Raw genomic sequence first — 72,089 nt, 5'->3', positions numbered from 1 at the left:
TAACCCCAAAGTTTTAGACAGCCCCCCACAAATAATAACGGTGAGTTAAGGGGAAAATACAAAAGTAGAAATGAAACAGGTTTAGCAAATGAGGCCCGCTAACACTAGATAGACAGAAAATAGATAGGAATCTGTGCGGTCAATACAAAAACTATCAAAAATAAACCACGCAGAGAATACAAGAACCCCCACACCGACTCACGATGTGAGGGGCGCACTCTGCGCCCCAGAACTAACCAGCAAGCGAGAAATCACATTAAAGCAAGCTGGACTGAACTCATCATATACAGAGAAACGTTTTCAAGGAAATAATGAGCAAAATGAACAAGCAAACTTAGCTTCTCCAGCAGGAGACTGGTCACAAGGAATATTCAGGAGAGCTCAGAATCAGGACTGAATACACCGACAGCAGGCAACAAGTGAAGGTCCAGCTGAATTAAATAGGCCCAGCATAGCAGGAAATGAAACAGCTGAACCCAGCCAAGACCAGCCATATCGCTAAAGGCCACCAGAGGGAGCCCAAGAACAAACTCACACAGTACCACTCATGACCACAGGAGGGAGCCCGAGAACGGAATTCACAACAGTACCCCCCCTTGAGGAGGGGTCACCGAACCCTCACCAGAGCTCCCAGGCCGATCAGGACGAGCCGAATGAAAGGCACGAACCATTGACATCGGAGGCGACAACCCAGGAATTATCCTCCTGACCATAGCCCTTCCATTTAACTAAGTACTGAAGCTTCCATCTCGAAATACGAGAATCCAAGATCTTCTCCACCACATACTCCAACTCCCCCTCGACCAAGACCGGAGCAGGAGGATCAACAGAAGGGACCACAGGCACCACATATCTCCGCAACAATGACCTATGGAACACATTATGAATGGCAAACGATGTTGGGAGGTCCAAACGAAATTACACAGGGTTGAGGATTTCCAAAATCTTATAAGGACCGATGAAACGAGGCTTGAACTTAGGAGAGGAAACCTACATCGGGACATAACGAGAAGACAACCATACCAAATCCCCCACACGAAGTCGGGGACCCACACAGCGACGGCGGTTAGCAAAGCGCTGAGCCTTCTTTTGGGACAACGTCAAATTGTCCACTACATGGTTCCAAATCTGCTGCAACCTATCCACCACAGAATCCACCCCAGGACAGTCAGAGGGCTCAACCTGACCCGAGGAAAAACGAGGATGAAAACCAGAATTGCAAAAGAAAGGTGAAACCAAAGTAGCAGAACTAGCCCGATTATTGAGGGCGAACTCAGCCAATGGTAAAAAAGTCACCCAATCATCCTGATCAGCAGAAACAAAACATCTCAAATAAAGTTTCCAAGGTCTGATTAGTTCGTTCGGTTTGACCATTCGTCTGAGGATGGAAGGCCGACAATTCAATGCCCATCTTAGCACAAAAGGACCGCCAAAATCTGGACACAAACTGGGATCCTCTGTCAGACACAGTGTTCTCCGGAATACCATGTAAACGAACCACATTCTGAAAAAACAGTGGCACCAAATCGGAGGAGGAAGGCAGCTTAGGCAAGGGTACCAAATGGACCATCTTAGAAAAACGATCACAAACCACCCAGATGACAGACATCCTCTGAGAGACAGGAAGGTCCGAAATAAAATCCATGGAAATATGCGTCCAAGGCCTCTTCGGGACAGGCAAAGGCAAAAGCAATCCACTGGCATGAGAACAGCAAGGCTTGGCCCGAGCACAAATCTCACAGGACTGCACAAAGGAACGCACATCCCGCGACAAGGAAGGCCACCAAAAGGACCTCGCCACCAAATCCCTGGTACCAAAAATCCCAGGATGACCCGCCAACACCGAAGAATGAACCTCGGAAATAACTCTACTGGTCCATCTGTCCGGGACAAACAGTCTCTCTGGTGGACAACGGTCAGGTCTATTGGCCTGAAACTCCTGCAACACCCGTCGCAGATCAGGAGAGATGGCAGACAAAATCACCCCCTCTTTGAGGACACCAGTCGGTTCAGAAACTTCCGGGGAGTCAGGTACAAAACTCCTAGAAAGGGCATCAGCCTTCACGTTTTTCGAACCCGGAAGATATGAAACCAAGAAATCGAAACGAGAGAAAAACAGCGACCATCGAGCCTGTCTCGGATTCAACCGTTTGGCAAACTCAAGATAAGTCAAATTCTTGTGATCCGTCAAGACCACCACACGATGCTTGGCTCCCTCAAGCCAATGTCGCCACTCCTCAAATGCCCACTTCATTGCCAACAACTCTCGATTACCAACATCATAATTCCGCTCGGCAGGCGAAAACTTTCTTGAAAAGAAAGCACATGGTCTCATCACAGAGCCATCAGAGCTTCTCTGCGACAAGACAGCCCCTGCTCCAATCTCAGAAGCATCAACCTCGACCTGAAAGGGAAGAGAGACATCGGGCTGGCGCAAGACAGGAGCCGAAGAAAACCGACGTTTCAGCTCCTGAAAGGCCTCCACGGCCGCAGGAGACCAATTTGTCACATCAGAACCCTTCTTGGTCAAATCCGTCAAAGGTTTAACCACACTAGAAAAACTAGTGATAAAGCGACGGTAAAAATGAGCAAAACCCAAGAACTTCTGAAGACTCTTTACAGATGTAGGTTGAGTCCAGTTATGAATAGCCTGGACCTTGACTGGATCCATCTCAATAGTAGAAGGAGAAAAAATAAAGCCCAAAAAGGAAACCTTCTGGACTCCGAAGAGACATTTAGAGCCCTTCACAAACAAGGCGTTGGCACGCAGGGCCTGAAATACCATCCTGACCTGCTTCACATGAGACTCCCAATCATCAGAAAAGACCAAAATATCATCCAGGTACACAATCATAAATCTATCCAGATACTCTCGGAAGATGTCGTGCATGAAGGACTGAAACACAGAGGGGGCATTAGAAAGCCCAAAAGGCATCACCAAGTACTCAAAATGGCCTTCGGGCGTATTAAACGCTGTTTTCCATTCATCACCCTGCTTTATGCGCACAAGATTATACGCTCCTCGAAGATCTATCTTGGTGAACCAACTGGCCCCCAACTTGACACAGACATTGCTTTCCAATCCAGGACTGGATTATGAGCCTGCAGCCATGGCAGACCCAACACGACAACATCATGCAAATTATGTAGCACAAGAAAGCGAATCAACTCCTGATGTGCAGGAGCCATGCACATGGTCACTTGAGTCCAGTACTGAGGTTTATTCTTGGCCAATGGCGTAGCATCAATTCCCTTTAGTGGGATAGGGAATTGTAAAGGCTCCAAGATAAAACCACAGCACCTGGCAAATGACAAATCCATCAAATTCAGGGCAGCACCTGAATCCACAAAAGCCATAACTGAGTAGGATGACAGAGAGCAAATCAAAGTAACAGACAAAATGAATTTAGGTTGTACAGTACCAATGGTGACAGACTTGGCGAACCTTTTTGTGCATTTAGAACACTCTGAGATAACATGAGCAGAATCCCCACAGTAAAAGCACAACCCATTCTGACTAGGGTTGAGCGACTTTCATTTTTTTAAGATCGAGTAGGGTTTTGGGAAACCCGATTTTGTCCAGAGTCGAGTCGAGTGCAGTCGGCCGATTATCGCTAAAAGTCGGGGATCGACCGAAACACGAAACCCAATGCAAGTCAATGGGGAAGCATAGTCGGCAGTGAGTGGAGGCCAGGAAAACACCTACAGTGCCCATTTTAATGCCAAAAACATCCATTCTTGTTTCTGAAGCTTGTCAATCTTAATTAACTTTATAATAATAGTTGGGCATAGGGAATTGGGGGTCATTTGGCAAAAGTTGTGGGGGGAGTAGGGCCGGCTCAAGTTTTTCGTGGGCCCAGGAAATGCGGACTACGTCACGGCGGTGTTGCAGGGAAAGGTAATTATTTAAAAGTTGCAAGTGCTGTGATCCTGAGCAAGCAGGGGGGGGGCCCACTCGTTCGCATTGCCACTGGCACAGGGCCCCTCAAAGTACGGCGGTGTGTTTGCATGGCGGGGGCGCCTCCCACCAGCAGCGACACTTTTGCGTACTCTGAGGGGCCCTGTGCCAGTGACGTCGCCAACGAGTATGCCCCCCCACCTGATGAAGGAACCTGCACTTTCATCTGCACCTTCCTCTTTGTCCCTGTGTAAGGTGGTATAACATGCGGGAAGGGGAACCTTACTTTCAGCAGGGACAGATTCTGGCTGTGTAGAGTACAAGGGGAATGTAGTGGTCTCGGTCAATGTACCAGCAGACTCATTTAGCAGTGGCTGGGCAATGGGCAGGATGAGGAGGAAACAGATATAGGGCCAAAGAATAAAGTAGGCTACATGCAGTTCAAAATTGGTAACAGGACTAAACAGGCGGCATTGCTTTGTTCAGTGGAGTAGCAAACCCAAGAGCAGCAGACACTGTTTCAAGGGCCTAACCACACTAGTAGGCCAAATGCAGTTTAATATCTGATAGTATAGGGCGAAAGCCAGAATGTGGAAGCTCAGCTTTGTTCAGTTGAGGACAACACCAGGGAGGGGCAGACACCTTTAGTAGGCCGGAAAAGCCTATTGCATTTTTTAAAATGGTAATTTGGAGCAGAAGGTTGAAGCTCAGCTTTATTTAGTTGAGGGCAACACCAGGGAGGGGCAGAAGCCGTTAGTAGGCCCTAACCACCATTTTTTTTTTAAAACCACTTAATGAGAGCCGGAAGGTTGAAGCTCAGCTTTATTTAGTTGAGGACAACACCAGGGAGGGGCAGAAGCCGTTAGTAGGCCCTAACCACCATTTTTTTTTTTTAAAACCACATAATGAGAGCCGGAAGGTTGAAGCTCAGCTTTATTTAGTTGAGGACAACACCAGGGAGGGGCAGAAGCCGTTAGTAGGCCCTAACCACCTTTTTTTTTTTAAAACCACATAATGAGAGCCGGAAGGTTGAAGCTCAGCTTTATTTAGTTGAGGACAACACCAGGGAGGGGCAGAAGCCGTTAGTAGGCCCTAACCACCATTTTTTTTTTTAAAACCACATAATGAGAGCCGGAAGGTTGAAGCTCAGCTTTATTTAGTTGAGGACAACACCAGGGAGGGGCAGAAGCCGTTAGTAGGCCCTAACCACCTTTTTTTTTTTTAAAACCACATAATGAGAGCCGGAAGGTTGAAGCTCAGCTTTATTTAGTTGAGGACAACACCAGGGAGGGGCAGAAGCCGTTAGTAGGCCCTAACCACCTTTTTTTTTTTTAAAACCACATAATGAGAGCCGGAAGGTTGAAGCTCAGCTTTATTTAGTTGAGGACAACACCAGGGAGGGGCAGAAGCCGTTAGTAGGCCCTAACCACCATTTTTTTTTTTAAAACCACATAATGAGAGCCGGAAGGTTGAAGCTCAGCTTTATTTAGTTGAGGACAACACCAGGGAGGGGCAGAAGCCGTTAGTAGGCCCTAACCACCATTTTTTTTTTTAAAACCACATAATGAGAGCCGGAAGGTTGAAGCTCAGCTTTATTTAGTTGAGGACAACACCAGGGAGGGGCAGAAGCCGTTAGTAGGCCCTAACCACCTTTTTTTTTTTTAAAACCACATAATGAGAGCCGGAAGGTTGAAGCTCAGCTTTATTTAGTTGAGGACAACACCAGGGAGGGGCAGAAGCCGTTAGTAGGCCCTAACCACCATTTTTTTTTTTAAAACCACATAATGAGAGCCGGAAGGTTGAAGCTCAGCTTTATTTAGTTGAGGACAACACCAGGGAGGGGCAGAAGCCGTTAGTAGGCCCTAACCACCTTTTTTTTTTTTAAAACCACATAATGAGAGCCGGAAGGTTGAAGCTCAGCTTTATTTAGTTGAGGACAACACCAGGGAGGGGCAGAAGCCGTTAGTAGGCCCTAACCACCTTTTTTTTTTTTAAAACCACATAATGAGAGCCGGAAGGTTGAAGCTCAGCTTTATTTAGTTGAGGACAACACCAGGGAGGGGCAGAAGCCGTTAGTAGGCCCTAACCACCTTTTTTTTTTTTAAAACCACATAATGAGAGCCGGAAGGTTGAAGCTCAGCTTTATTTAGTTGAGGACAACACCAGGGAGGGGCAGAAGCCGTTAGTAGGCCCTAACCACCTTTTTTTTTTTTAAAACCACATAATGAGAGCCGGAAGGTTGAAGCTCAGCTTTATTTAGTTGAGGACAACACCAGGGAGGGGCACACAGACAGACTCCTTTAGTAGGCCTGAAAAGCCTATTGCATTTTTCAAAATGGTAATTTGGAGCAGAAGGTTGAAGCTCAGCTTTATTTAGTTGAGGGCAACACCAGGGAGGGGCAGAAGCCGTTAGTAGGCCCTAACCAAAGTTGAAGGCCAAATGCAGTTTAATTTCTGATACTATAGGCCGAAAGCCAGAAGGTGGAAGTTCCGATTTAGACAGTGGAGCACAATTTGAATTAGGGACTGCAGACAGACTTAGTAGGCTGTCCCCTGTGGACCATGCATCCACCACATTAACCCATTGCGCCGTAATGGACACGTAATCTTCCGTGGCCATGCCTACAGGTCCATGCGTCTGTTGTCAGGTGCACCTTTGTACTCACAGATTGCCAGAGTGCATGGACAATGCGGTCTTCTACATGCTGGTGGAGGGTTGGGATGGCTTTTCTCGCAAAAGAAGTGTCGACTGGTTAGCTTGTAGCGTGGTACAGCGTAGTCCATCATGGCCTTATTAATAGTAAATAAAATATATAACTAGGCTCTATGAACTTTTAAATAGGTTCCAGGGGTACACGGGCAGCATTGGTGTGGTCAGTGGAGGAGTATTGCAAGTAGGGGCTGCAGACAGGCTATCAAAGGCCTAAAATAACAAACAGTAGGCAGTCATGGCAGTTTTACATCGGTTACATGGATACACAGGCAGGCACTCCAGGCAGCATTGTGGTCAGTGGAGGAGTATTGCAAGTAGGGGCCGCAGACAGGCTATCAAAGGCCTAAAATAACAAACAATAGGCTCATTGCAGTTTTACAGCGGTTACATGGATAGACGGGCAGGCAGCTTGGTGGTGGTGAGTGGAGGAGTATTTAAAGTAGGGACCGCAGACAGGCTTCAAAGGCCTAACATAAGAAAATGGGCTGGCTGTAGGCACTTTATAATTGGTTCCAGGGGTACACGGGCAGCAGTGGTCTGGTCAGTGGAGGAGTATTTAAAGTAGGGACCGCAGACAGGCTTCAAAGGCCTAACATAAGAAAATGGGCTGGCTGTAGGCACTTTATAATTGGTTCCAGGGGTACACGGGCAGCAGTGGTCTGGTCAGTGGAGGAGTATTTAAAGTAGGGACCGCAGACAGGCTATCAAAGGCCTAACATAACAAACAATAGGCTCATGGCAGTTTCACAGCGGTTACATGGATACACGGGCAGGCAGCTTGGTGGTGAGTGGAGGAGTATTTAAAGTAGGGACCGCACACAGGCTATCAAAGGCCTAAAATAACAAACAATAGGCTCATGGCAGTTTCACAGCGGTTACATGGATACACGGGCAGGCAGCTTGGTGGTGAGTGGAGGAGTATTTAAAGTAGGGACCGCACACAGGCTATCAAAGGCCTAAAATAACAAACAATAGGCTCATGGCAGTTTCACAGCGGTTACATGGATACACGGGCAGGCAGCTTGGTGGTGGTGAGTGGAGGAGTATTTAAAGTAGGGACCGCAGACAGGCTTCAAAGGCCTAACATAAGAAAATGGGCTGGCTGTAGGCACTTTATAATTGGTTCCAGGGGTACACGGGCAGCAGTGGTCTGGTCAGTGGAGGAGTATTTAAAGTAGGGACCGCAGACAGGCTATCAAAGGCCTAACATAACAAACAATAGGCTCATGATGGCAGTTTCACAGCGGTTACATGGATACACGGGCAGGCAGCTTGGTGGTGAGTGGAGGAGTATTTAAAGTAGGGACCGCAGACAGGCTATCAAAGGCCTAACATAAGAAAATGGGCTGGCTGTAGGCACTTTATAATTGGTTCCAGGGGTACACGGGCAGCAGTGGTCTGGTCAGTGGAGGAGTATTTAAAGTAGGGACCGCAGACAGGCTATCAAAGGCCTAACATAACAAACAATAGGCTCATGATGGCAGTTTCACAGCGGTTACATGGATACACGGGCAGGCAGCTTGGTGGTGAGTGGAGGAGTATTTAAAGTAGGGACCGCAGACAGGCTATCAAAGGCCTAACATAAGAAAATGGGCTGGCTGTAGGCACTTTATAATTGGTTCCAGGGGTACACGGGCAGCAGTGGTCTGGTCAGTGGAGGAGTATTTAAAGTAGGGACCGCAGACAGGCTATCAAAGGCCTAACATAACAAACAATAGGCTCATGATGGCAGTTTCACAGCGGTTACATGGATACACGGGCAGGCAGCTTGGTGGTGAGTGGAGGAGTATTTAAAGTAGGGACCGCAGACAGGCTATCAAAGGCCTAAAATAACAAACAATAGGCTCATGGCAGTTTCACAGCGGTTACATGGATACACGGGCAGGCAGCTTGGTGGTGGTGAGTGGAGGAGTATTTAAAGTAGGGACCGCAGACAGGCTTCAAAGGCCTAACATAAGAAAATGGGCTGGCTGTAGGCACTTTATAATTGGTTCCAGGGGTACACGGGCAGCAGTGGTCTGGTCAGTGGAGGAGTATTTAAAGTAGGGACCGCAGACAGGCTTCAAAGGCCTAACATAAGAAAATGGGCTGGCTGTAGGCACTTTATAATTGGTTCCAGGGGTACACGGGCAGCAGTGGTCTGGTCAGTGGAGGAGTATTTAAAGTAGGGACCGCAGACAGGCTATCAAAGGCCTAACATAACAAACAATAGGCTCATGGCAGTTTCACAGCGGTTACATGGATACACGGGCAGGCAGCTTGGTGGTCAGTGGAGGAGTATTTAAAGTAGGGACCGCAGACAGGCTATCAAAGGCCTAAAATAACAAACAATAGGCTCATGGCAGTTTTACAGCGGTTACATGGATACACAGGCAGCTTGGTGGTGAGTGGAGGAGTAGTGCAAGGAGTGTCTGTCCCAGTACTCCCAAAATATAAATAGATGTTAATGTCTCGCAAAACAACCAAAACAAAAAAAAAAGGTGGCATACTTAGGTACAGGGGTGGGCTCATCTACTGAGTTTCTGACATTGTAATTTGGCAGTAACTATTTAATGGTGCCAATATAGGACACAGACACAGACTACTTTAAGTTGCATCATAGATGTCTACAAATTTGTATTGTCAGTGCCAGACATTGAATGATGTCAGCGAATAGACTAAAGATTGGTGGAGCTGTGCGACATAATTTTGCACGTGGTAGAGCACATTTTGAGCTGGGGTAGGGGGGAACTCTCTTGAGGCCGGCGGGACCGCCCCAGGGCCCCTCATGTTACAACGGTGTGTCTGACGTTGGGTGCGCACCACCACCGCCAGAGACACTACATTGTACTATGAGGGACCCAGTAGCAATGCCGTCAACCAAAAGCGAGCACACCCACCTCTTCAGACAAACAGCAGTCTCACGGGTGCTTGCGCCAAGTCGCGATACCACGGCCCCGTGTGGGGAGTTTTGCCATTTAGGGAGGTGTAAACATGTCGTATGCTGTACAATCAGCTGCAGCAAATTAGACATTAGAAAAGTAATTCACAGGCAAGAGCTTTTCATAGGAAAGCTAGGTGTCGGCCGGGCAAGGTGGGGCAAAAGATTTCGAAATCCAGTTGTGGTTCATTTTAATGAATGTTAGATCGTCAACATTTTGGGTAGCCAGACGAGTCCTTTTTTCGGTTAATATTGAACCTGCAGCACTGAATACTCTTTCTGATAGGACACTTGCTGCCGGGCAAGCAAGCTCCTGCAATGCATATTCTGCCAATTCTGGCCAGGTGTCTAATTTGGAGGCCCAGTAATCAAATGGGAATGACGGTTGAGGGAGAACATCGATAAGGGATGAAAAATAGTTAGTAACCATACTGGACAAATGTTGTCTCCTGTCACTTTCAATTGATGCAGCAGTACCTGTCCTGTCTGCGGTCATAGCAAAATCACTCCACAACCTGGTCAGAAAACCCCTCTGTCCAACGCCACTTCTGATGTGTGCACCCCTAACACTCCTAGTCTGCTGCCCCCTGGAGCTTGTGTGAGAACGATCACGTGCGCTGTGTGCTGGGAATGCCTGAAGCAAACGGTCAACAAGAGTTGATTGTTTGGTTGCTAATATTAGTTCCAAGTTCTCATGTGGCATAATATTTTGCAATTTGCCTTTATAGCGTGGATCAAGGAGGCAGGCCAACCAGTAATCGTCATCGTTCATCATTTTCGTAATGCGTGTGTCCCTTTTTAGGATACGTAAGGCATAATCCGCCATGTGGGCCAAAGTTCCAGTTGTCAAATCTCCGGTTGTGATTGGTTGAGGGGCAGTTGCAGGCAAATCTACGTCACTTGTGTCCCTCAAAAAACCAGAACCCGGCCGTGACACGCAACCAATTTCCTGTGCCCCCGTGAAAGTTTCCGCATTAAAAATATACTCATCCCCATCATCCTCCTCGTCCTCCACCTCCTCTTCGCCCGCTACCTCGTCCTGTACACTGCCCTGACCAGACAATGGCTGACTGTCATCAAGGCTTCCCTCTTCCTCTGGTGCAGACGCCTGCTCCTTTATGTGCGTCAAACTTTGCATCAGCAGACGCATTAGGGGGATGCTCATGCTTATTACGGCGTTGTCTGCACTAACCAGCCGTGTGCATTCCTCAAAACACTGAAGGACTTGACACATGTCTTGTATCTTCGACCACTGCACACCTGACAACTCCATGTCTGCCATCCTACTGCCTGCCCGTGTATCCTCCCACAAATAAATAACAGCACGCCTCTGTTCGCACAGTCTCTGAAGCATGTGCAGTGTTGAGTTCCACCTTGTTGCAACGTCTATGATTAGGCGATGCTGGGGAAGGTTCAAAGACCGCTGATAGGTCTGCATACGGCTGGCGTGTACAGGCGAACGTCGGATATGTGAGCAAAGTGCACGCACTTTGAGGAGCAGGTCGGAGAACCCAGGATAAGTTTTCAATAAGCACTGCACCACCAGGTTTAAGGTGTGAGCCAGGCAAGGAATGTGTTTCAGTTGGGAAAGGGAGATGGCAGCCATGAAATTCCTTCCGTTATCACTCACTACCTTGCCTGCCTCAAGATCTACTGTGCCCAGCCACGACTGCGTTTCTTGTTGCAAGAACTCAGACAGAACTTCCGCGGTGTGTCTGTTGTCGCCCAAACACTTCATAGCCAATACAGCCTGCTGACGCTTGGCAGTAGCTGGCCCATAATGGGACAACTGGTGTGCAACAGTGTCATCTGCCGATGGAGTGGTTGGCCGACTGCGTTCTGTGGAAGAGCTGTAGCTTCTGCAGGAGGACGAGGAGGAGGAGGAGGGGGTGCGAACGCCTACAGCCAACTGTTTCCTAGACCGTGGGCTAGGCACAACTGTCCCTAAATTGATGTCGCCTGTGGACCCTGCATCCACCACATTCACCCAGTGTGCCGTGATGGACACATAACGTCCCTGGCCATGCCTACTGGTCCATGCATCTGTAGTCAGGTGCACCTTTGTACTCACAGATTGCCTAAGTGCATGGACGATGCGCTGTTTAACATGCTGGTGCAGGGCTGGGATGGCTTTTCTGGAAAAAAAGTGTCGACTAGGTAGCTCGTATCGTGGTTCAGCGTACTCCATCAGGGCTTTAAAAGCTTCGCTTTCAACTAAACGGTAGGGCATCATCTCTAACGAGATTAGTCTAGCTATGTGGGCGTTAAAACCCTGTGTACGCGGATGCGAGGATAAGTACTTCCTTTTTCTAACCAGAGTCTCATGTAGGGTGAGCTGGACTGGAGAGCAGGAGATCGTGGAACTTTCGGGTGTGCCGGTGTACATGGCAGACTGAGAGACGGTTGGAGACGGTATTGTTTCCGCCGGTGCCCTAGATGCAATATTTCCTCCTACTAAACTGGTGATTCCCTGACCCTGACTGCTTTTGGCTGGCAAAGAAACCTGCACAGATACTGCCGGTGGTGCGGAAAATGGTGGCCTTACAGTGACGGAAGGGATGTTGCGTTGCTGACTAGCTTCATTGGCCGAGGGTGCTACAACCTTAAGGGACGTTTGGTAGTTAGTCCAGGCTTGAAAATGCATGGTGGTTAAGTGTCTATGCATGCAACTAGTATTTAGACTTTTCAGATTCTGACCTCTGCTTAAGCTAGTTGAACATTTTTGACAGATGACTTTGCGCTGATCAGTTGGATGTTGTTTAAAAAAATGCCAGACTGCACTCTTCCTAGACTCGGATCCCTTTTCAGGGATTGCAGACTGAGCTTTAACCGGATGGCCACGCTGTCCTCCAACAGGTTTTGGCTTTGACACGCGTTTTGGGCCAGATACGGGCCCGGCAGATGGAACCTGTTGCGATGTTGATGCCTGCTGCGGCCCCTCCTCCACCTCCGCTTCTGAACTACTGCCGCCTGCACCCTGTTCCCCCAATGGCTGCCAATCGGGGTCAATAACTGGGTCATCTATTACCTCCTCTTCGAGCTCGTGTGCAACTTCGTCTGTGTCACTGTGTCGGTCGGTGGTATAGCGTTCGTGGCGGGGCAACATAGTCTCATCAGGGTCTGATTGTGGATCTGTACCCTGAGACGGCAATGTGGTGGTCTGAGTCAAAGGAGCAGCATAGTACTCTGGCTGTGGCTGTGCATCAGTGCACTCCATGTCAGAATCTACTTGTAATGGGCATGGCCTGTTAAATGTTTCACTTTCTAAGCCAGGGACGGTATGTGTAAAGAGCTCCATGGAGTGACCCGTTGTGTCGCCTGCTGCATCCTTCTCTCTTGTTGTAGTTTTTGCTGAGGAGGACAAGGAAGCGACTTGTCCCTGACCGTGAACATCCACAAGCGACGCGCTGCTTTTACATTTACCAGTTTCGGAAGAGGAGGCAAAAGAGCTAGAGGCTGAGTCTGCAATGTAAGCCAAAACTTGCTGTTGCTGCTCAGCCTTTAAAAGCGGTTTTCCTACTCCCAGAAAAGAGAGCGTTCGAGGCCTTGTGTAGCCTGACGACGAAACTGGCTCCACAGCTCCAGACTTAGGTGGAATATTTTTATCCCCACGACCACCTGATGCTCCACTACCACTACCATCATTACCAGCTGACAATGAACGCCCACGACGACCTCTTGCACCAGACTTCCTCATTGTTTAAAAATCGTAACCAAACTAACTTTATTTGTTGCTGTCAAACAACTTACACGGTGAGCTATAACTTCAGTATGATTTCAATATCCCTTAACAGGTTGGTGAGACCACAAGGAAAATCAGGCACAATGTTACACACTCTGTTTTCTGTGACACCAAATCACAGAGATGACACACACGCAGGACTGTCACTCAAGCACTAATGTCAATATTAATCTCCCACCTAATTTATTTTTTTTTTTTTCTCTGTGAGACTTTAGAAACCAAATAATATTTAAAAAAAAAACAAAAAAACAAGGCTTTCTATGGCCCACTGAATGAGAGATGGCACGCACAGGAGTGGCACACAAGCCCTGACTGAGGCCAATATTTTTCTCCCACTGATTGATGTAGTGTTTTTGTGTTGAGGTTGATTTTAAAACACAAATGAAGGAAAAAAATAAAAAGGCTTTCTATGGCCCACAATTAGAGAGAGAGGTGGCACACCCAGGAGTCAAGACTGGCACACAAGCTGAAATGGCAATATTACTCTCCCACTGTTTTTTTATGTATTTTTTTTTTATTTTCAGGGAGACTTTAGAAACCAAATAATATTTAAAAAAAAAAAAAAAAACAAGGCTTTCTATGGCCCACTGAATGAGAGGGACAGAGGTGGCACACCCAGGAGTCAAGACTGGCACACAAGCTGAAATGGCAATATTACTCTCCCACTGTTTTTTTATGTATTTTTTTTTTTTATTTTCAGGGAGACTTTAGAAACCAAATAATATTAAAAAAACCAAAAAATAAATAGGCTTTCTATGGCCCACTGAATGAAAGGGAGAGAGGTGGCACACCCAGGAGTCAAGACTGGCACACAAGCTGAAAGGGCAATATTACTCTCCCACTGTTTTTTTATGTATTTTTTTTTTTTATTTTCAGGGAGACTTTAGAAACCAAATAATATTAAAAAAACCAAAAAATAAATAGGCTTTCTATGGCCCACAATTAGAGAGAGAGGTGGCACACCCAGGAGTCAAGACTGGCACACAAGCTGAAATGGCAATATTACTCTCCCACTGTTTTTTTATGTTTTTTTTTTTTATTTTCAGGGAGACTTTAGAAACCAAATAATATTAAAAAAAAAACAAAAAAACAAGGCTTTCTATGGCCCACTGAATGAGAGGGAGAGAGGTGGCACACCCAGGAGTCAAGACTGGCACACAAGCTGAAATGGCAATATTACTCTCCCACTGTTTTTTTATGTATTTTTTTTTTTTATTTTCAGGGAGACTTTAGAAACCAAATAATATTAAAAAAACCAAAAAATAAATAGGCTTTCTATGGCCCACTGAATGAAAGGGAGAGAGGTGGCACACCCAGGAGTCAAGACTGGCACACAAGCTGAAAGGGCAATATTACTCTCCCACTGTTTTTTTATGTATTTTTTTTTTTTATTTTCAGGGAGACTTTAGAAACCAAATAATATTAAAAAAACCAAAAAATAAATAGGCTTTCTATGGCCCACAATTAGAGAGAGAGGTGGCACACCCAGGAGTCAAGACTGGCACACAAGCTGAAATGGCAATATTACTCTCCCACTGTTTTTTTATGTTTTTTTTTTTTATTTTCAGGGAGACTTTAGAAACCAAATAATATTAAAAAAAAAACAAAAAAACAAGGCTTTCTATGGCCCACTGAATGAGAGGGAGAGAGGTGGCACACCCAGGAGTCAAGACTGGCACACAAGCTGAAATGGCAATATTACTCTCCCACTGTTTTTTTATGTATTTTTTTTTTTTATTTTCAGGGAGACTTTAGAAACCAAATAATATTAAAAAAACCAAAAAATAAATAGGCTTTCTATGGCCCACTGAATGAAAGGGAGAGAGGTGGCACACCCAGGAGTCAAGACTGGCACACAAGCTGAAAGGGCAATATTACTCTCCCACTGTTTTTTTATGTATTTTTTTTTTTTATTTTCAGGGAGACTTTAGAAACCAAATAATATTAAAAAAACCAAAAAATAAATAGGCTTTCTATGGCCCACAATTAGAGAGAGAGGTGGCACACCCAGGAGTCAAGACTGGCACACAAGCTGAAATGGCAATATTACTCTCCCACTGTTTTTTTATGTTTTTTTTTTTTATTTTCAGGGAGACTTTAGAAACCAAATAATATTAAAAAAAAAACAAAAAAACAAGGCTTTCTATGGCCCACTGAATGAGAGGGAGAGAGGTGGCACACCCAGGAGTCAAGACTGGCACACAAGCTGAAATGGCAATATTACTCTCCCACTGTTTTTTTATGTATTTTTTTTTTTTATTTTCAGGGAGACTTTAGAAACCAAATAATATTAAAAAAACCAAAAAATAAATAGGCTTTCTATGGCCCACTGAATGAAAGGGAGAGAGGTGGCACACCCAGGAGTCAAGACTGGCACACAAGCTGAAAGGGCAATATTACTCTCCCACTGTTTTTTTATGTATTTTTTTTTTTTATTTTCAGGGAGACTTTAGAAACCAAATAATATTAAAAAAACCAAAAAATAAATAGGCTTTCTATGGCCCACAATTAGAGAGAGAGGTGGCACACCCAGGAGTCAAGACTGGCACACAAGCTGAAATGGCAATATTACTCTCCCACTGTTTTTTTATGTTTTTTTTTTTTATTTTCAGGGAGACTTTAGAAACCAAATAATATTAAAAAAAAAACAAAAAAACAAGGCTTTCTATGGCCCACTGAATGAGAGGGAGAGAGGTGGCACACCCAGGAGTCAAGACTGGCACACAAGCTGAAATGGCAATATTACTCTCCCACTGTTTTTTTATGTATTTTTTTTTTTTATTTTCAGGGAGACTTTAGAAACCAAATAATATTAAAAAAACCAAAAAATAAATAGGCTTTCTATGGCCCACTGAATGAAAGGGAGAGAGGTGGCACACCCAGGAGTCAAGACTGGCACACAAGCTGAAAGGGCAATATTACTCTCCCACTGTTTTTTTATGTTTTTTTTTTTTTTTCAGGGAGACTTTAGAAACCAAATAATATTAAAAAAAAAAAAAAAAAAAAAAAATAGGCTTGCTATAGCCCACTGAATGAGAGATAGCACACACAGCAGTGGCACACAAGCCCTGACTGAGGCCAATATTTTTCTCCCACTGATTGATGTAGTGTTTTTGTGTTGAGGTAGATTTTAGAACACAAATCACGGAAAAAATAAATAGGCTTTCTATGGCCCACTGAATGAAAGGGAGAGAGGTGGCACACCCAGGAGTCAAGACTGGCACACAAGCTGAAAGGGCAATATTACTCTCCCACTGTTTTTTTATGTATTTTTTGTTTTTTCAGGGAGACTTTAGAAACCCAATAATATTTAAAAAAAAAAATAAATAGGCTTTCTATGGCCCACTGAATGAGAGGGAGAGAGGTGGCACACCCAGGAGTCAAGACTGGCACACAAGCTGAAAGGGCAATATTATTCTCCCACTGTTTTTTTAGGTTTTTTTTTTTTTTTTCAGGGAGAATTAGAAACCAAATAATATTAAAAAAAAAAAAAAAAAATAGGCTTGCTATAGCCCACTGAATGAGAGATAGCACACACAGCAGTGGCACACAAGCCCTGACTGAGGCCAATATTTTTCTCCCACTGATTGATGTACTGTTTTTGTGTTGAGGTAGATTTTAGAACACAAATCACGGAAAAAATAAATAGGCTTTCTATGGCCCACTCAGTGAGAGATGGCACACACAGGGATGGCACTGTAGCAGAAATGCCAATCTTAATCTCCCACAAAAAAAAAAAAAAAAAAAAAAAAAAAAACTGTCCTACAATTACTATCTCCCTGCAGTAATGTAAGCCAGGTATGGCAGGCAGCAATAGGAGTGGACTGATGCACAAATTAAATAAAAAGTGTGGAAAAACAGAAAAGATAGCTGTGCAGAAAGGAAGGAACAAGAGGATATGTGCTTTGAAAAAAGCAGTTGGTTTCCACAGTGGCGTACACACAGCAATACAGCTATCACGGAGCCTTCTAGGGCAGCCCAATGAGCTACAGCGCTGAGGGGAAAAAAAAAAAAAAATAGCTTCCACAGTCCCTGCACACCGAAGGTGGTGTTGGACAGTGGAAATCGCTGCAGCACAAGCGGTTTGGTGGTTAGTGGACCCTGCCTAACGCTCTCCCTGCTTCTGATGAAGCGGCAGCAACCTGTCCCTAAGCTCAGATCAGCAGCAGTAAGATGGCGGTCGGCGGGAACGCCCCTTTATAGCCCCTGTGACGCCGCAGACAGCAAGCCAATCACTGCAATGCCCTTCTCTAAGATGGTGGGGACCAGGATCTATGTCATCACGCTGCCCACACTCTGCGTTCACCTTCATTGGCTGAGAAATGGCGCTTTTCGCGTCATTGAAACGCGACTTTGGCGCGAAAGTCGCGTACCGCATGGCCGACAAGCACAGGGGTCGGATCGGGTTTCATGAGACGCCGACTTAGCCAAAAGTCGGCGACTTTTGAAAATGATCGACCCGTTTCGCTCAACCCTAATTCTGACGTCTGTGGTTTTGCCGTTCAACTCTGGTCAGAATCCTGTCGCATTGCATAGGCTCAGGTTTCTGCTCAGAAAATACCGCCAGATGGTGCACAGGTTTGCGCTCCCGCAAACGCCGATCAATCTGAATGGCCAAAGACATTGACTCATTCAGACCCGCAGGCGTGGGAAACCCCACCACAACATCTTTAAGGGCTTCAGAAAGACCCATCTGAAAATTGCCACCAGGGCGCACTCATTCCACTGAGTGAGCACAGACCACTTCCTAAACTTCTGACAATAAACCTCTGCTTCATCCTGACCCTGAGAGAGAGCCAGCAAAACCTTCTCTGCTTGGTCTACCAGATTTGGTTCCTCATAAAGCAATCCAAGCGCCAGAAAAAACGCATCCACATTTAGCAGTGCAGGATCTCCTGGCGCCAGAGAGAATGCCCAATCTTGAGGGTCACCACGTAACAAAGAAATAACAATTTTAACTTGCTGAACAGAGTCACCAGATGAGCGAGGTCTCAGAGAAAGGAATAACTTACAATTATTCTTAAAGTTCAGAAACCTAGATCTATCTCCGGAGAACAGCTCAGGAATTGGTATTTTAGGCTCTGACATAGGACTGCGGACTGCATAATCCTGAATGCCCTGTACCCTTGCAGTGAGATGATCCACACTAGAAGACAGACTCTGAATGTCCATATCTGCAACTGCATTCAGAACCACCCAGAGATTAAGGGGAGGAGAGAGGCTAAACACAGTGCAGAGGAAAAAAAAAATGACCTTAGGATTTCTCTTCTCCCTCTTCTGCTGCATTAACACTTTTTGGCCTGCTGTACTGGTATGATCCGGTAGTAGGATCTCAAAACTGACCTGACACATATAACCAGAATATAGGACAAGTTCTGGGGATGTGGGAGCTATACTGACCGCAATCCTGATCCTATCCACACACACTAAAGGCAGCCGTGGAGCGTTACCTAAAAACCTAGACGCCTCTTCACAGCCTGAGAAACTGAATGCCCCTAGAGAGAAAGCAAAGACCTCACTTGCCTCAGAGAAATAACCCCAAAGTTTTAGACAGCCCCCCACAAATAATAACGGTGAGTTAAGGGGAAAATACAAACCTAGAAATGAAACAGGTTTAGCAAATGAGGCCCGCTAACACTAGATAGACAGAAAATAGATAGGAATCTGTGCGGTCAATACAAAAACTATCAAAAATAAACCACGCAGAGAATACAAGAACCCCCACACCGACTCACGATGTGAGGGGCGCACTCTGCACCCCAGAACTAACCAGCAAGCGAGAAATCACATTAAAGCAAGCTGGACTGAACTCATCATATACAGAGAAACGTTTTCAAGGAAATAATGAGCAAAATGAACAAGCAAACTTAGCTTCTCCAGCAGGAGACTGGTCACAAGGAATATTCAGGAGAGCTCAGAATCAGGACTGAATACACCGACAGCAGGCAACAAGTGAAGGTCCAGCTGAATTAAATAGGCCCAGCATAGCAGGAAATGAAACAGCTGAACCCAGCCAAGACCAGCCATATCGCTAAAGGCCACCAGAGGGAGCCCAAGAACAAACTCACACAGTACCACTCATGACCACAGGAGGGAGCCCGAGAACGGAATTCACAACAGATTCCATTCAGCAGGTTAAAATTGTCATCTCCCTGCTGCGTGGCGATCCTCAGGATTGGGCATTTTCCCTGGAATCTGGGAATCCGGCCTTGCTTAATGTAGACGCCTTTTTTCAGGCTTTAGGATTATTATATGATGAACCAAATTCTGTGGATCAAGCGGAGAAGACCTTGTTGGTCCTGTCTCAGGGTCAAGAAGTGGCAGAATTGTATTGTCAGAAATTTAGAAAATGGTCTGTGTTGACTAAATGGAATGATGATGCTTTGGCGGCAATTTTCAGAAAGGGTCTTTCTGAATCCGTTAAAGATGTTATGGTGGGGTTTCCCATGCCTTTCGGTCTGAGTGATTCTATGTCTCTGGCCATTCAGATTGATCGGCGTTTGCGAGAGCGCAGAACTGTGCGCGCTGTGGCGTTGCCCTCGGAGCGGATGCCTGAGCCAATGCAGTGTGATTGGATTCTGTCTAGAACGGAACAACAAGGATTCAGACGTCAGAATAGGTTGTGTTTTTATTGTGGCGGTGCTTCTCATGTCATTCCAGTCTGCCCTAAGCGTACAAAGAGAATCGCTAGTTCAGATACCATCAGTACTGTACAACCTAAATTTCTGTTATCTGTGTCCTTGATCTGTTCATTGTCATCATTTTCTGTCATGGCGTTTGTGGATTCAGGCGCCGCTTTGAACTTAATGGACTTTGAGTTTGCCAGGCGTTGTGGTTTTCCCTTGCAGTCTTTGCAGAGCCCTATTCCTTTAAGGGGCATTGATGCTACACCTTTGGCTAAAAATAAGCCCCAGTTTTGGACACAGGTGACCATGTGCATGGCGCCAGCCCATCAGGAAGATTGTCGATTTCTGGTGTTGCATAATTTGCATGATGCTATCGTGCTGGGTTTTCCGTGGTTGCAGGTACATAATCCTGTGTTGGATTGGAAGTCTATGTCTGTGACTAGTTGGGGTTGTCAGGGGGTTCACAATGATGTTCCTTTGATGGCAATCTCCTCTTCTCCCTCTTCTGAAGCTCCAGAGTTTTTGTCTGATTTTCAGGATGTATTCGATGAGCCCAAGTCCAGTGCCCTTCCACCGCATAGGGACTGTGATTGTGTGATTGACTTGATTCCAGGCTGTAAGTTTCCTAAGGGCCGACTTTTCAACCTGTCTGTGCCTGAACATACCGCCATGCGGAGTTATATTAAGGAGTCTTTGGAGAAAGGGCATATTCGGCCATCTTCTTCACCGTTGGGAGCGGGATCTTTTTTTGTTGCTAAGAAGGATGGCTCCTTGAGACCCTGTATTGATTATCGCCTTTTGAATAAGATCACGGTCAAGTTTCAATACCCTCTACCTCTGCTTTCCGATTTGTTTGCGAGGATTAAGGGGGCTAGTTGGTTTATGAAGATTGACCTTCGGGGGGCATATAATCTTGTTCAGATTAAGCAGGGTGATGAATGGAAAACTGAGTTTAATACGCCCGAAGGCCATTTTGAATACCTTGTGATGCCATTCGGGCTCTCCAATGCTCCATCTGTTTTCAGTCCTTCATGCATGATATCTTCCGGATGTATCTTGATAAATTCTTGATTGTATATTTGGATGACATTTTAATTTTTTCCGATGATTGGGAGTCTCATGTGGAACAGGTCAGAACAGTATTTCAGATCCTTCATGACAATGCCTTGTTTGTGAAAGGGTCTAAGTGTCTCTTTGGAGTGCAGAAGGTTTCTTTTTTGGGCTTCATTTTTTCTCCCTCATCTATAGAGATGGATCCGGCTAAGGTTCAGGCCATTCATGATTGGAGTCAACCCACATCCGTGAAGAGCCTTCAGAAATTTTTGGGCTTTGCTAATTTTTATCGCCGTTTCATTGGTAACATCTCCAGCGTGGTTAAACCCTTGACCGATTTGACGAAGAAAGGCGCTGATGTGGCTAATTGGTCCTCTGCGGCTCTCTCTGCCTTTCAGGAGCTTAAACGCCGATTTACTTCTGCCCCGGTGTTGCGTCAACTGGATGTTTCTCTTCCGTTTCAGGTTGAGGTTGACACTTCTGAGATTGGCGCAGGGGCCGTTTTGTCCCAGAGGGATCCTGTTAGTTCCTTGATGAAACCGTGTGCCTTCTTTTCCCGTAAGTTTTCGCCTGCTGAACGCAATTATGATGTCGGCAATTGGGAGTTGTTGGCTATGAAGTGGGCGTTTGAGGAGTGGCGACATTGGCTTGAGGGAGCTAAGCACCGTATTGTGGTCTTGACCGATCATAAGAATCTGATTTACCTCGAGTCTGCCAGACGGCTGAATTCTAGACAGGCTCGATGGTCTTTGTTTTTTTCCCGTTTTGATTTTGTGGTCTCGTATCTTCCGGGTTCTAAGAATATTAAGGCTGATGCCCTCTTTAGGAGTTTTTTGCCTGATTCCCCTGAGGTCCTTGAACCGGTCGGCATTCTGAAAGAAGGGGTGGTTCTTTCTGCCATTTCCCCTGATTTACGACGGGTTCTTCAGGAATTTCAGGCTGACAAACCTGACCGCTGTCCAGTGGGAAAACTGTTTGTTCCTGACAGATGGACTAGTAGAGTGATTTCTGAGGTTCATTGTTCTGTGTTGGCTGGTCATCCTGGTATTTTTGGTACCAGAGATTTGGGTGGTAGGTCCTTTTGGTGGCCTTCTTTGTCACGTGTTGTGCGTTCTTTTGTGCAGTCTTGTGGGGCTTGTGCGCGGGCCAAGCCTTGTTGTTCCCGTGCAAGTGGGTTGCTTTTGCCATTGCCGATTCCTGAGAGGCCCTGGACGCATATTTCTATGGATTTTATTTCTGATCTTCCGGTTTCCCAGAGGATGTCGGTTATCTGGGTTGTTTGTGACCGGTTCTCTAAGATGGTTCATTTGGTGCCTTTGCCTAAATTGCCTTCCTCTTCAGATTTGGTTCCGTTGTTTTTTCAGCATGTGGTTCGTTTGCATGGTATTCCGGAGAATATTGTGTCCGACAGAGGTTCCCAGTTTGTTTCTAGGTTTTGGCGGGCCTTTTGTGCTAGGTTGGGTATTGATTTGTCTTTTTCTTCCGCATTTCATCCTCAGACAAATGGCCAGACCGAGCGAACTAATCAGACTTTGGAAACTTACTTGAGATGCTTTGTGTCTGCTGATCAGGATGATTGGGTGGATTTCTTGCCATTGGCCGAGTTTGCCCTTAATAATCGGGCTAGTTCGGCTACTTTGATTTTGCCCTTCTTTTGTAATTTTGGTTTTCATCCTCGTTTTTCTTCGGGGCAGCTTGTGCCTTCTGACTGTCCTGGTGTGGATTCGGTGGTTGACAGGTTGCAGCGGATTTGGGCTCATGTGGTGGACAATTTGGTGTTGTCTCAGGAGGAGGCTCAGCGTTTTGCTAACCGTCGTCGGTGTGTTGGTTCCCGGCTTCGGGTTGGGGATCTGGTCTGGTTGTCTTCCCGTCATGTTCCTATGAAGGTTTCTTCTCCTAAGTTTAAGCCTCGGTTTATTGGTCCTTATAAGATTTCTGAGATTATCAATCCTGTGTCTTTTCGATTGGTGCTTCCGGCCTCTTTTACTATCCATAATGTCTTCCATAGATCTTTATTGCAGAAATATGTGGTACCCGTTGTTCCCTCTGTTGATCCTCCGGCTCCTGTGTTGATTGATGGGGAGTTGGAGTATGTGGTTGAGAAGATTTTGGATTATCGTTTTTCGAGGTGGAGGCTTCAGTATCTTGTCAAATGGAAGGGTTATGGCCAGGAGGATAATTCTTGGGTTTTTGCCTCTGATGTCCATGCTGCTGATTTGGTCCGTGCCTTTCATCTGGCTCGTCCTGATCGGCCTGGGGGCTCTGGTGAGGGTTCGGTGCCCCTCCTCAAGGGGGGGTACTGTTGTGAATTCTGCTCTTGGGTTCCCTCCGGTGGTTGGTGGTGGTATTGCAGTTGTCCCTGGCTTGCAATTCTGGTCAGGTGTCCCTGCTGATTGCAGGCCTGACTGGGGTATTTAGGGTTGCAGGATTCATTAGTCAGTGCCAGTTGTCCATTGTTCTTGGAGGTTTTGGATCTCTTTATGGTCTTCCTGCCCTGCTGCCAAATCTACAAAGATAAGTGTCTGGTTTTTGTTTCTACAGCACACATGCGGTGTGTTTACTATTTAGTGCTATTCATTTGTCTTTTCTTGTTCAGCTTGGACTGTGTCAGGATTTTTACAGTCAAGTTGGATTCTCAGGAGATGCAGATATACGCTCCATGTCTTTAGTTAGATGGTGGAATTTTTGTATTATTCTGCTGTGGATATTTTTAGGGTTTTATACTGACCGCTTAGTATTCTGTCCTATCCTTTCCTATTTAGCTAGAGTGGCCTCTTTTGCTAAATCCTGTTTTCTGCCTGCGTGTGTCTTTCCTCTAATACTCACAGTCAATATTCGTGGGGGGCTGCCTATCCTTTGGGGTTCTGCTCTGAGGCAAGATAGGATTCCCATTTCCATCTATAGGGGTATTTAGTCCTCCGGCTGTGTCGAGGTGTCTAGGATTGTTAGGTACACACCACGGCTACTTCTAGTTGCGGTGTCAGTTTAGGGATTGCGGTCAGTACAGGTTCCACCTACTCCTGAGAAAGTCTCATGCAGCTCCTAAGTTACCGGATCATAACACAGGGCACAGCATATCCACATCAGTGCAAGGCCTGCAGGCACTGTACGTGCGTACAGCTCCCACTACATCCCTCCCAAAGCTCCGTAACTGTCTGCTGCTGCTGCAGCTTCTTTACTATATACCTAGTTGCATTTTTTTCCCACAAATTCACCCTCAAAAAACAATATACAGTCTGTTCTGTCAGACTGAGGCCTGTTTAAAAATCATACTTTGTCAGGCTTACATAGCAAAGTTGTGTGCGCTAGCCTTATGCCTCTGTTTGTTTTTTTTGGGGGGTGGGGGTTAAATTCACCAAAAAAGGCACCAAAATCTGCTTTCTCCAAGTTTGGGCATTTTAGGCCGGTTTTCCACTGTTTTTGCTGTCTGTTACTCTACTATTTTGCATTAAAAAAAAAAGCCACATATTTGACAGTGTGGTAATTCCGTGAGAGGCCTCATATATCTGCGTGCTCCAAATTTGGGCATTTTAGGCTGTTTTTCCACTGTTTTTGCTGTCTGTTACTCTAATTATATACAGCACGATTTTGCATTTTAAACAAAACAGGGCACATATTTGGCAGTGTGGCATTTCCGTGACAGGCCTCATATATCTGCGCGCTCCAAGTTTGAGCATTTTAGGCTGTTTTGCGGCTGCTTTTGCTGTCTGTTACTTTACTTATATACAGCACTATTTTGCATAAATTAAATTCACAAAAAAGTCCCAAAAAATTGAATACAATCTGCTATGTCAGGCTGAGGCCTGGTGTTTGTGTTTAATAAATCGCAGATTTACAGGCATACTGATCACATATTATTTCGATCCAAATAAATACATGTGTTGAGCTTTTGAAATAGTGCAATAGTCCATTTAAAATGGGCAAGGCAAGGGACTGGGAAGTGGACGTGATGCTGATGGTGCATGCAGAGGACGAGGCCGTGACCAAGGCGAAAGTGGGCCACAACAGAGACCCACATCTTCTCGCACGACCTTCCTGTCCCAGTTTCGAGGGGACCGCAGCACACCACTATTGAAGCCAGAGCAGTATAAAATGGTTGTTGGTTGGATAGCGGATGAAGCTTCCAGTCACTTAGCCACCACCACCACATGTCTTCCACACGGTCAAGTCTGAGTAGCCGTGAATGTCGCCCGGATATTCCTCACCCTGATCCTCCTTCCTCCCACCATGCCGAGTGCGCTGAGACAATGTATCCCACACTTGGACACTCTGAAGAGCTGTTCAGTTTTCCATTTCAAGATTCCGGACTCTCAGCCAGTCATCTTGTAGTGGGGACAGATGAGATCGCATGTAGAGATTCCCAAAGCTTTGACCAGCCCTGGTCACACAAAGGTAATGGTGGGAAAGTGTCACAAGAGGTGGACGATGAGGAGACACAATAGCCAGAAAGTCAGGAGGAGCAGGGTGCGGATATGGAAGACGAGGTGGTGGATGACTATATGACTGACCCAACCTGGCAGGAGGACATGCAGAGCGAGGGCAGCAGCACACATGAGGAAGGAGGCATATCACCCCAACAGGCAGGAAGAAGCAGTGTGGTGGCCACAGATGGAAGGCGTGCATCTGTTCCCCATAACACCAACATGAGTGAAGTTGCCATTCCAACTGTTAGATATTCCCGAGTCTAGTTATTTTTTAAAGACTTTGCCGATAACCCCAAACAGGCCTTTTGCAGCACCTGCCATGCCCGCATCAGCAGGGGTAGCAAAACAACCAGCCTGACCACCACGAGCATTATCAGGCACAAAGCACCCAACTTTGTGGGACGAACCCCAGGCTCCAGGACCACTGTCTGCATGTGACACCACTGCTTCTTCCACTGTTTTGCATAGAAGCCAATCCCCAGTACAACGTGCATGTGAAGATGCCTCTAGCCCTGCACCTGTTGTTGCTCACAGTCAAGCAGCACCATCATCAAGCTCATCCATGTCCTTGTCCCAGCACAGCCTTCAGTTGTCTATACCACAGTCCTTGGAACGCAAGCGGAAATACCCAGCCAACACCCCTCAGGCCACAGTCCTAAATTCTAACATTTCTCTTCTGCTTGCGCTAGAAATGTTGCCTTTTAGGCTTGTTGAGACAGAAGCTTTCTGCAACCTGATGACTGCGGCCATCCCAAGGTGCTCGGTCTCCAGTCGCCACTATTTCTCCCCTTGTGCCGTACCGGCATTACACAAGCAAGTGTCCCACAACATTACCCATGCCCTCATCAATGCTGTTACAGGGAAAGTCCACCTAACCACGGACATGTGGACAAGTGCTTGTCGGCAGGACGGTACATCTCACTGACGGCACACTGTGTTAACATAGTGGAAGCCGGGACCCAGACGGACCTTGGGATGGAACACATCCTCCCCACGCTGAGGATTGCTGGCCCTATGTCAATCAGGCTTGCTCCCCACAGTCTACAACTCCTGCACCTCCTCCTCTTCATTCTCCATCTCTGAAATCAACACATCAGTCAGGAGCTGGCAGCACTGCAGCACTGCCTCAGTTCAGTTTAGTTGCAACAGGCTGTGCTGAAGCTAATCTGCATAGGTGACAAACCGCACAATGCAGAAGAGTTGTGGACAGCACTGAAAGAGCAGTCAGATATTTGTATGACACAGCTGAACCTATAGCCAGGCATGGTCGTGTGTGACAATGGCCGTAACCTGGTGGCGGCTCTGAGGCAAGGTGAACTCATACACGTACCTTGCTTGACCCATGTGCTTAACCTCGTGGTTCAACGTTTTCTGAAAAGCTACCTGGAGCTGCCGGATCTGCTAGTGAAAGTACGCCATCTGTCTGCCCATTTTAAAAAGTCAGCTACAGCTTGAGCCGCCCTTCCTGTGTTTCAGCAGTGTTTGTAGCTTCCAGCTCACCGGCTGGTCTGTGATGTCCCCACACGCTGGAACTCTACGCTGCATATGTTGGAAAGGATTTGTGAGCAGAAGAGGGCAGTTGTTGACTACCAACATAAACAAGGCAGTCGATATTCAGTTCAGACTCCACACATAAGACCTCAGGAGTGGACATGGATGTCCGACATATGTGCCATCCTCTAAAACTTTGAGGACTGCACCAAGATAGTGAGCGGCGATAATGCCATAATTAGCATCACCATCCTATTTCTCAGCATTCTGAAAACCTCACTGCTCACAATTAAAGAGAATGCATTGCAGGCAGAGCACGAGGACATGCAGCAAGGAACCATACAGGGGGATTACCCTCAGCCCATCCTCATGTCTTCTCAACGTGGATTGGTAGTCAATAAAGAGGAGGAGGAGGAGAACAGGAGCTACTTTCATGTGCTATAGACGGTACTACAAACACAGCTGTCATACCGTCTGTTCAGCGGGGATGGCCTGAGGACAGGGAGGAGGAGAATGAGGATGAGAAGGGGGAGGACAGCATGGTCAGTGGTCCTCTTGGTGAGGATACGGAAGTCTTGCCTGTTAGCAGTCTGGCACGCATGGCTGGCTTTATGTTGTCACTCACACGAAATATACTCTCACAAATAACAGAGGTATTCACCAGGGAGTGAAGGATAGGGGAAGAAAATAAGGCAGGTAAGAATGAGGAATTTCCAAGCGTACAAACCAAGCAACAGTCGCACAATAAAGTCCTCCAGCTCTCCTTATCCACACCAGCTCTTTTCTCTCCAGGTCTGTGCAGCAAGTGCTAACTCAGACAAGCACCTGGCCAGAAGGCCTAGTTTTTATAGGAGAATAAGAGTGGCTAACTGAGTACAGCTGAATGCAGGGATTTCCACATGGCTGATTAACCCCTGTCCTGCTGAAAGAAAACAAACACATTTATTACACCAGAGAAGTGCTTCTTCTCAGCGGCGCAGCAGGAGCCATCAGACGCTGAGGTCTTTTGACACTGCTCTGTCGCGGGAACTCCGTGACACTGGCTAAACAGTATGCCCGCTATTAAGTTAAATTAATATTCCTTGCTCCCCACGCCCGTAATACTGCTCACCTCTATGCACGGAAACGAGCGCTGAGAGGTGGGCGGCATTATGGAAGTGGGGATCAGGGAATATTCATCCTCTTTAATAGTGGGCACACATGTTAGCGGTAGTTGACGTCTTCCTGCAGTGGCTGGGGAATCAGCTTCATCTCCCTAGGGCACCAAAATATCTTGTCCTGGCTCTGGATCCAGTTCAACTAATCCCAGATTTCCAAAAGATACCTAACAATAGAGAAGGAGACATAACACCGAAGAGTCACAAGAAACTGTTTCCTATGTCAAATGCAAGTCAGTAGTGTAGCTTCCAGGACCAAGGAATGGCTCTAACTTCTTAAGATCTAGAACTTTTGGAAAGTTTTTATATTATAAAAAAAACAGATCTAAAGATTTTTTTATTGAAGTGAATAACTCCTATATGCACCAGAGATAATTCCTTCACCAGAACTGTACATTGGAGCGCCCCCAGATGCAGGGCCGCGGGGTACTCGGTACCGGGCCTCTCTATCTCAGTTCTGGGGTTGCCACGGTGGTTAGACCCGGTCCGTGACCCTGCTAAGGGGTGTCCAATGAAAGGTGTAGGTGGTGGTGCATGGTGCAGTTCGTGGTGAATAACGAGGACACAGGGTTGCAGTCTCTTTACCTTTTTACTGAAGGCATCAAGATCCTCAATCCAGAGTACGGTTAACAGGGCTGTCTGAGACCAGCCGGTCCGATGGCACCTCCAGAGTTCCCTTTGCAGGTGGAAATCTGTGCCTTCCTTCTAGTGCCTGTGTGTTGTAGTACTTCCCTGCTGAGCACCACGGGATAGTCCTCACAAGTGTTGTGTCTGTTTCTGATGTTCTTTCCCACAACTTATGACTGTTCTGATGTTCTTCTCCATCCCCCAAATGATATGGCTAGGACGCACCCGTATGACGGGTAGGCTCGGAGGTCTTCCGGGACCCTAGAGTCGCCCCTCTCCAGATGTTGCCCCCTGTGTCTGCTTAGGTGATTTAGGTGAGACAGCCAACCTATAATTAACTGTCCTGCCATTGGTTTGAAGTAATGCTTGGAGCCCAATACTTCCTCGGCGTTCCGGCCACCGGCTACGCGCCTCAGTAGGATGTTGCCTCGATCTTACAGCATGACTCCTACTGGTGTTATCTCCTTTTTGCTATGATCTCGTTTCTCACTCTTCACAATAAACCCCGCTTCTTGTCCTTTCTTGAGATACCGCCGCGATGTAGTGCAGGTGCGGTTCCTTAACATTCTGTCTTGTTCGCTAGGCCTCTGTCAGGATCCCACCCCTGACAGGGACCCCCCTGAATCTTCCCCTGCAACACCCTCTGCCACAGGATGTTGCCTGGTTCCAACCCAGTCAGCTTCTGTCTAACTTTCTATCCAACCCCCAGTTTTACCAGACTGTGAGGAGTGGCCTAATACATAGCGCCCTTAGCTCCCCCTGGAGGTCAGACTATGAAGGGTATTGGTGTCTGTGATACCTGGTCAGGTGAACTCCTTAAGTGCCATCAGACGTACCATAGCCCCCCTTAGCGGCGGAGCATCAGTACTGCAACGACCAGGACTCTGGGGCGCTGCATACATGATGTCATGGAAACTCTTAAAAGGAATCAGTCAGCTTAATTTCAACACTAAACTGTGACACTCCAGCTTTTTTTTATTGCATGACTGGAGTAGTACTGTAAATGTAATTCCATGTCCCCTGTCTCATACTTACCTGTCATTCCCTTCATCTTTTTCCAGCATCACTCCCATTGGTCTCCGGTGAAAAGTGACCTGCCGACACTCTTCAGTGTTTCATGGAGCGCACAGGAGGTCACTTTTCAATACAAGTCTATGAGAACTTCTTTCTGGTTATTATAGACTTGCATTGAGCTCTTGTGACGCAACTTCTGCCTTCCGACGCCTGTAACAGGTGAAGTCATGGAGCGGCGTCAGTAACAGGTGAAGCCGCTGGAGGTAAATATAAGAATAGGGTCTTTTAGACCATCAAAATTTTAAAAAATTAAAAATTCTTATACTCAACTCACTACTCACCTCTCTGGACCCTTCTTTACTCACCATCACCTGTCTGAGTGGCTGGTGACGGTGAGAATTGGAGAGGCCAGAGAGGTGAGCGCAGGGTGGGTATAAAAATGTTTACATTTTTTTTGCATATTATGTTCATTATGTTTTGGAGTTTTTCAAGACCAGGATTCCCAATTGTTTTCTTTTTCCCGGCATATTTGCGAGGTATTCATTCAGGTATTACTTACATCACCTGCCATCGCATACTAATGCACGCCGATTCGCCGGTATTTTACAGTTTGATTGGTGGACAGAGTGGCGTTCCCTGTAACTTAGCAGCGGCAACTTCCGGTGCTCACTGCGCATGACGGAAGTGCCTGCCTCCTCCATCCCCGCACGAGTATGGCTCTTCGGCGTGTGACATCAACGTAATTGTGAGTCCTTACCCGTTATCGGTGTTGTAGCATGCTTATAATGCAGTATTTGTCTGATACTATTGACTATACAGATTACCGATAACTCATAGTGGACGTTTCATCTCTGTTTGCCCACTGCTCATTGGCTTTTGGTTATGTACCCACAGTTGCCACACATTTATGCTGATTACCCCATTACCAGTGCTCTGATGCTTTTTTACCAGACCACTTGGTTTTTAAAGACTGGCCCTACGCCCCTTCATTCTCTGCAAGATAGCACAGAGGGTGGCAGGACTTTTTGTCCCCTAGTATAGCACATAGGCACTTTATCTCCTCATACAAGCAAGTCCCCTGATGATTTAGCTTGGAAGAAACGCGTTGGGACTATGATACAGGGAGAGTGCAGGGCATGTGTGTGCAGGGGTAGTTGTGGACTGCCCTTGTAAGGGCAGGAGCTTTGGGGATAGATTATCGGTAGCCCCCATAGGGATTGACAGGGTATTGTCATCTCCTTCTTTCAAATCTTGGATTTACTCCCGACTGGAGATTATCCAGCGCTCCTGTGCCTGCACCGTGGAATTGGTGAGATTGTTCTTTTTTCATTATCTTATAATTATAATTGGCACGGTTCATACCATGTGCCATAATTGTTGAAGATGATCATTTGTTCTTACATGCAACCAAGCGTATGGACATTCGTGCTGCTGATTATATGAAACTTTTTCCTGTAGCAGATTTGTATATCGTACCTTGGGCTATTTGTATTCTGCAGGTGCTGTTATATGCGGAATTTGGAATCCTATTGGGGCTCACTAAGTCTCTATGGCCATTATATTTGGATGAGACTGCACCCCAATTCTTAGTTACACTTCGGGTGACCTTGTTTACTTTTATCTTTATTAATCATTAAAAGTTAAGTTTTATATTCCCATTTGCGCTGTATTATAGAGTTTTTCAAGACCCCAGAGCATAATAAGGGACATTAAACTCATAGACAATAACATCTCCGAGGAAGGAACTTCTGGGGAAAATCTGGGCAAACAGGAGAAGTCGAAGTCGAAGTTGTGCCTGATCTGCTCATCTGTAGTAAGAATGGATTAATATTAATACAAATACTGGATTAAACTTGGCAGTAATCAAAATGACTAGCATAAAAACAGAACTTTAATTTACCAGAATGACATCTGGAATACAAAGAGCTCACCACAATGGTGTCAGTACCACCATCTCTGCCATCAATGGCTCTCACCGAATCAGATTAGTGACGTCTAACAGCAGAGTCCACCACTAACCTTAACAGGAAGCCTCATCCCAGTATTCACAGATGCAAAATACTGTTTTCTAGTTTGTAAAAAATGACTTCTGAAAAATGAAATTCAGTCATTTTCTGAAATATTGAAAGAGTTTATTTACATTGTTTACAGAAATGTGAATCAGTATAACACTATGTGTCCTGGTTATTATCCAACGAATAGACATAATACTAGTCAATGAAATCATAGAAGTATCCAGTAACCAATTCTGAGCCCATTGTTCCATCTTAATCTATTCTCTCTTTCTGCAGAGAGTGAAGTCAATATTTGTCCTAGACCATGTGTGTTTGCGGGGATTTAATATTTCAAAGAGCAAAAAGTCACGTGTGATAAAAAGGTTTTCTTGACCTCTTTGTTCTTCAGGCTGTAGATGAGCGGATTTAACATTGGAATGATAATAACATAAAATACGGAGACATATTTTTCCTGGTTCGTCGAGTAGTGAGAAGATGGCCCAAAGTACATAACCATGGCCGTCCAGTAGAACATGACCACCACTATGATGTGTGAGGAGCAAGTGGAAAATGCTTTGGATCTTTCCACCGATTGAATTTTTAGCACAGATGAGATGATGCAAATGTAGGTTATAGTGATGAACAAGAAAGGGAACAGAAGAGTAAAGAAACTGACAGAAAATATTACTAGTTGGTTCAGGTAAATATTGTCACATGAGAGTTTTATGACTGCTATGACTTCGCACATAAAATGGTTGAGCCGATTTGGATTACAAACCTTCATTGGCATAAGAAGCGAAGGGACCACAGAGATGAAAAAGCTTATTACCCATACAGTGATGGCCAACTGGCAACACACTTTCCGTCTCATCAAAATGGGGTAGTGAAGTGGGTGGCAGATGGCAATGTATCGATCATAAGCCATAATGGCAAGCAGTAAACACTCTGTATCACCAAGAAAAATACTGATGTAGAGTTGGATGCCACAACCAAAAACAGAAATGATCCTGTCTGTCGAGAAGAGGTCTACCAGAAGCTTTGGTGAAGCCGAGGAGGAATAGAAAAGGTCAATGAAGGACAAATTGCCAAGGAAAAAGTACATTGGGATGTGTAATTTTGGGCTGATCAGGATGAGCAAAATCATGAGAACATTTCCGATCACAGTCACCAAGTAGATGGAAAAAAAGATCAAGAACAGAACAATGTTTATCTGAAAGTCATCAGAAAATCCTAAAAGAATTATTTCAGTAGCAATTGTCCTGTTATCATCTTCCATCCCTTCATGTATGTAGACTATGGAGTTTACACTGGCAGCACATAGATATGGGAATTAGTCAATAACATCTCCAAATCACCAAAATAGGGTTGTATTTAACAGTTAAACTCTAATAAAATGTTTTGCTTATGATCACCCCGTAGATGACCAGATTAGATGGGTAAAAACCTGATCATATGTATTTATTTAGCGCCAACAAATTCAGCAAAGCTTTACATACATTGTACTCACTCGCTGTCCTCATTTGGATTCACAATTTAAGTTCATAATGACATAGAAGAATAGTTTTATATCAACACATTATTTAATTTTTTTCAAGACCAGAAACAAATTGTGAAAATCGTATAATGAAGCATATAAAGGCTTACTTAGTGATCCCAAAGACAAAATGGAAACCAGATAAACCAAAGATCCTACATTGACTCAAGCCAAATTTTCCAAATAAATCCTTACTTTATTTGAGGAATATCATAAGAAGACCAAGTTCGTTGGAGAAGACGATTAGGCTAGGAAGAACAGAAGAATGATGAATAAAAAGATGAATGGATTTGGAGACATTTTCAACATGATAAGTTTGATTTACGAACAATATAGTTGTGAACACAAGATAGAAAACTAGGTAGAAAGTCAAACACAGAGAACATCAAGACCTGAAATCAAGTGGAAAGTGCTGAGGCTAAGGTCACACGACTGTAGATTCTCTCATCAGAGAGAATCGGTTAGATTATGCAAATTACACTTTGATCACAATCTCATCAGAGTTTGGTTACAGTGTTAAGGTACCGTCACACTCAGCGACGCTGCAGCGATATAGACAACGAGCCGACCTAAACTAGATCACTGGAGCGTCGCTGTTTAGGTCGCTGAAGAGACGTCAAACACAGCAACTCCAGAACGATGCAGGAGCGATCTAGTGACGTAACGGCGACTCACTTCTCGTTCTCGCTGGTTGTTAGCTCCATGTCAAACAGCCGGAGTGTACCGATCCGACACACATCTAGGGGCATTGCAGCGTAGCCAGATAGGCATGTTTCTCCACAGGGAGACACCCAGGATGTGACGTCCCGGCGTCCCGGAATATAAACCGCGACTCTACAGCGATTCAGTCTTTCCATATTTTTTGAAAGGTGCGTCTTCACGTTCTGCCTTTCCAGCGTCCTGTCCGGAACGACCCTCCGCCAGCTACGATCCTCTTCTCCCGGGAGCGTTCTGTCCGGAACGCCATACTCAGTATACTGCAGGCGTCTTCATCGGTTCTTTTCTTGCTCATCAACGGTATGAAATATCTTTGAGTTGTTCTTTGTTTTTTCTGTGTATAGTTATGGCTATGCATCAATGCTTATCTATGTACTAGGTAAAATGATGTATAAAACATCTCTGGCAGCCATCTTGTGCATCTGGCAAGTGGACGCACAAGATGGAGGCATTTTAGGATGCGGTTAGCAAACTTTTTTGTGCTGGCTGCCATTTTGTGCGCACAATATATGGAAAGGTAAACCAACTCTTTTGTGTCTGCCTTGGCTGGCCCTGGCCTGCTCCGCTAGTTAATTAAATCAGCACACAACATAACAGTAATATAAAACATTTACTTTTTACAACTATAAAAAAAATTAACAAAAAATCAAAATCTCCCACGGTGGTGGGCCAAAAGATGACCCAGCGTGCGCCCCTGCTTCTTTACTTGCTGCGACAGGTCTGTTGCGGCCTCCAGCAGTTGCGCAGAAGTTTTCTCCAGCCGCTTCTGCCTGGACAGCAGCTCTTTCACGGTGGGCGTTTCTGTGGATATAAGAGGTCGGAGAACGGACAGTAATTACGCTGCAAATACAGCATGTGTAAACATACCCTGAGATTTACTACACACTCAATTTGGTCCTGTCACAGTGGGCAACGTTTTTTTTTCTCGCTGTCTAATGTGACATCCCACCGATAACCCCTCCCACTGTCTGTATACTTATGGAGAAGGGACGCCGGTTGCTCATCCCCGGAAGAGCTGCTGACCTCCCAACCCCTTGCTTGTGCCGCACCGACTAAGGAAGCAAATACATATCTGGTTAACAATTGAACACGCTGTGGGGAACCGCTCGCAGTTTTGGTCACTTACCAATTGATCCACTGCTCTCTGCCTCTGGGGAGAACACCGCCGACCCGGGGGAAGAAGGTGAGTGGCGGAAGGGAGGGGATGTGGATGCTGGAGGGGTGCTACTGCACCTGGTTCTAACTGCATCTGTAATGTATACAATATTTCAGCTCCTCTCTAATGTCCCATATGCAGTAATAAATTGCAATGAATGATGGTTAACATACGTGACGGCCCGGGCTGTGGGCTGCCGCTGGTGGCGGATGAAGGGCCAGTACTGGCAGGTGGCTACCCCTCTTGCCGGCGCCGTCTCTCTACACAAAAATTAAAGAACCGCAATGTTTAGACACCAAAAGTACAGGGCTCCAGACTAAAAAAAATACCTAGGCGCCATTGGCGGCAAAAGTTAGGAGCCAAATCAAATTTTGAGTCGGCAAATGTACGTACATATATAGAAAATAGAGATCACTCTTCCCAGTGATGCTATACTCTGCATTGTCTGGGGGCTCTGGTGTTCAATGCTCTGCGTGGCCTGGGACACGTATTATTGCATCACTAGGAAGCGCCTCCCGGCAGCGCACGTCTCCTGATTCCCCCCTCCAGGCAGCGCGCGCAGGGTTGCCAACCTCCTCCTAAATGATTTCTGGACAATCTGGCTAAAAATTGCAGACATCCCAAAATTTGATATGTTTGTGGAGATTCTGGAACCCCTGACCTGACCATTTTTCACGGACACCGCATTTTCCTCTCGGACAATACGGACATGAGGAAAAAGTGGCATGTTTACAAGGAATTCTAGGACAAGCTGGCAACCACGAGCGCGAGTCTCCCGATTCCCCCCTCCCGGCAGCGTGCGTCTCCCGATTCCCCCATACTGGTACTTGCCACGCCTTGTCTCCGCCCGCAACTCTGCCAGATGCTGTGGGTTCTTGTAACACAAGTCGGCCCACTTCTTGCGCAGCTGCAGCGCACTGCAGTGGATGCCGAATCGGCTCTCCATGAGGCGCCCAATGCGGCACAGCACCTCCTGCTTGTGCAGGTTCCTGTGGGCTGGTGCAGTCTCCAGGCCCTCGTAATCCCAGGCATACATCTTTGACACAAAAAACTTCAGCTCTGTGTGCCCCAGAGGAGCACATCGCTGTCTCGTCGCCATTTTACCAGGAAAAACGCTGCACGGCACCGCCCAACCACGCCCAGAGGAGGTCCTTGACTCAGGCGTGATGCCGCGCGATCCGAATCGCTATAGCGTCTCCGTTTATGCACAGCGTCGCGGTTGTGGCGCCGGCTCCTGAAATCACTCTTTGGCGTTCCCGGTTTCAATCCGCAGCGCTCAACAGGAAGTGGCTACTGCTATTATCTGGTGGATCAAACATGAAAAACGTGAATTATTATTATTGGAAACCGTGCAGTATCATAAACATACAAGACACAGGGACAGCATTTAAAGGTAGGGAAGGACTGTTTGGACTATACTTATCTGAACAGGAAGTGGCAACTGTTATTATCTGGTGGATTAAACATGAAAAATGGGAATTATTATTATTGGAAACCATGCAGTATCATAAACACACAAGACACAGGGCTTGCTACAAGCAGGAAAGCTAGGGGGTACTTACATGCTCGTCAGGAGACTCAGGCAGGATCTGTTCTGCTGATGGCGCACAAAGGCTTGTCACGGTCTTGGGCGGGCGAGGGATTTCCTGGTCCCGAGTGAACGCCAGCAGGTCATAGTACCACAACTTGGGCACATAAACGTCGTCGGTTCCGGCCCCAGACTTCACAGACTTTTCCACCTTGTTGAGTTTTTGTTTGTAGACTGTGCGGAGAGCCTGGATCTTCTTCCGCACAATGTTTTCATCCACCGTCTCAGTGGGATGATGCTGCTTGTAGAGGGCCACCAGTTTCTCGTACGCAGCTTTCTTCTTGTAGCGGTTGCTGTAATCCGCAGACTTGATCTTCCACAAGCAGGGCAGGGAGCGGTACATCTCGATGAGTTCCCGAACAAACTCCTGGTCATTGGCAGACATCTGAAAGAAAGAAATAGTAAAGTTACAGCAAGCAAGAAAGCGAACGCTCAAAATGGCTGCCAGCCAGCAGAAAAGCTTATTTGTTTACCTTTCCATAAAGCTAACGCTCAAAATGGCTGCCAGCCAGCACAAAAGCGTTTTTGTAAACCTTTCCATAAAGTGAACACTCAAAATGGCTGCCAGCCAGTGCAAAAACGTTTTTGTTTACCTTTCCATAAAGCGAACACTCAAAATGGCTGCCAGCCAGCACAAAAGCGTATTAGTTTACTAACTTTGCAAGCTCTAACAGATCTCTGCAGAGATGTAGTATACATCACTCTACAATACACATAAATTAGCATTGCTGCAAGGCAGATGAAACAAACAGCACAAAGATATTACTAACCATTGATAAGCTGAAATAGATAGAGGACGAATACGTCGGGAGTATGCAGAGTTCCGGACAGGACGCTCCCGTGAGGCTCGTAGGTGGCGGAGGGACGTTCCGGACAGGACGCACAACTGATCGCAAAGGAAAGACTGAGTAGAGTCGCGGTTTATATTCCGGAACGCAGCTACAGATGATCCCGCTGTGGTCTATCAGCTGGCAGAGGGTCGTTCCGGACAGGACGCTGGAAAGGCAGAACGTGAAGACACAGCTCGCAAAAAATATGGAAAGACTCAATCGCTGTAGAGTCGCGGTTTATATTCCGGGACTCCGGGACGTCACATCCTGGGTGTCTCCCTGTGGAGAAACACGCCTATCTGGACACTGTGACACCCCCTATGCTCGTTGCTGGCGTCGTTGCTTTTGATGTCAAACATGACGATACACGCCGACCTGACGACGAAATAAAGTTCTGGACTTCTAGCTCCGACCAGCGATGGCACAGCGGGATCCAGATCGCTGCTGCGTGTCAAACACAACGAGATCGCTATCCAGGACGCTGCAATGTCACGGATCGTTGTCGTTCTCTTTGCAAAGTTGCTGAGTGTGACAGTACCTTTACATCTGATTTTCTTAAATGTCTAGAAGATGGAGAACAAAACTTCTCCATCTTCTCCATTGTGTCAGTGCACGAAAATCGGACTGACTCATGTCAATCAAGTGCAGCCTGATGTTTCCTTAAATAAAGAAAAAAAGGTACTCCAGAGTAGAAAAATATAAAACTTTGTCTTTAATGGAAAAAAATCATAAAAACAGACACAATATGGACAATATGTAGATCCCAGAGAGCTACCAACCGGTTAAGACCAGAGTGTCGAAAAGCGTTGGTTGGTAGCTCACTGGGATCTATATATTGTCCACATTGTGCCTGTTTTTATGAATTGTTTTCATTAAAGACAAAGTTTTATACTTTGCTACACTGGAGTAGCTTTTTTTCTTCATTTTTCGGAACTTGCACGCCTAAGCTCAGGCGGCTCCGTGCGTGGAACTCATTCTTGGAAAGAGACTGCAAATGGTGAGCTGACTTCTCCCGTTCCTTTATTCCCTCTTTGTACACTTTGATGTTTCCTTGACTTGCATGGCCGAGTGCAATCCGAATATTGGATCTAACTCGGGCATGCAGTGATTTCCTCCTGTGACTAAGCCACACATGTGCCGGACAGCCCCATTTTATAACATTGGCTGAAGTGCGAACTGATGCTTTGTTTGATCACATTTGAAAGGAAAATATGGTGGAGCGAGCGAGCCCTTAATAATAGCAATAAACAAGTGACAAATTTGTCTATTAGATTTAGTTGATCCAGTTTTTATGATATGAAGTGTCAATGTAAAGAAGGAGGCAATGTCCTAACCTCCATTACGTACGTAGGTTAGGCTTTTACGTCTACTGAATAATGTGTCTTGATCGAGATGATCTTCAGGGTCTCGGTTTCCTCAACTGTTTGAAATAGCTACATGGTCGAGCAGCAACAATCCCTGACTATACACATGAATGAGTTGGGAACAAACCGAGAATTGTGAAACTGACATCTAAAGTTACCCGTGAGACATCAGGGCCGTAGTCAGCCAGTGTCTTCACATGCGGGATCCTTTATATAATGTTGAGCATTACCCACCCCGGAATTGTACATGTTTTCTGAAAAACACCAGAGCTTTAGTCATTTTTTTAACAAGCCCCTATGCAACCAAAATCACACAAGAGAGTTTCTGAGGAATATTTAAGAAAGAATTATCTAAAAGTCCAAAATAAAGATGAAAAGATGCAATTCAACCACTTTCTGACCATGCAATTTTCCTTTTTTGTGCTTTAGTTTTTGCTCCCATTTTTCTAAAAGCCATTACTTTTTTTTCCCATTGATATAACAATGTAAGGGCTCGGTTTTTGTGGGACAATCTATGGGTTTGAATGACATTATTTATTTTGCAATATGTGTTGAAAAACAAGAGAAATATTACAAATGAGGTAAAATTGTTAAAAAAAATAACAAGTCCTGTGTTTCTAATTTTTTTAATTGCATTCATTGTGCTGTAAAAATGGCCTGGCATCTTGATTCTCCTTAATGATTAGAGCCAAACTTAAAAGATTTAGTTATATTTAAATTTTCAGAAAAAAAATTGTAAAAAGAAAAAAAAAAATTTGATGCCATTTTCCGATTTTTGCATCTTTTTAATTTTTTTCAGAAGGTGATCCATCTTCTGATGGAATCTTCAATCCTCTTGCATTCTGCCATATTTCCAGGTGACATGTAATCTGGAAGTGTTCTGTGCAGGCATCATGGCATTTTGATGCTGTTGACCTCCTGCGTGCCTACGCAGAACCCTCCTGACAACCGGCACAATGCAAGAGGATCAAAGATGTGGTAGATCAGAAGATGTAGCGAGCACCGGACTGGTGGTGGTGAGTAGCAAAGGGACCAGTGAGGTGAGCAAAAAGTGAGTATAACAACTGCTTTTCATTTTTTTACATATTTTATTACGCTCTTGGGTCTGGAGAGGCCCCAGAGCATAAGGTACAATAAATTCATGGAAAATAACTTCTCCATCAATCAAATTTCCCTGGAAAAACAACATGGAGAGGCAAATTCGAAATTGAATGATCCACTCATATGTGGTTACAATACATGTCATGATTAGAGTTGAGCGAATATGTTCAGAATATTCGTGAGTATCAGCTAGAAGAGTATAACCCCTATATTAAAACATAACTTTTACTGTCATCATTAAAATTGAACAAACAAATCATAAACAAAGGTGCTCACGCCGATAACAGTGCAGATTAAAAAAACTGGTTGTATCTCACCAATTGCAGACTCGGGTACCCACATAGATAAATAAGGGTCCCAGGGAGGGTCCAGCAAAAAAAAAATGGAGCAATATGTAAGGGGATGGGGAACTATTGTCTACTCCCCTGTCGTGCCCCAGCATTGACTCCTGTCCTTACAAGGACAGGCCCAGATGAGCCCTACACTGGATGCCCACCATCAGATATGTTAATGTAAAACGCCTCCCAACGCGTTTCTTCTCCAATCACAGAGATTCATCAGGGGAGTTCCATAAGACCATGAGCTGGGTTTTGCTCAGATATATATACAGCATTGAAAATACCAGCAGTGGCTGTGTATCCTCTGGTAACAGAAAGATTTCTGTGTGGCCGTTTGCCACAACCGGTGAGTAAACCAGAATTGGCACCTGCTGCCTATTTATAAAGATAATGGGCGGTATCCCTCAGGAGATTAGAATAAACATAAATACCCCCCTATGTCTCATACCCCAATCGGTCACTGTGCCTCGCTGCGCTTCACGTTCTTGGAACGCACGCCGGCTCCTATAGATGACTGATATCCGGCCGCCGCTTGTACTGGGCGCGCCGGATAACAGGAAGTATCGGCGCCGTCTTGGACGACCGACTTCCGGTGCGCCGATAATGATATACGTTCCATAAAAAAGACGCACATACCCCAATCCATCCCTGCGCCTCGCTGCGCTCCACGTTCCTGGAACGCACGCCGGCACATATAAATGACTAATATCCGTCCGCCGCTTGTATTGGGCGCGCCGGATAACCGGAAGTGCCAGCGCCATCTTGGACGACCGACTTCCGGTGCGCCGATACTAAAGATGCGTTCCAGAGATGGGGCGCACAGTGTGATGTAAATACATGGGCCCCATTGTACCTATCTGGCCAGCGGTACATAGCTGTAAATATGCGTTTCCGACCTGGAGCGCAATATCGGCATGCAGTTACGGAGATATACGTTACCGCAACTTTTGTTATAGGGCCATTCTCTGCCATCTACAGAGACCCCAGGTGGCTGGAGGTGTCCAGGCCACATAGTATATGTGTGCCACAAATATTCACATCATATCAAAGGGATAAGGGATGGAGGGGAGAGAGGGGGGGAAGGGGGGAGAAAGGAGGGGAGGGATCAGCAAATACATGGTAAACACCTACCCATAAAGAAAAACAGCTAGATTAGCTAAAGGTGGCAGCAGCAAAATTAATAATACATAAGGTTTGTCCAAAATAGACATATGTATCCCTAATTACTGAAAACTATCCCGATGTATTTAACAGAGTTTATAGCCATCGGTGCCAGACTCATTCTAAAAAGGGAAACCATAGAGCGGGATAGTGATCCTGCACCGTAGGATTGCAAGTGTTTTGTTTACTACGACCGTTTTGAGGGACCAGTCCAGACACTGGTATATATCCAATCAATAGAGATGGATACACACAAAAATATAGAAAGTATCATAAACGAGGACACTGGGTATGATAAGAGGAGATCAAATACTCAATAGGAGGACAATACAACGGGAGGGCTATGAGGTACCCACAAGACCTATAGAAAACAGCCAAAATTGAGCTGCTTGTTTAGCCCATGTGGGTGACAGGTGTCTAACAAGAATATCCATCTTGCCTCTCTTTGTAGCAAGATTTTATCAAAATCGCCTCCCCTAGGTGGTAGGGACACCTTATCGATCCCCATGAAGGCAATGGCTTTAACATCTCCACCATGCTCCATGTTTACATGTCTGGCAATGGGGGTATCCCTCTGATTACGAATATCCCCCAGATGTTCTCCTACCCGTCTCCTAAGTTCCCGGGTAGTTTTGCCAATATAGGAGATACCACAGATGCACACAGCCCGATACACCACCCCTTAGGACTTGCAGTTAATAAACTGCTTGATGGTATATGTTTTCTGTGTGCGGATGTTATAAAATTCCTTGGTCACCTGTATCGATTCACATGCGACACAACCACCACATCTGTAGCAGCCACAGGGCCTCTTGGGCAGCCAGGTGGATTGGACAGGTGTGGTCAGGTGACTATGCACCAGTCGATCCCCTAATGTTCTACATTTTCTGTAAGTCACCTGAGGTACCGTACCCACTGCCTCCTTGAGGTCCTCATCCATCGCAAGAATGCCCCAATATTTATTTATGACAGCTCTCACCTGTGGAGCCCCATTGTCAAATGCACAGACCATTCTGATGGTATTGGAGTCATTATTCTCCCTCCTTCTTGGTATCAATAGATCATTTCTGACCCGGGTTCTAGCATGCTGATATGCCTCCCTCAGCACCCGATCAGGGTACCCCCTCTCCAAAAATCTGTATCTAAGATCCCTTGCTTTAATCCTGAAGTCTGCCTCATCAGAGCAATTCCTTCTGAGGCGGAGGTATTGGCCCTTAGGTATGCCTTTTTTGAGGGAGTATGGATGATGACTATCCCACCTTAATACAGAATTCGTGGAGGTAGGTTGTCTAAAAATTGTGGTATCCAGTCCATCCCGACTGTTTTTAGAGATCAAAATATCAAGAAACGGGAGACTCTTTTCCTCCAATTCAGATGTAAACCTTAAACCGAGATCGTTCCGATTTAGTGATGACATGAATTCGTGGAAGGTTTCTCTGGTACCCTTCCACAAGACAAATACATCGTCTATATAACGGACCCAAAGGTCAATACAGACGGTATAGTGTTCATTTGCCTCAGTAAAAACGGTAGTGTCCTCCCACCAGCCCAGGAACAGGTTGGCGTAGCTAGGTGCACAAGGGCTACCCATAGCAGTGCCCCTGAGCTGGTGGAGGACCTTCCCGTCAAAAAGAAAGTAGTTGTTATTGAGGACGTACTCAAGAAGGGTCAGCAAGAACTCATTATGAGGAACGAATTATTGTCCTCTCATCCTCAAGAAGTACTGTACCCCCCGCATCCCACAATCATGTGGGATAGAGGAGTACAGTGACTCCACGTCAATGCTTGCCTCCAGAGAAAGGTACCCCAAAGTAGATACAGGCCCCCAACAAACAATAACGGTGAGGTAAGAGGAAAGGACAAACGTAAGTATGAACTAGATTCAGCAAAGAGAGGCCCACTAAATAATAGCAGAAATATAGAAAGCGGACTTATGTGGTCAGCGAAAAACCCTACAAAAATATCCACGCTGAATATCCAAGAACCCCCGTACCGACTAACGGTATGGGGGGAGAATATCAGCCCCCTTAGAGCTTCCAGCAAAATCAGGAATCACATTATGAACAAGCTGGACAAGCTGGACAAGCTGGACAAAAAACAGAATAATACAAATAACAAAAAAAAACAAGAAAGCAGGACTTAGCTTATGTTGCAAAAATCAGGACCAGTAGACAAGAGCAACCAGACAAGGGCTGATTACATGGATGCCAGGCAATGGACTAAGACTCCAGGAAGTTTAAATAGAAACACCCAGAGTGTTAACGAACCAGGTGACTACCAACCTGGGGAAAGAGTATACAAGAGCCATACCGCGAGTGACCACAAGAGGGAGCCCAATAGTATAGTTCATAACAGTACCCCCCCTTTAAGGAGGGGTCACCGAACCCTCACTACGACCACCAGGGAGATCAGGATGGGCAGCGTGAAAGGCACGAACCAAATCGGCCGCATGAACATCAGAGGCGACCACCCAGGAATTATCCTCCTGACCATAGCCCTTCCATTTGACCAGATACTGAAGCCTCCGTCTAGAGAGACGAGAATCTAAGATCTTCTCCACCACATACTCCAACTTGCCCTCAACCAAGACCGGAGCAGGAGGGTCAACAGCAGGAACCACAGGCACAATGTACCGCCGCAACAAAGACCTATGGAACACATTGTGAATGGCAAACAACACAGGAAGATCCAAACGAAAAGACACCGGATTAAGGACCTCCAAAATTCTATAAGGACCAATAAAGCGAGGCTTAAACTTAGGAGAGGAAACCTTCAGAGGGACAAACCGAGAAGACAACCAAACCAAATCCCCAAAACGAAGTCGGGGACCCACACCGCAGCCTTCTCCTGTGACAACTTCAAGTTGTCCACCACATGATTCCAAGTCCGCTGCAACCTATCAACCACGGAATCCACCCCAGGACAGTCAGAAGGCTCAACATGACCCGAGGAGAAACGAGGATGAAAACCAGAGTTGCAGAAAAATGGCGAAACCAAAGTAGCGGAACTAGCCCGATTATTATGGGCAAACTCAGCCAATGGCAAGAAGGTCACCCAATCATCCTGATCCGCAGAAACAAAACATCTCAAATAAGCCTCCAGCGTCTGATTAGTTCGCTCCGTTTGGCCATTAGTCTGAGGATGAAAGGCAGACAAGAACGACAGATCAATGCCCATCTTAGCACAAAAAGATCGCCAGAATCTGGACACAAACTGGGATCCTCTGTCAGACACGATATTCTCAGGAATGCCGTGTAAATGAACCACATTCTGAAAAAACAAAGGAACCAGATCGGAAGAGGAAGGCAACTTAGGCAAGGGCACCAAATGGACCATCTTGGAAAAACGATCACACACCACCCAGATGACAGACAATCCCTGAGACACCGGAAGATCTGAAATGAAATCCATGGAAATGTGTGTCCAAGGCCTCTTCGGGATGGGCAAGGGCAAAAGCAACCCGCTGGCACGAGAACAGCAAGGCTTAGCCCGAGCACAAGTCCCACAGGACTGCACAAAAGAACGCACATCCCGTGACAAGGAAGGCCACCAAAAGGACCTAGCCACCAAATCTCTGGTACCAAAAATCCCAGGATGCCCTGCCAACACCGAGGAATGAACCTCGGAAATAACTCTGCTGGTCCATTTATCAGGAACAAACAGTCTATCAGGTGGACAAGAGTCAGGTCTACCAGCCTGAAATCTCTGCAACACACGTCGCAAATCAGGAGAAATGGCCGACAAAATCACTCCCTCTTTAAGAATACCAGCCGGCTCTGAGACTCCAGGAAAGTCAGGCACAAAGCTCCTAGAGAGAGCATCAGCCTTCACATTTTTCGAACCAGGCAGGTATGAGACCACAAAGTCAAAACGGGAGAAAAACAATGACCAACGAGCCTGTCTAGGATTCAGGCGTTTAGCAGACTCGAGATACATCAGATTTTTGTGATCAGTCAAGACCACCACACGATGCTTAGCTCCCTCGAGCCAATGACGCCACTCCTCAAATGCCCACTTCATGGCCAACAACTCCTGATTACCAACATCATAGTTCCGCTCAGCCGGCGAAAACTTCCTGGAAAAGAAAGCACATGGTTTCATCACAGAGCAACCAGAGCCTCTCTGTGACAAAACAGCTCCTGCACCGATCTCAGAAGCATCCACTTCAACCTGAAAGGGAAGTGAGACATCAGGCTGGCACAAAACAGGCGCCGAAGTAAACCGGCGCTTCAGCTCCCGGAAGGCCTCAATGGCCGCAGGAGCCCAATTAGCGACATCAGAACCTTTCTTGGTCATATCCGTCAGAGGTTTAACAACGCTAGAAAAGTTAGCAATAAAACGACGGTAGAAATTAGCAAAACCCAAAAACTTCTGAAGACTCTTAACAGACGTGGGTTGAGTCCAATCATGAATAGCTCGGACCTTGACTGGGTCCATCTCCACAGCAGAAGGGGAAAAAATAAAAACCCAAAAAGGAAACCTTCTGCACTCCAAAGAGACACTTTGAGCCCTTCACAAACAAAGCATTATCACGCAAAACCTGAAACACCATCCTGACCTGCTTTACATGAGAATCCCAATCATCAGAAAAAACTAAAATGTCATCCAGATAAACAATCACAAATTTATCTAGATACTTCCGGAAGATGTCATGCATAAAGGATTGAAACACTGAAGGAGCATTAGAGAGCCCAAAAGGCATCACCAAGTACTCAAAATGACCTTCGGGCGTATTAAATGCAGTTTTCCATTCATCTCCCTGCCTAATGCGCACAAGGTTGTACGCACCACGAAGATCTATCTTGGTGAACCAACAGGCACCCTTAATCCGAGCAAACAAGTCCGACAATAGTGGCAGAGGGTATTGAAATTTAACCGTGATTTTATTCAGAAGCCGATAGTCTATACAAGGTCTCAAAGATCCGTCTTTCTTGGCCACAAAAAAGAATCCCGCACCAAGAGGGGAAGAGGATGGACGAATATGTCCTTTCTCCAAAGACTCCTTTATATAAGAACGCATCGCGGCATGCTCAGGTACCGACAGATTAAATAATCGTCCCTTAGGAAACTTACTACCAGGAATCAAATCTATAGCGCAGTCACAGTCCCTATGAGGAGGAAGAGCACTGGACCTGGACTCACTGAACACATCCTGATAGTCAAGCAAATACTCAGGAACTTCTGAAGGAGTGGAGGAAGCAATAGACACCGACGGGGAATCGCAATGAATTCCCTGACAACCCCAACTTGACACAGACATAGCCCTCCAATCCAGAACAGGATTATGAGCCTGTAACCATGGCAGACCCAAAACGACCAAATCATGCATCTTATGCAGAACAAGAAAACGAATCACCTCCCGATGTTCAGGAGTCATGCACATGGTCACTTGTGTCCAATACTGCGGTTTATTCTCCGCCAATGGCGTAGCATCAATTCCTCTAAGAGGAATAGGATTTTCTAAAGGCTCCAGGACAAAACCACAGCGCCTGGCAAACGACAAGTCCATAAGACTCAGGGCAGCGCCTGAGTCCACAAACGCCATAACAGGGTAGGAAGACAATGAGCAAATTAAAGTCACAGACAAAATAAATTTAGGCTGCAAGTTACCAACGGCGACAGGACTAACAAACTTTGTTAGGCGTTTAGAGCATGCTGATATAACATGTGTAGAATCACCACAGTAAAAACACAACCCATTCTGACGTCTATGATTTTGCCGTTCAGTTCTAGTCTGAATTCTATCACATTGCATTAAATCAGGCGTCTGTTCAGACAACACCGCCAAAGGATTAGCGGATTTGCGCTCCCGCAAACACCGATCAATCTGAATGGCCAGCGTCATAGAATCATTCAGACTTGTAGGAATGGGAAAGCCCACCATCACATTCTTAATGGTTTCAGAAAGGCCATTTCTGAAATTTGCGGCCAGAGCACACTCATTCCACTGAGTAAGCACGGACCATTTCCGAAATTTTTGGCAATACACTTCGGCTTCATCCTGGCCCTGAGAAATAGCCAGCAAAGCCTTCTCTGCCTGAATTTCAAGATTGGGCTCCTCATAAAGCAATCCGAGCGTCAGAAAAAACGCATCAATATTCGCCAATGCCGGATCTCCTGGCGCCAATGAGAAAGCCCAATCCTGAGGGTCGCCCCGCAAGAAGGAGATAACAATTTTAACTTGCTGAGCTGAGTCTCCAGACGAACGAGGTCTCAAAGATAGAAACAATTTACAATTATTCCTAAAATTCCTAAATTTAAATCGATCTCCAGAGAACAGCTCACGAATAGGAATCTTAGGTTCTGACATAGGACTGCTAGTAACAAAATCCTGAATGCCCTGCACACGAGCAGCAAGCTGATCCACACTAGTAATCAGAGTTTGCACATTCATGTCTGCAGCAGAGTTTCAAGCCATTCAGAGATAAAGGGGAAGGAAGAAAAAAAAAAAAAAAAAACTCAGAACTTCTTTTCTTTTAATCCCACCTCTGCAATGCATTAACTATTCACTGGCCTGGCATACTGTTGTGATCCTAATGGCAGAGGATCTCAGGGTCTTCAGCAAAGTCTGCAAACATAAAAACTAGCCCTTAGGGAGGTGGTAACTGAGCTGACCACATACCTGATCCTAGCCCACAACTAATAGCAGCCGGGGAACGTACCTACGTTGGTTCTAGACGTCTCGCGCCAGCCGGAGATCTAACTAACCCATTCAGAGAAAATACAGACCTCAATTGCCTCCAGAGAAAGGTACCCCAAAGTAGATACAGGCCCCCAACAAATAATAACGGTGAGGTAAGAGGAAAGGACAAACGTAAGTATGAACTAGATTCAGCAAAGAGAGGCCCACTAAATAATAGCAGAAATATAGAAAGCGGACTTATGTGGTCAGCGAAAAACCCTACAAAAATATCCACGCTGAATATCCAAGAACCCCCGTACTGACTAACGGTATGGGGGGAGAATATTAGCCCCCTTAGAGCTTCCAGCAAAATCAGGAATCACATTATGAACAAGCTGGACAAAAATCAGAATAATACAAATAACAAAAAAAAACAAGAAAGCAGGACTTAGCTTATGTTGCAAAAATCAGGACCAGTAGACAAGAGCAACCAGACAAGGGCTGATTACATGGATGCCAGGCAATGGACTAAGACTCCAGGAAGTTTAAATAGAAACACCCAGAGTGTTAACGAGCCAGGTGACTACCAACCTGGGGAAAGAGTATACAAGAGCCATACCGCGAGTGACCACAAGAGGGAGCCCAAAAGTATAGTTCATAACAGGAAACCACAAATGATCTTAGAATCTGATCAATGTAAGTACCTACGCTCTGGCAGATACTGCCTATCCCAGACACAATAGGTCTCCCCTTTAGAGGTGCTGTGCCTTTGTGGACCTTTGGGAGAGCGTAAAATGTAGCCGTGGTTGGGTGCTGAGGGAGGAGGAAATAATATTCCTCTTGGCTTATAAGGTCATCAGCTTTAGCTTTTTGTAGAATATTTTCAAGATCTCTCATACACCGTACTGCCGGATTCTGCGTGACTCGAGCATAAGTAGTCTGGTCATTTAGTAGAGCAAGACACATACCCTTATATTGTTCAACATCCATGACTACCACATTGCCCCCTTTATCAGAGGGCTTAAAAATGACACTATTATCTGTTTCTAGATTATGGAGTGCTGTAATCTGCGCTCTACTCAGGTTGTGCCTTGCTATTCCACCAGTGAGTTGTTTGATGTCCCTCATAACCAAATTAAGGAATACATCGATAGCTGACACGTCCGCCCCCACTGGTGCCATCCTCTTGCTTGGATTCCTTAATTGTGTAAATGGGCCTAACCCCCTGGATGTCCGAGGTATAGACTCAAGACCTGCTAATAATTGCACGTCTTGTATCATATCAAGAGGGATCCCCAAGTCAGCTGCAGTTTTTTTATCCTTCTGTTTGAAGAGTTTGTGCCACCTTAATCTCCTAACAAAAAGATGCAGATCCTTAACCATGTCAAACACAGCAAAGTCGGTAGTCGGTATGAAAGAGAGTCCTTTAGATAGAACTGACATTTCTATGCCGTTAAGGTTCCTACTGGACAAATTAATGACCTGGGGAGCTAGTCCCTGTTGTACGTGTTGTGACTCCTCAATTGGTAAGGACGGTCTGAAAAACCAGACCTGGGTATGGCAGAATGATACCTCCCTCCTCTTTGATGACCCCTGTTTCTCCCTCGTTGTCGTCCTCTAGATGGTCCACCCCTGCCCTCAGTATCAGACAGGTCAGTATCTGTGGATGAAAAATCTGTTTCCCTATCAACCCTCTCCTGTCTTTCACTCACCACCTGATATATTTTGTTGTCTTTAAAGTCTTGTAGGTCTCTAAGATATTGTTTATGTTTCCTTTCCTTGAGATTATATTGAAATTTTTCAATTGTATTCTGTAGCTGACTCTCCTTAGTGGAGAAGTCGCTTTCTGTACTAAATTTCTTAGTAATCTCAATTTGTTCTTGAAGTTTATGATTAAGCCTGTCCAAGTTTGCTTTTTCCTCTCTCACCAATATCTGCATAAGTCTAAGGGAGCTGGAGGTCGCCTCTTTTTCCCACAGACTCATGAGTTGTGGTGTTCTACAACGCACAGCTGGTAATAGTGAGATCCGGAGCCCCCTGGGTACAATGTTTTATGGAACGTATATCATTATCGGCGCACCGGAAGTCGGTCGTCCAAGATGGCGCCGATACTTCTGGTTGTCCGGCGCGCCCAGTACAAGCGGCGGCCGGATATCAGTCATCTATAGGAGCCGGCGTGCGTTCCAAGAACGTGGAGCGCAGCGAGGCACAGTGACCGATTGGGGTATGAGACATAGGGGGGTATTTATGTTTATTCTAATCTCCTGAGGGATACCGCCCATTATCTTTATAAATAGGCAGCAGGTGCCAATTCTGGTTTACTCACCGGTTTTGGCAAACGGCCACACAGAAATCTTTCTGTTACCAGAGGATACACAGCCACTGCTGGTATTCTCAATGCTGTATATATATCTGAGCAAAACCCAGCTCACGGTCTTATGGAACTCCCCTGATGAATCTCTGTGATTGGAGAAGAAACGTGTTGGGAGGCGTTTTACATTAACATATCTGGTGGGGGGCGTCCAGTGTAGGGCTCATCTGGGCCTGTCCTTGTAAGGACAGGAGTCAATGCTGGGGCACGACAGGGGAGTAGACAATAGTTCCCCATCCCCTTACATATTGCTCCATTTTTTTTTGCTGGACCCTCCCTGGGACCCTTATTTATCTACGTGGGTACCCGAGTCTGCAATTGGTGAGATACAACCAGTTTTTTTAATCTGCACTGTTATCGGCGTGAGCACCTTTGTTTATGATTTGTTTGTTCCATTTTAATGATGACAGTAAAAGTTATGTTTTAATATAGGGGTTATACTCTTCTAGCTGATACTTACTGTATTCCCTAAGAGTTGTGCAACAGCTTGGCCGCTCCAAGCTGCAGCTGCATACCCACCCCTCGGAATATTCGTGCCATATTGGTACCCTATTCATGACAAATCTATGTTTGTTGATCGGTTTCGAACATATTCATTCAGTTCTTCTCCCATTGACTCGAATGCCATTCAGCTTTGTTCGGTGAATATTTCAAAAGCAATATTCGCCGACGATCATAACTGGAACCGAATTTTGAAAAATTCGCTCAACTCTAGTAATGATCAGCTATATTTCTAGTTACAATCATGTCATAGCAGCATAATGTAAATCATGATGATGCACGGACTGATTGGTCCTAAGGATACTAGAAAAAGAAAGAAGGCACTACATCAGAGGTTCCCAACTCCAGGCCTCGAGGGCCATCAACAGTGCAAGTTTTCAGAATTTCATTAGTATTGCACAGGGGTTGGAATCATTACTTGTGCAGATGATCACATTATCACCTGTGCAATACTAAAGGAATCCTGAAAACCTACATTGTTGGTGGCCCTCGAGGCCTGGAGTTGGGAACCCCTGCACTACATCAAACACAAGTAGCCACTCAAGACTGAAGAAGACCACCACACTATAAACAGGTTGTGCAGCGGGGCAGGTGAGGGCCAGGTCAGTATAACTTTATTTATTTTGTTTCATCTATATTTATTATACTCTCCGATTTGGAGAAATGTGAATCAAACATTGATGACAAATTCATCTGAATCTGCCTAATTCAAGTTTCTGCAGATTTGCCCATGGTTACTGCAACAGTCAAAAAAGATCATGGTGTCTAAAGAATGTGATCTCAGTAGTGAAATAATTGCATGGTCAGTTACATACACAAACCCCCCTCCAAGAAAAAACACAAGAAACTCCTTTGCTTTTACAAAATGCTTCTTGACATTAAACATTATAAATTTTAGCCCATAATAGAAAACTATCACAATATTTATCCTGCATGGTGAGGGCCCTAACATAAAACAATGGTGGAATAAAGTTGTTTTTATTGTTCTCAACTCACCAAAAATGGAATAAAATTTAATGTATGGGTCCCAGCTACAGTGGCATGTAAACGTTTGGGCACCCCTAGTCAAAATTACTGTTATTGTGAACAGTTAAGCAAGGTGAAGATGAAATGATCTGTAAAAGGCCTAAAGTTACAGATGACATATTTCCTTTGTATTTTAGGCAAAAAAAAAAAATCATCTTACATATTTAATATTTTCCAAAAAAGAAAATGTGTTGATGCAAAATTTTGGGCACCCTTATAGATTTGTGCGCTCGGGTAACTGTGATCAAGATTTCAGACTTTAATTAACCTGTTAGGGTCATGACTTGTTCACTATCATCGTTAGGAATGGCCAGGTGATGCAAATTTCCAGCTTTATAGGGAGCCAGCCCCATCTAACATTTTGCCAAAAATCAGCAGCCGTGGGTTCTTCTAAGCATCTGCCTAGCACTGAAAATGGTGGAGGCCTGAAAACCAGCAGAGGGCTATACGAAGATAGCAAAACATTTTCAAGTTGTCCTTTCCTCACTTCAAAATGTAAATAAGAAATTGCAGTTACCAGGAACAGTGGAGGTCAAGATAAGAACTGAAAGACCAAGCAAAATGTCAATGAGTGCTGCTTATCAGATTGCTAGAGAGGCAAATCAGAACTCCCCACTTGACTGCAAAAGACCTTCAGAAAGATTTAGCAGACTTTGCACTAGTGGTACATTGTTCTTCATGGAAGATTCATCAGAAGAAAACCTCCTGCATCCACATCATAAAATTCAGCTTCAGAAGTATGCAAAAGAACATCTAAACAAGCTTTATGCATTTTGAAAAGTCCGATGAGGTTAAAATAGAACTCTTTGGCCACAATGATCAAAGGTATGTGTGGAGAAAAAAGGGCAGAGAATTTCAGGAAAGGAACATCTCGCCAACCATTAAGCATGGGGGTGGATCAATCATGCTTTGGGGTTGTGTTGGCAAGGGGAATATTTTACGGGTAGAGGGAAGAAAGGACTCGACAAAATTTCAACAAATTTTTAATGCAAACATAACACTAATCTGTAAAAAAGCTGAAGGTTAAAAAAGGAAGAGAAAGGCTTCTACAAATGGATAATGGTCCTAGACATACATTACAATCCACAATAGACAACCTCAAAAGGCGCAAGCGGAAGGCTTTACAATGGCCCTCACAGTCCTCTGATCTGAACATCATTGAAAATCTGTATCTAGACCTCAAAATAGCAGTGTATGCAAGACGCCCCAGGAATATCACAGAACTGGAGGAATTATTCAAGGAAGAATGGAGGAAAATCCCTCAAACAAGAACTGAAAAACACTTGTCCGGCTACAAAAAGTGTTTACAAGCTGTGATACTCGCAAAAGGGGGTGCTACTAGGTACTAACCATGCAGGGTGCCCAAACATTTGCATTGGCCCAATTTCCTTTTTGTAATTTTTAAAATGGAAAAGATGAAAACGTATCTTTTTCCCTAAAATACAAAGGAAATGTGTCATCTTTAGCTTTAGCCCTTTTAGAGATCATTTCATCTTCAACTTGCTTTACAATGCTCACAATAACAGCCATTTTGACCAGGGGTGCCCAAACTTTTACATGCCATGGTACTTCAGAAGGGTAGCAATAAAAACAGCAAACAAAAATAAGTCTTGATAATGCTCCATCAATATCAATAAAGTTAAAGGGATTGTCAGGAGAAAAGTTATCACCTATCCCCATTACAGGCAGTTACTTATAGATCAATGGGACCCTACATCGATCGGTAGAAGAAGGAATTTTTATCTTCATTCACAACGGAGCCACAATATGCATTCTCAACCTCCGCTCCATTTATTCCCTACGGGCCTGCTTAGCGCTACGCTTGTCTTTTTCTGGTAGCCAAATTTAAGAATCAATGGAGCAGAGGTTGGATGTCTGACCTGGTGCTTTATTTTGTACAAAAGTAATGAAACATGAAAATCACGACCAAAAGAGTAACGATAACCCGTCATTCACACCATATGGTAAATTTCATATGAACAAATCTCCAAAAATACTGTTTGTAATTGATGTTTTTTTTCACTGAACCCTAAAAAATAAAAATAAATCAATTCAAGTCATAATGTGTACTCTAAGATGGTACCAATTAAAAATCCTATAAGAAGAAAAAAGCCCATTAAAAAACTCATGGCTCTTAAAACAAATCAATGGAAAAGAGAAAATAAAATGCTTTATCATCAAGTCCCAAGTAAAACCAAAAATTTAATATTTCTTATGTGACAGGTATTGCGTTGTGTGGAGAAATACTCATCATTTATTAGACTTAGCTTTTCTTTTCTCTATTCACCTGCTCCACTTTAGTGAATAGTGGCTTGTGATAAAATGACAATGCAGGCAGCACACTTTCTGTCACACACAAGCCTAGGATTCAGGATTCTGTTTTAGTATCAAAAATAGCACTGAGGGGTTTAATGCTGCCCCTCCTTGTTTGCAGTACATGAAAGATAAAAAAACGCTGTTGTTAGATGCTGTTAGTGAAGTATTCATACACTAAAAAACTACAATAAAAAGTGATCAAAACAATCAAAATATCTATTGTAATGCTGCTACAGTGCAGTATAGCACAACCTCCACCAGGGGATGCCGGTGAGGGAAGAGAGGTTACACAAACAGCGTAACACCACTAAGCAGCAGCAAAAGTGCCACCAAGTGGCAAAAAAGTGTTCAGACGAGCTGAGTCAGAAACCGTCAGGACAAGAAGTACCAGAGGTCACAACAATACACGTAGTCAAATACAAGCCAGAAGTCAGAGCCAGATGGGAGCAGATTAATAATAATAATCTTTATTTTTATATAGCGCTAACATATTACGCAGCGCTTTACAGACATTATCATCACTGTCCCCAATGGGGCTCACAATCTAGATTCTCTATCAGTATGTATTTGGAATGTGGGAGGAAACTGAAGAGCCCGGAGGAAACCCACACAAGCACAGAGAGAACATACAAACTCTTTGCAAATGTTGTCCTTGGTGGGATTTGAACCCAGGACTCCAGCGCTGCAAGGCTAACCACTAAGCCACCGTGATGCCATAGTGATGAGCAAATATACGGTACTAGTTACTCGAGATTCTCGAGCATGCTTGGGGGTCCTCCGAGTATTTTTTAGTGCTCGGAGATTTAATTTTTCTTGCCGCAGCTGGATGATTTACATCTGCTAGCCAGCATAAGTACATGTGGGGATTCCCTAACACTGAACCATACTCTCTGCAGCCACAAGCTGAAACACAAACCGTCACACTAATCCAACTACAAAACAAACGACTATTCAACATTTGTCGGCAAACAAGAAACATTGACTCTTTGACTACTCCACTATTACTACAACAACAACAACAATATTCTACCAAAGATGAAAATACTATTAACCCCTTCCTGACATCAGACGTACTATCCCGTCGAGGTGGGGTGGGCCCGTATGACCGCCGACGGGATAGTACGTCATCACCGATCAGCGGCGCTCACGGGGGGAGCGCGGCCGATCGCGGCCGGGTGTCAGCTGCATATCGCAGCTGACATCCGGCACTATGTGCCAGGAGCGGTCATGGACCGCCCCCGGCACATTAACCCCCGGCACACCGCGATCAAACATGATCGCAGTGTACCAGCGGTATAGGGAAGCATCGCGCAGGGAGGGGGCTCCCTGCGGGCTTCCCTGAGACCCCCGGAGCAACGCGATGTGATCGCGTTGCTGTGAGGGTCTCCTACCTCCTTCCTGGCTGCAGGTCCCGGATCCAAGATGGCCGCGGCATCCGGGTCCTGCAGGGAAGGAGGTGGCTTACCGAGTGTCTGCTCAGAGCAGACACTTGGTAAGCCTGCAGCCCTGCACAGCAGATCGTCGATCTGGCAGAGTGCTGTGCACACTGCCAGATCAATGATCTGTGATGTCCCCCCCTGGGACAAAGTAAAAAAGTAAAAAAAAAATTTTTCCACATGTGTAAAAAAAAAAAAAAAAAAATCCTAAATAAATAATAAAAAAAATATATATATTATTCCCATAAATACATTTCTTTATCTAAATAAAAAAAAAAAAACAATAAAAGTACACATATTTAGTATCGCCGCGTCCGTAACGACCCAACCTATAAAACTGCCCCACTAGTTAACCCCTTCAGTAAACACCGTAAGAAAAAAAAAAAAAAACGAGGCAAAAAACAACACTTTATTACCATACCGCCGAACAAAAAGTGGAATAACACGCGATCAAAAAGACTGATATAAATATCCATGGTACCGCTGAAAACGTCATCTTGTCCCGCAAAAAACAAGCCGCCATACAGCATCATCAGCAAAAAAATAAAAAAGTTATAGTCCTGAGAACAAAGCGATACCAAAATAATTATTTTTTCTATATTTTAGTTTTTATCGTATAAAAGCGCCAAAACATAAAAAATGATATAAATGAGATATCGCTGTAATCGTACTGACCCGAAGAATAAAACTGCTTTATCAATTTTACCAAACGCGGAACGGTATAAACGCCTCCCCCAAAAGAAATTCATGAATATCTGGTTTTTGGTCATTCTGCCTCACAAAAATCGGAATAAAAAGCGATCAAAAACGGTCACGTGTCCGAAAATATTACCAATAAAAACGTCAACTCGTCCCGCAAAAAACAAGACCTCACATGACTCTGTGGAGCAAAATGTGGAAAAATTACAGGTCTCAAAATGTGGAGACGCAAAAACTTTTTTGCTATAAAAAGCGTCGCTGGTTTCACACTTCCGTTTTTGTCTGCAGCGTTTTTTGCACAAAAAACGCATGCGTTTTTTCCCTATATTTAACATTGAAAACGCATGCGGTTTTTTTGTACGCGTTTGGTCGCGTTTTCAAACGCATGCGGTTTTTTTCTGCATGCGTTCATTTTCAGAAATACAACCTGCAGTATTTTCTTGCGTTTTTAAGCACATGCGTTTGTTTGCGTTAAAAACGCATGCATTTTTTCGAAAAAAAACAGAAAACACACTGAAAAGCCACCCACCACCATCAAGGTGATAAAGGGATCCAAACCCTAACCCTACCTCTACCCCTAACCTCACCCCTAACCGTTTAATGAACATTTTCTGACAGTCATAGTGCCACGTATTTCAGTGCCACGTATTTCAGTGCCACGTATTTCAGTGCCACGTATTTCAGTGCCACGTGTTTCAGTGCCACGTATTTCAGTGCCACGTATCACGTATTTCAGTGCCACGTATCACGTATTTCAGTGCCACATATTTTAGTACCACGTATTTCAGTTGCATGTATTTCAGTGCCACGTATTTCAGTGCCACGTATTTCAGTGCCACGTATTTCAGTGCCACGTATTTCAGTGCCACGTATTTCAGTGCCACGTATCACGTATTTCAGTGCCACATGTTTCAGTGCCATGTATTTAAGTGCCACGTATCACATATTTCAGTGCCACGTATTTCAGTGCCACGTATTTCAGTGCCACGTATTTCAGTGCCACGTATTTCAGTGCCACGTATTTCAGTGCCACGTATCACATATTTCAGTGCCACGTATTTAAGTGCCACGTATTTCAGTGCCACGTATTTCAGTGCCACGTATTTCAGTGCCACGTATCACGTATTTCAGTGCCACGTGTTTCAGTGCCACGTATTTAAGTGCCACGTATCACGTATTTCAGTGCCACGTATTTCAGTGCCACGTATTTCAGTGCCACGTATTTCAGTGCCACGTATTTCAGTCACGTTTAGGGTTAGGGTTAGGGGTAGGGTTAGGGTTAGGGCTAGGGTTGGAGGTAAAGTTAGGGTTGGGGCTAAAGTTAGGGTTGGGGCTAAAGTTAGGGTTAGGGTTTGGATTACATTTACGTTTGGATTAGGGTTGGGATTAGAATTATGGGTGTGTCAGGGCTAGGGGTGTGGTTAGGGTTACCGTTGGGATTAGGGTTAGGGGTGTGTTTGGGTTAGGGTTTCAGGTAGAATTGGGGAGTTTCCACTGTCCAGGCACATCAGGGGCTCTCCAAGCGCGACATGGCGTCCAATCTCAATTCCAGCCAATTCTGCGTTGAAAAAGTAAAACAGTGTTCCTTCCCTTCCGAGCTCTCCCGTGCGCCCAAAAAGGGGTTTACCCCAACATATGTGTTATCAGCGTACTCGGGACAAATTGAACAACAACTTCTGGGGTCCAAGTTCTCTTGTTATCCTTAGGAAAATAAAAATTTGGGGGGCTAAAAATCATTTTTGTGGGAAAAAAAAGATGTTTTATTTTCACGGCTCTGCGTTATAAACTGTAGTGAAACACTTGGGGGTTCAAAGTTCTCACAACACATCTAGATAAGTTCCTTGGGAGGTCTAGTTTCCAATATGGGGTCACTTGTGGGGGGTTTGTACTGTTTGGGTACATCAGGGGCTCTGCAAATGCAACGTGACGCCTGCAGACCAATCCATTTAAGGCTGCATTCCTGTTGTGAATTTGGTTTCTGGGCTCCCCCGGTGGTTACTGGTGGTACTGAACTTGTGTGCTTCATCTCCTCTGTTCACCTGTTTCCATCAGGATGTGGGAGTTTCTATTTAGCCTTGCTCCGCAGTCATTTCTATGCCGGCCAACAATGTTACCAGAAGCCTTTCTGTTGCATGTTCCTGCTCCTAGACTACTATCAGCTAAGTTGGACTTGTAGTCCTAAGATTGTTTTGCATTTTTGTTCCAGTTCTCTGTTTTTGAATATTTCTGAGGCTGGAAGCTCTTGTGAGCTGAAATTGCCACTCTGGTGTCATGAGTTGATATTAGAGTCTTAAAGTAATTTCAGGATGGTGTTTTGAAAGGGTTTTCAGCTGACTGTGAAGTTCCCTTTTCTGTCTTCCTACTATCTAGTAAGCGGACCTCAATTTGCTAAACCTATCTTCATACTTCGTATGTCATTTTCCTCTAAAATCACCGACAATATATGTGGGGGCTACTGTCTGCCTTTTGGGGAAAATTTCTCTAGAGGTAAGCCAGGTCTGTATTTTCCTCTGCTAGGGTCAGTCAGTCCTCCGGCTGGCGCTGGGCGTCTAGGGATAAAACGTAGGCACGCTACCCGGCCACTGTTAGTTGTGCGGTAGGTTTAGCTCACAGTCAGCTCGAGTTCCCATCTTCCAAGAGCTAGTCCTTTTGTATGCTTTACTACGGTCTCTTGCCATTGAGAACCATGACACATTCCAAATGGCGCTCCTTCCCTTCCGAGCTCTGTCATGCACCCAAACAGTGGTTCCCCCCCACATATGGGGTATCAGCGTACTCAGGACAAATTGGACAACAACTTTTGGGGTCTAATTTATCCTGTTACCCTTGTGAAAATACAAAACTGGGGGCTAAAAAATCATTTTTGTGAAAAAAAAAAAGAATTTTTATTTTCACAGCTTTGCGCTATAAACTTTAGTGAAACACTTGGGGGTTCAAAGTTCTCAAAACACATCTAGATAAGTTCCTTGGGAGGTCTAGTTTCCAATATGGGGTCACTTGTGGGGGGTTTGTACTGTTTGGGTACATCAGGGGCTCTGCAAATGCAACGTGACGGCTGCTGACCAATCCATTTAAGTCTGCATTCCAAATGGCGCTCCTTCCCTTCCGAGCTCTGTCATGCGCCCAAACAGTGGTTCCCCCCCACATATGGGGTATCAGCGTACTCAGGACAAATTGGAAAACAAATTTTGGGGTCCAATTTATTCTGTTACCCTTGTAAAAATACAAAGCTGGGTGCTAAAAAATCATTTTTGAGAAAAAAAATAAAAATTATTTTCACGGCTCTGCGTTATAATCTGTAGTGAAACACTTGGGGGTTCAAAGCTCTCAAAACACATCTAGATAAGTTCCTTAGGGGGTCTACTTTCCAAAATGGTGTCACTTGTAGGGAGTTTCAATGTTTAGGCACATCAGGGGCTCTCCAAACGCAACATGGCGTCCCATCTCAATTCCAGTCAATTTTGCATTGAAAAGTCAAATGGCGCTCCTTCCCTTCCAAGCTCTGCTATGCGCCCAAACAATGGTTTACACCCACATATGGGGTATCATCGTACTCAGGACAAATTGCACAACATTTTTTGGGGTCCAATTTCTTCTCTTACCCTTGGGAAAATAAAAAATTGGGGGCAAAAAGATAATTTTTGTGAAAAAATATGATTTTTTATTTTTACGGCTCTGCATTATAAACTTCTGTGAAGCACTTGGTGGGTCAAAGTGCTCACCACACATCTAGATAAGTTCCTTAGGGGGTCTACTTTCCAAAATGGTGTCACTTGTAGGGAGTTTCAATGTTTAGGCACATCAGGGGCTCTCCAAACGCAACATGGCGTCCCATCTCAATTCCAGTCAATTTTGCATTGAAAAGTCAAATGGCGCTCCTTCCCTTCCAAGCTCTGCCATACGCCCAAACAGTGGTTTACCCTCACATATGGGGTATCAGCGTACTCAGGACAAATTGTACAACAACTTTGGGGGTCCATTTTCTCCTGTTACCCTTGGTAAAATAAATCAAATTGGAGCTGAAATAAATTGTGTGTGAAAAAAAGTTAAATGTTCATTTTTATTTAAACATTCCAAAAATTCCTGTGAAACACCTGAAGGGTTAATAAACTTCTTGAATGTGGTTTTGAGCACCTTGAGGGGTGCAGTTTTTAGAATGGTGTCACACTTGAGTATTTTCTATCATATAGACCCCTCAAAATGACTTCAAATGAGATGTGGTCCCTAAAAAAAAATGGTGTTGTAAAAATGAGAAATTGCTGGTCAACTTTTAACCCTTATAACTCCGTCACAAAAAAAAATTTTGGTTCCAAAATTGTACTGATGTAAAGTAGACATGTGGGAAATGTTACTTATTAAGTATTTTGCGTGACATATGTCTGTGATTTAAGGGCATAAAAATTCAAAGTTGGAAAATTGCAAAATTTTCAAAATTTTCGCCAAATTTCCATTTTTTTCACAAATAAACGCAAGTTATATCGAATAAATTTTACCACTAACATGAAGTACAATATGTCACGAGAAAACACTGTCAGAATCGCCAAGATCCGTCAAAGCGTTCCAGAGTTATAGCCTCATAAAGGGACAGTGGTCAGAATTGTAAAAATTGGCCCGGTCATTAACGTGCAAACCACCCTTGGGGGTGAAGGGGTTAAAGAACACAGCTGCGCTGACATGACTAATGCATGGGAAGGTTGCCAAGCTTTGCATTTTACAAATGATAAAAAGTTTTCCCAGTGCTGCCAGAAGGGTAAAGTCCATCTACCCATAATACAGTATCCCCATGTGTTGACAATGTTGATGACAGGAGCAAAACTTTCATGGACAATATTCGCTCTATCAACAGTTCTTTCGCATCCATTGGAGCAAGTGTTTCACCACCTCCTGGATATGGTCCATACTGTTTTAGAATTCATGGACAGATCTATCATCGAACAGGCACACTACATCCAGCTGACAAACAACTACCTAAATTTGCACAACTTTACATACTAGATACCACCCACGCTAATGAACAATGACTGCAATGTAAAGAAAATTATAAATGCCATCCTACTTTAATGACCATTATTGCTGAGCTAATGCAAAGAAAAAATCCTTTCACTGCTGCCTATCGAATGCTACGCGATGTTGAAGAACCAGAGACGATCAAAGCTCCACAAAATGGAACTGTCTTGCGAAACATCACAATGGCTATTAAACAAGATAGGACTCGAGATCCCAGACGATGCAATAAACCAACTGTGAGTGAAGTGGCAGTGGTCCTTCAGAATGATGATGGTGAGCCTCCCTTCCATAGAGACATCTTGGAGAGCGCAATCGGTGTGAGACATGTCCGCTGCTCCTGTCAGCGCCACTAAGCATGCACAGATGTTAATTTCACCGCACTCCCGATGCGACAGCTTGGGGCCTATTTCTAGTTAGAAAATAATTAACTCTTTTAACCCCTTCGCCCCCGGGGCGATTTTCCTTTCGTTTGTTTTTATTTTTTCCTCCCCTTCTAACAAGAGCCATAACTTTTGATTTTTCCATCAATATAGCCATATGAGGGCTTGATTTTTTGGTTGATGAGTTGTACTTTTGAATTATTTTGGATGTCAAAAAACCATAATTCTGCTACATTTTTTTCATTATGCCGTTTTCTGATCAGATTCATTTATTTTATATTTTGATAGACTGGATATTTATGAACGCAGAAATACCAAATATGAGTATTTTTTGTTTTACTTTCAATGGGGCAAAAAGGGGGTGATTTGAATTTTTTTTCATATTGTTAACCCCTTTCCAACATTGGGCATAATGTTTTGAACAGCAGACATGTGCCTTTAACAGCCGCCGGTGGAATCGCGATCCACCTACTGCTGTTTACCTGTTAAAGGGAACCTGTCACCTGAATTTGGCGGGACCAGTTTTGGGTCATATGGGCGGGGTTTCGGGTGTTTGATTCACCCTTTCCTTACCCGCTGGCTGCAATATTGGATTGAAGTTCATTCTCTGTCCTCCGGAGTACACGCCTGCGCAAGGCAATATTGCGGCCAGCGGGTAAGGAAAGGGTGAATCAAACACCCGAAACCCCCGCCCATATGACCCAAAACTGGTCCCGCCAAATTCAGGTGACAGGTTCCCTTTAAATGCCCTTGTCAATCTCTGACAGCAGCATTTAATGCGATCACACCAGAATTGGGCCACTAATCCCACCCATCAGTGTTACATGACCACGGGTCGCCGATGGGATGTCATGACAACCCGGAGTCTGCAGCAGACTCCTGTGGTTGTCATTGGTGGATTGCTATGAGCACCGCCCAGCGGTTGACACTCATAGCTTGTGAGCATTTCTGCTACATACAGGCGATCTGATCATCACCTGTGTGTAGCAGAGTCAATCAGACAACTGCAGCTTCTAGGCTCCCACGGAAACTATTGAAGCATGCAAAAAGTAAAAAAATGTTTTTCAAAATATAAATTTTTTTTAAAAGATATAAAAGTTCGAATCACCCCGCTTTCGCCCCATTCAAAATAAAACATTAACAAAAAAATCAAACGTACACATATTTGGTATCGCCGCATTCAGGATTGACCGATCTATAGATAAAAAAAGGATTAACCTGATTGGTAAACGACGTAGCGAGAAAAAAGACGTTTTTTGGTCGCCGCTACATTGCAATAAAATGCAACAATGGGTGATCAAAAGATCGTATCGGCACCAAATTGGTATTAATGAAAAATTCAGCGCAAAAAATAAGCCCTCACCCAACCCAAGATCATGAAAAATGGAGACGCTACAAGTCTTGGAAAATGGTGCCATTTTTTATTTTCTTTTTCTACCAAAGTTTGGATTTTTTTTTCACCACTTAAGTAAAAAAGAACCTAGACATGTTTGGTGTCTATGAACTTGTAATGACCTGGAGAATCATAATGGCAGCTCAGTTTTAGCATTTAGTGAACATGGTAAAAAAAAAACAACAACAACAACAGTGGGATTGCACTGTTTTTTGCAATTTCACTGCAGATTTTTTTTTCCCCGTTTTCCAGTACACGATATGTTAAAACCAATGGTGTCGTTCAAAAGTACAACTCGTCCCACGAAAAAAATAAGCCCTCACATGGCAATATTGACCGAAAAATAAAAAAGTTATGGCAGGGGCGGACACAAGCAGCAATGGGCCCCTGTGCAGGAAATACGTCGAGGCCCCCCTCATGCATGTACACTGTGTATAAAATGCCTATCATAACATATGCATATACACAGCAGAAGATACACACACACACACACTAGCCCTATATACATAGCAGCACACACACTAGCCCTATATACATAGCAGCACACACACTAGCCCTATATACATAGCACACACACACACACACACTAGCCCTATATACATAGCACACACACACACACTAGCCCTATATACATAGCAGCACACACACTAGCCCTATATACATAGCAGCACACACACACACTAGCCCTATATACACACAGCAGTATACACACACACTAGCCCTATATACGCACACAGCAGTATACACACACAGCAGTATACACACACACTAGCCCTATATACACACACAGCAGTACACACACACACACTAGCCCTATATACACACACACAGCAGTACACACACACTAGCCCTATATACACACACACAGCAGTATACACACACACTAGCTCTATATACACACACACACAGCAGTATACACACACACACTAGCCCTATATACACGCACACAGCAGTATACACACACAGCAGTATACACAGACACTAGCCCTATATACACACACAGCAGTACACACACACACACTAGCCCTATATACACACACACTAGCCCTATATACACGCACACAGCAGTATACACACAAACACTAGCCCTATATACACACAGAGCAGTATATACACAGCAGTACATATACACACACACACACTAGACAGACCAACATACATCACATGGAATGTGTACCTACAGAGAGTGCAGTTGCAGGGAGGGAGCTGGTCCGTCCCAGAAAAACACAGGAAATGAGCAGGGGAGACATGGAGCCTGTCCACTGCTCTCAGCCTTACAGACTCCCGGCGGGCCGGCCCTTCACCTACCTAGAGAAGTGATTCCCCCTCCCCATATTTTCATGTGTATCCCAGTCCTGCCGATCACTGAGGCTCTGGGAAGAGTGCGCACGTGCAACAGCAGCAGTCAGTCACAAGCAGAGCCGCATCTTCAGTGACTCACTGAGGGACCCTCACTCCTCTCTTCCTGCATCTGCTGTCACCGCGAAGCACCAGTGACAGCCGGACAGCAGCGAAATGTATGCTTACAGGTGAGGTCAGGAAGGGGGCCCCTTTTGACCGTCATATCACATGTGCACAGCAGAGCGGGCCCCCTGCTTCTCCTGTTAGCAATAATACTGCCGCTGGCTGTCATTCACCTCATTGCTTTGTATCTCCGTCGGGGCCCCCTCCCACTCTGGGCCCCGGTGCAGTTGCACCGGTTGAACCGGCGGTATGTCCGCCCCTGAGTTATGGCTCTGGGAAGAAGGGGAGCAAAAAACAAAAATGCAAAAACTGAAATACCTCTGGTCATTAAGGGGTCGAAAACTTTTTTTTCTAACTTTTCACTGTATTTAGAAGTCCCCTTAGGGGACTTGAAGCTGCGATCATTCGATCACTTGTGCTATACATAGCAGGCATTTCACACTGGTATATATTGTAGAAATCAGAGGCCGGCATTGACAGGAGGATCGTAATGACAGGTACGGGGTCATCAGCAGACCCCCGACTGTGATTATAACCTATCGATATCCCATGATTATGTCACGAGAGCGCTGATGGGATTGTGGATTGATCAACGCTTGTTTTCAACTTATTTCCCTTGTAACTGCGTTGGTCTACTAGCCCCAGTTACAGGAGAAGTACAGCCTTCCATCATTCAGGTCTTGCTTCTACAGATGAACTTTTAAGAGTTATATTTCTCAATATTTAATTTGTTTTTATTTATTTTATTTTTTTCAAAACTTTTTATGTATTTTTAGGTTGGTCATTACTGTAATTTACTACATGCAACTTTCAAGAAAAAGAGAAAAAAAAGACGACCCAAAGTCATAGAGAAAACTACTATAATTTTGTTCTAACTGATATTAATATGATGTTGATGATGATGACAGACATAAACAGATAAAAAGTTTGTCGCTTCATTTCCAACCCAGAATTTACCTGTAAACTTCACAATTCTGCTGAATATAAATGTACAAAAATAAAACGATGTTAAAAAATAATTAAAATAATAGATAAGGAAATAAGACATAACATTTTCTAGAATCCCATAACAAACATTCCCTGATTAAGCCCAAGATAATAAAAACATCGACTAATTAAAAACTCATAAGATCATTTAATCCCTTAACGATAAATTGGAAACAACTGAGGAAGATCCGTGGGGATTTCCTTTATTTTTGCATTTCAGTAAATTTGTTTTACCAAGCAGAAAAGTAGAAAAAGTGGCTGAAAATTAGATATAACTAATATTACACATCGGACAAGGCTCACGCGGTTGTCTCTCGGGACTTGTCTAATATTTCAACAATGCAAATGTTTTCTTTTCTCTTTATTTTGGGCATTTTTTTCATTATAAAAAATGAAAAAAATGTTCCAAGTTTGAAATCTGTTGTTAGCAATTGACCAGAGCAATTGTGAAGACCAGCTAACCATCTCTGGAACTTTTTAGGTCCTTCAAATTAATGGAGACCAGTAGTAAGGAGACGGGAATAAGATCTATAACAAATGTACTACTTTTGGAGCTTTTTTATACACAATATCTACAGTTTTAAAGGTGGGTTTTACATACAGAGTAGAAAAATGAGTGCAGAGTTTTTTTCCCTTACTAGAGATCAGCGGAAAAATTCAAGCGCAATTGAATTCTACTCGAGTTTTACAAAAATCCACATTTGCCAAAATGCTCGCATTTTGCACTGATTCAGCAACATGGCAAAAATACTAATTTTCACCTTATTACTCACTTTTCTGGCCCTTCCACGATCTGTCTGGACCTTGCCTTATCTTCTAACACCCCGCTGCTTCGATTGGAATCTTCTGTTCTTTCGCACTGTGCTGGATCTGCGTATGTGTAACGTCACGGTACCGCTGCCCTCCACACACCGTCGCGGAACCCACCTGGACACCATGATTGATGTAATTCCAGGACAGTAAGAGGGGCTGAAGATTCCAATGAGAGCGGCGGCAGATCAGAACATGCCATAAGCACTTGATGGATGGCAGTGAGGAATGAAGGGATCTGTGGGTATATGGATTTTTTTTTACATATTTCATTAATTATAAGCTGGGGACTGGACAGACTCTAATTGACTGCAGATGTGAAAATCCACCGAGCGCATACTGTCATGCAGGAGTCTCCAGGGTCAGTAATAGGGGCTGGAGGTCATGTGATCACAAGTATGTGATTTGCATACTTCTTATCGCATTCCGACTAGACATGTCCGGCCTCACCCAACACCATTGCATTGTGTGAGGTGGTGCACGTCTAGTTGGCAAGCGACCACATGTATGCAAATCACCTACTTGCAGTCATCCTCTCCAGGCACTGGGCTATGGCAACAACTAAGGGCTCAATTAAGTAAACACTTTCTTTTTTCTCTTTCTATTGTTTTAACACAGGAGAGAATAAAGTATTTTTCTTTTTATTCGTTGATCAGTGTCAAGTATGGCCCAAACAAACCTCAAACTAATTCAAATATGTCCCTCCCCTGCTACTAAAGCCCCGATAATGTGACATCAGTTTTGGAACTTTTCAGAACATTTAAGGAGACGCAGTCTGTAAATGTCGGACTCTACAGAATATTGATATAGTGGATAATAAATTAAGCCATCACTTTATTAACATTTGATAGGATAATTGCTTCTTTCATGTACAATGTTGATAGCTGAAAAGACATTGAATCTGTGGAGGGAAAAAATAGGATATTAATGACTTCACCCTACACAAAATCATGCCCCAATGATACGGAAGGTGAGCATGCTCTCCTCGATACATGATTGCCCAATCATTAGTCCGGAAAATATTAAAACTATTGAATATAATGTTTCTAACTCACAAAACATAAATCTTCATTTTCTAAAATTAATCAGGATAAAATATTTCGTCACAAGTTATCCACAGTAAACCCCACGTCTGCGCTGGTCATATCATCGGCGGAGTTCTTATTGTAACCGGTTACATACAATTCTCGAGAAAGAGAAGGGGACAAAAAACAAAAATTCACCTTTTCTCTTTACATTCTAATTGATTAACTGATATAAGTTTACATAAAAAAAAATATTGTTCAGATTCATATTTTAAAAAGATAACAAAAAAGCTCTGGATATAAATGTTTGTCTGGATTTAATTTCACTTGTTAAAATTTGTAAAATCTTAATAAAAATTTACAGTTTATTTAAAAAAAGCTAACAAAAATAAAATGTTTTCCACCGCATTTCCAAAACGCAGAATCTACATTTAAACCTCCCAATTCTTCTAAAATATGTATTCACAAAAAGTATTCTAATAAAAAAATACACAAGTTACAATATCCAGAAAACCCTTTCTTTTATAAAGCCAAAGATCTAATAAAAAATGATTAATTAGAAGTTCTTGGGATTAATTAACTCCTTCGTGATATAAGCGGACGGATGTAGGGGATTTTCATTATTTTTGTCTTTTTATTCATTTTCAGAAAAGTAGGAAAAAAATGGCTGCATATAAAAATAACTAATATCATACATCAGCCAAGTTGTATCTGGTGACTTTTGTACAATTTAACCCAAGCAAAGTATTTTTCGTTTATTTTATTTTTACTTATTTTTTTTGTAATCTTAAAATATGTGGAAATTTTAATTTGAAGCTGGAAAATTGTTGTAAATGTTAGATTCTTTTAGAAAAAATATTTTGCATCATTGTGGCATTCAATAGACAATAGGCTTAATAACTTCAGTGCTTTTTTCTCTTTTCTCTGTAATTTATTTAATTCCATCGAGATTTTAATCTGAAAATATAAGGAAAAATTAAAGTTGTCTATCTATTTTTCCAATCCCAGAAAGAACCAGTCAGAACATAAATTCTGTTAGGAAAATTAGTTGTTATTATTGTGGGACTCAATAGACAATTTGCCCAACTCATCGTTGCTGTTTCTCCAGTTTTCTTGAGTAATTTGCTCCTTTTTAATGGCTGTTGTGTCTTATTTTCGATACATTTTGCTCCATTTTTCAAGTTGTTGGTTTTTTTTAAGTCTTATTTTATTTTTCCTTGACTACATTTGCTCATCCAGATGTTTTATTTAACCAAAAAAAAATCTCCTGATTTATGACATGTGGCTTTTACCATATGTCCTTTTTGGGGGTGTAGGGGGAGCCTCCCACTCCATTTTCTGCCTGAAGTAAAGTTTTCTAGTGGAATTTTCAATTTGACATATTTAAGACAAACATGGGACCTTTTAAGGTTCTTATGGTGCTTAAAAGTTGCCAAGTGACCCAAGAAAGAACATTTTGCCAAATTTGTGAACCGACATTGAAAATATTCTGATGTAAAAAACATCAGCACATTCCAGAAGACAAAGAACTAAAAATTACTTCAATAAATCACAGATGATTAATCTGAGCTAGAGTTGGTGCAAATCAATTCACATGTCCCATTCCCTCAGCCATGACAATGGAGTACAACCTCATAGCTGCTGACATCTGCTGCTCTTCTTCTGGTTAGCCGGCCTGACGCCACTTCATCGATGCGGCATGACGAGCATGTGACTTTGTCAAGGCCGGTTAAGCAGAAGATATCAGCAGGTAAAAGGTGGCGTTCACTCTTCTGTGCAGTGGCCACAGACCAATGTTGTGGCCAATTGGATTGGACGTCCAACAACTACAGTATAATCTGACCCAAAGGGGGCAATTCATGAAGGTGTTTTCTCCAGAATCATGGAGTTAAACACCTTCAAATACTGCAATACTTTTCCGAAACATGAAGTTGTGCAAAAATTTGGTAACTTTTGGCATATTTTGTCCAGTTTTGGACAACTCTCTCACAGTGGGCAGATATGGGGTGGGACAATCCATGGCAAAGCCAACTAGACAGGAAATCCGATGTAGTCCACAAAAGGAAACCTGAAAAACCTAATAATGAGAGAAAGACACTGTCCCTTGTTCACCAATTTATTAGAAAAAGTAGGTCCCATGCAGGTTCGGCGTAGTTCAGCACTTCCCTCAATGACCCTCTATCCCATTATTCATAGCTGATGGATACTTGCTCTAAGGCTCCATAACTATTGAGCAGCAGCCACTCTCGGCAGTGGCAGAAACACTGGAACGCTTGGTAAACTTGAGTTTATTTGTTTGTTTTTTCACATTTTAAAAACGGGACAAGTCCTTTAACCTAATTTCCAGGTTTTTTGGACCGGTTAGGGCCAAAAATATTTAACTATGTCATAGTGTGATATATTGCTCAGGAGGATAGCTCCAAACCAGGCTGCTGAGGAGCCCTATCTGAGAAACATGGCGTTGACGCAAAACAACTCACAGACCTTCATTTCAAGATCAACAATTCATTCCAGAAACATAACTAACCCTCCACATTATTGATTACTGCTGCAATTCTCTGGACCATTGAATCCTCCTTCTCTTTCCTATCACTTGTGCTTCCAGGTGGGGAAGGTTATGACATCCTCCTTATCTCGTTATCTTAGTCCTAATCTAAAAACTCATTACAAAATTTACTTCTAGGAAAATCCTTTGTAGCCATAAACCAATTACACATCAATTACACATGACTTATTGGGATTCTCAGTATTTCTTCTATTGCCCCAATAACTTTAACCTTTTCTCTAGATTTCACTGATTTCATAAACACTCAATAGTAGCATGAAGGAATTCACTGTGTCTGTTGCCATTACCACTTTATTTTCATCGTCGGCTGGGTTTTCACCTAAGATATCAACAGATCTCCCAACATTTGAGTTCCTACTTGTGGAAGATTTAGGCCCAGCCCTCAGTCCATCCAGGAGCAACCATTAAATATCCGGAACACCCACTGTGGGTCACATTTGTACAGGTTTTTTCCCACATTGGAGGTTCTCAGTAGTTCCCTATTGATAAGCTTGTCTTAAATGATGGTCCCTGGACTTTCAGACATCTTGATCTCAATGGATGAAAAATGCAATAAAGGGAAAATCTGCAATTTTGCCATAACCTCAGAAAGATCTCTCCAAAGTGCAGGTGACAAGATGGCTCCCACCTGTATAACTTACACCACCTGTTGTTATCTGTGTCTATCAGCAGAAACACTAAAAGGGTTACAGGAAGTGGAAGGGCGGGGCTTTATTTTTAAGCAGTAGTGGGTGGGGTTTTGTCTCTACAGGAAGTATGGGGGGGTCTTCACCACTCTGGGGGGAGAAGTGGGAGTTGGTATTTTTCTCTCTGCTCCTGCTCTCATGTCTGACAAACTTCACACAGTGATTCAAACTTTTGATTCAAGGAATTCAAGGCAGGCTAGCCATTGGCTGATGAAAGTGAGTGGAAGAGAGTTCCTGCACCTATAGTGTTGGCAGGATGTTGATAAAGTGAGACCTTTGACTAAAAGACAGTTGATGACAATTTAAAAAGTATGCAAATGGGGATAGTCCCTAGACATATTAGGTTGGTCTAAGAACTAAAAGTAGTTTTACCTTGTTGTAAAGGAAGAGGGTAGGAAGGCTAGGCTTTTTTATTGGTTCTGCATGAAAGGACAGGTTTAAAGGAGTTACCTGGAATATAAATACACTGCTCAAAACAATAAAGGGAACACTAAAATCCCACATCCTAGATATCACTGAATGAAATATTCCAGTTGTAAATCTTTATTCATTACATAGTGGAATGTGTTGAGAACAATAAAACCTAAAAATTTTCAATGTAAATCACAACTAATATCCCACAGAGTAGTATTATTGAAGCAAGCATATTCAATATATATGTGATTTATAAATCTACCATATCAAAGGTGATAAATCATAAATATGCATCCAGGACAGTTAGGGGCCAGCTGCCAAACGCCCCTGAGGAAGGAGCTGCCTGCTTCGAAACGCACGTCGGGGTTCGCATCCGGCCACCCACGCATTCTGCCTGCCACATAGACATCAGGTATGTGCTCAAACTGAACTGCTATTCATTCTGCTTTATTCTATGGCACTGTTCCATGATTACTTATTCTAGCAGCTATGAGCTTTTCAACATAAAGGCATATTGCCGAACCTAGGCAGGGTATGTGTGGGTGTCCTGGCCCATTTAGCATGGCCAGTAGGAATGCATGCTTGTTCCCCCATCTTGCATCATTGTACCTCATCTGGTGGTTTTAATGTTTTCTAATAAAGATTTATAGTTTTATGGGACTTCATGGTTGCTTGGTACTTTGTTTCCGTGGTTTAATATCCCATGGAGGTCTGGAGTTGGAATGATGCTCAAAATAAAAGTGGAAAATGAAGTTACAGGCTGATTTAACTTCAGTGGAAATGCCTCAAGACAAGGAAATGATGCTCAGTAGTGTGTGAGGCCTCCACGTGCCTGTATGACCTCCCTACAATGCCCTGGGCGTGCTCCTGATGAGGCGGCGGATGATCTCCTGAGTGATCTCCTCCCAGATCTGGACTAAAGCATCCACCAACTCCTG

Source organism: Ranitomeya variabilis, chromosome 2 (genome assembly GCF_051348905.1).
Source record: "Ranitomeya variabilis isolate aRanVar5 chromosome 2, aRanVar5.hap1, whole genome shotgun sequence".
NCBI lineage: Eukaryota > Metazoa > Chordata > Amphibia > Anura > Dendrobatidae > Ranitomeya > Ranitomeya variabilis.
Note: the sequence above shows the minus strand (reverse complement) of the source record.